At 32.8% G+C, this 60,948-nt stretch overlaps 3 protein-coding genes and 2 pseudogenes across 4 annotated transcripts in view; 3 read left to right on the top strand and 2 right to left on the bottom strand.

The window, feature by feature from the left end:
- The first annotated feature begins 487 nt into the window (after positions 1-487).
- LOC126724883 (uncharacterized) lies at positions 488-18,694 on the top strand (annotated as a pseudogene).
- Positions 18,695-18,760: 66 nt separating this feature from the next.
- LOC126724884 (uncharacterized) lies at positions 18,761-22,612 on the bottom strand (annotated as a pseudogene).
- A 3,671-nt stretch (positions 22,613-26,283) lies between these two features.
- LOC126724882 (transcription initiation factor TFIID subunit 9) lies at positions 26,284-29,502 on the top strand. Its single transcript, XM_050429312.1, has 3 exons — positions 26,284-26,449; positions 27,914-28,189; positions 28,973-29,502. The coding sequence occupies exons 2-3, from the start codon at positions 27,932-27,934 to the stop codon at positions 29,243-29,245; spliced, it is 531 nt and encodes a 176-aa protein (XP_050285269.1). The 5' UTR covers positions 26,284-26,449; positions 27,914-27,931; the 3' UTR covers positions 29,246-29,502.
- Positions 29,503-31,823: 2,321 nt separating this feature from the next.
- LOC126724881 (probable GTP diphosphokinase RSH2, chloroplastic) lies at positions 31,824-37,130 on the bottom strand. Its single transcript, XM_050429311.1, has 6 exons — positions 35,669-37,130; positions 35,390-35,575; positions 33,890-34,350; positions 33,186-33,344; positions 32,763-33,105; positions 31,824-32,322 (listed from the first exon to the last, which is right to left on the bottom strand). The coding sequence occupies exons 1-6, from the start codon at positions 36,338-36,340 to the stop codon at positions 32,014-32,016; spliced, it is 2,130 nt and encodes a 709-aa protein (XP_050285268.1). The 5' UTR covers positions 36,341-37,130; the 3' UTR covers positions 31,824-32,013.
- Positions 37,131-55,225: 18,095 nt separating this feature from the next.
- The window catches only part of LOC126724879 (geranylgeranyl transferase type-2 subunit beta 1-like), a 6,094-nt gene continuing 371 nt past the window's right edge, over positions 55,226-60,948 (top strand). Inside the window, exons 1-10 of one of the 2 annotated variants that reach the window (XM_050429309.1) lie at positions 55,226-55,403; positions 56,378-56,443; positions 57,410-57,463; positions 57,564-57,714; positions 58,198-58,314; positions 58,595-58,661; positions 58,765-58,913; positions 60,139-60,272; positions 60,372-60,470; positions 60,596-60,671. In XM_050429309.1, the coding sequence (XP_050285266.1) occupies positions 57,410-57,463; positions 57,564-57,714; positions 58,198-58,314; positions 58,595-58,661; positions 58,765-58,913; positions 60,139-60,272; positions 60,372-60,470; positions 60,596-60,671 (847 nt within the window). In that variant the 5' untranslated portion in view covers positions 55,226-55,403; positions 56,378-56,443. Of the gene's footprint in view, positions 55,404-56,377; positions 56,486-57,409; positions 57,464-57,563; positions 57,715-58,197; positions 58,315-58,594; positions 58,662-58,764; positions 58,914-60,138; positions 60,273-60,371; positions 60,471-60,595; positions 60,672-60,948 lie in introns of both variants that reach the window. The other variant, XM_050429310.1, reaches the window with a different exon arrangement.

The raw sequence follows: 60,948 nt of genomic DNA, 5'->3' as shown, positions 1-60,948 counted from the left end.
CCTGCCTCCATAACACTTTTGAGTAATGCCACAAACTCAATATGTTTTACAACTTTTTTCACAATTGTCGACATGGTATATTGTGATCTAGGCAACATCATTCAAGATGTGGCTCAAAGCATAATACGATGGTCCAAAGAATGGAACTTTCACAGGACCACCTGTGAAAACCCCAAGTCTGGATTTGTTTGCTCATGACCGTTGTTACTAAAACATTGTGGGCCCCATACAAATAAAGCCAAGACCGATAGTCTGTTGAACTAGGCCCATGTGTGCCACAATATTCAACCTGTTTGATGCATCCAGCAATAGGAGCTGGTCAGCGAGTACATCAAGTTGCACTAAAAGTAAAACTAAAAAGAAATGATATTCAAAATGTATTAAATAACAGTTATGATAGTCAACAAAAGCCTTCGCTGAAAAATTGACGACTAGAGAATTCTCAGTCCATATGCACAATCCTTAGTCAAACCTTTTTTTTTGGGGGGGATCTCAACCACAAAAAATAAAAACAAAAATAAAAAATGTTCCATGTTAAGAAACCATCTGCACAAACAAGGATGTGCTGAAAAAAAATGTTCAAGTCTTTGATTCTAATCACTCTCTTCTTCAAATTTTGCACTTCCCTTGACACCTTAACAACAAACCAATTCATCAAGGATGGCCAATCTTTGATTTCCAAAGACAACAATTTTGCCTTAGGCTTCTTCAGCCCTGGCAACTCTAGCTACAAGTATCTTGGCATTTGGTATGTCAAAGTGACACCACAAACTGTTGTGTGGGTTGCAAATAGGAACGATCCTATTATTGATTCTTCTGGAGTTCTCTCAATCAACCAACATGGAGATCTTGTTCTCCATGACAGTAATAAACGTCTACTTTGGTCTACAAATGTTTCTGTCCAAGACCAAGTGACAACCTCCTCGGTAGCTCAGCTTCATGATTCAGGAAACTTGGTATTAGTCCAGGACAATAACAAAAAGGTGTTGTGGCAAAGCTTTGACCATCCTACAGATACTTGGCTTCCAAACATGAAGCTTGGTTTGTATCTTGAAACTGGGATTCACATGTTCCTAACATCTTGGAAGTCAAAAGATGACCCTGGAACTGGAAGCTATAGCTTTAAGATTAATCCTAATGGCTCTCCACAAGTTTTTTTGTACAACGGTACAATCCCATGTTGGAGAAGTCCTCCTTGGCCATGGAATAATATGACCGCTGCAACAAGCTCATTAGATCATAAGTCCATTTCTGTTAACAACCAAGATGAAATATCTGTGTACTATTTTGATTTTGACCCTTCCATCATGACAAGAGAATTGTTGGACTACACTGGATTGATTCAGAAACTTATGTGGGATGATGGTGTTCATCAGTGGAAGGAACAATGGTCAACACCTAAATACCGGTGTGACAAGTATGGGCAATGTGGTTCGTATAGTAAATGCAATCCTGATAATGTTAATAAGTTTGAGTGCATGTGTCTGCCAGGGTATGAGCCTAAGTCTCCAAGGGATTGGTATCTCAGAGATGGTTCTGAGGGTTGTGTGAGGAAGAACTCGGGGTTGTCTATGTGTAAAAATGGAGAAGGTTTTGTTAAATTGGAGCGTTTGACCATTCCCGATTCATCACTTGATGCAGCTTGGATAGGCATGAGTATGAGTAGCTCAGAGTGTGAGCAGGCATGCTTGACGAATTGTTCTTGCACAGCTTTTACCACCGTGAATATTGATGGGAAGGGAACCGGATGCTTGGCATGGTATGGTGAATTAATGGACATTTTACAGTTGGCAGATGAAGGGTCGGACCTAAATGTTCGTGTGGATGCGACTGAGTTAGGTAGCATTCTTCACTTGCTTGCATTTTCTTAGAAGTTGCATTCTCTCTTTTTCAATTTCTTATCTTTTTTTTTTACTTTTTTTTTTTTTTCCTTCAGCTGAGTTTGTAAGGAAATCCAAAGGTTCACTTAGCAAGAAGAGGAAGCTGGCTATAGCATTAGTGTCCATTGCTGTGCCAATGTTTCTGGTATCCTTACTAGCCTATATTTGGCTAATGAAGAAGAAGAAAACAAAAGGTAAATAAAGTCACTTGTGCATTGTATTGTTCACATATACATGTGCTCGGCTCAGCTATGACAAAATGTCCCATATATCAGGAATCATTTAGATTAGTCCTCCACATGATGTGAGCTATATTATATAGATCCTGAATTACAAAGTTATATTAAGCAATGTCTCTCAAATATGTTTTGGGACAGTGAAGAGAAAAGTACACAAGCAATCATTAAATTTTGCGAGTACCAAAGTTTCTTTCGAGGGGCATGAGCTCGAGGACAGTAGTACGCATCCAGATTTACCGATTTTCGATCTAAGCTGCATAGTTGCTGCCACTGAAAATTTCTCTCCTACCAACAAACTTGGGCAAGGAGGTTTTGGCTCTGTATTTAAGGTACAATTACAATTCATTGACATTGTTACGCATTTTTATCTGTTTTATATTCCATTACTATAACCTACGACCAAAGTTATTGAAGAAACAGATAGAGCTTTGTTGCTTTAAAATAATATTCCTGAGTAAGCTTAAGTTTGGGTCATGATTGCAGGGCCAGTTATCTAATGGACAACATATAGCTGTAAAAAGGCTGTCCAAGAGTTCTGGACAAGGAATAGGAGAATTCAAAAATGAAGTTATGTTGATTGCAAAACTTCAACACAAGAATCTTGTTAAATTGTTTGGCTGTTGCATTCAAGAGGATGAAACGATGCTTATTTATGAATACATGCCCAACAAAAGTTTAGACTCTATTATTTTTGGTATGTCTTCTTGCTAAAAATCTTTGCCTTCATGTTTTATGTCTTTTATTATATATGTGCAAAAAGGAAAAAAAAAATATATATATATATATATATATATATTTGTAGTTCCTAAATCCACATATTTCAACACTATTACATCATATTTGGTACCCACTTGAGCAAAATCTTATTGTAGATCATACAAGAGCATCATTCCTAAATTGGAAGAAACGCTTTGAAATCATCCTTGGGATTGCTCGGGGAATTTTGTACCTTCACCAAGACTCAAGACTAAAAATAATCCATAGGGATCTTAAAGCCAGCAATGTTCTATTAGATGCTGAGATGAATCCTAAGATTTCTGATTTTGGCATGGCTCGTATATTCAAAGAGGACCAAACTCAAGATAAGACAACCAGAGTTGTCGGAACATAGTAAGTCTAGTACACATGCAAGACTACACACACTCAAACTTGCATGCTTGAACACATATATAGTTATAAAGCATTATGCAAACGTTAACATTACCTTTGATACTGTTTATCTGCAGTGGTTACATGTCACCAGAGTATGTAGTATTTGGACAATTTTCAACAAAATCAGATGTCTTTAGTTTTGGTGTCATATTATTGGAGATTGTGAGTGGCAGGAAGAATTGTGATTCTTATCAGAAGCATCCTTCTCAAAATTTGATAGGGCATGTAAGTAACAAAGAGCCACTATCTTTTACCATTTGCATTCATAGTACATCTCTTTATAAATAATGCTACAAACACACAGGTTTGGGAACTATGGAGAGAAGATAGAGCTTTGGATATAGTTGATTCATCGATAAAGGAGTCATATGTTTCTGATGAAGTTTTGAGATGCATTCAAGTTGGTCTATTATGTGTTGAAGAAAAAGTAGTGGATCGGCCAACTATGTTTGCAGTTAATCTTATGCTGAGTAGTGAAACAACTCTTCCTTCTCCTAAAAAACCTGCCTTCATTTTAGGAAGTCCTTCCAAAAAATTGGACTCAGTCATAGGAGGAGCTTCTTGTTCTATAAATGAAGTGACAATAACTAAATTTGAAGCTAGATAAAGGTAAAGGTTCTAGTTTAAACAATGGCACATCCTTAGTCGAGTTTTCTCTCTTTGTTTTCTAACAGCACATCTTTTACCAATTTTATTACACACCTCTAACTTATGCCATTTGCATGCATAGCACTACCATTTCTTATTGAAAAATGTCCCATTTGTGTTTTGATCTTGTAGATTCAAGTAAGTGGTAAGTAAACTCATAGAGTTAAGGAGACATCTAAACTTTTTTTTGAATTACAAAATAATAATAATTTAGACACTGAAGCATCTAAGGTATTGCAACTTATCTATATATATATATATATATATCAAAAAACTGAAGTGTAGCATTTATTGTTGCTTCGCTCCTATTGAGCCACATCAGCAGTCACATCATCAATCCCACTAACTCTTTTTTTTTTCTTTTTTTCTTTTTTTCTTTTCCTTTCCTTTTGCAAATTAACATTTTCCTAATTATTACTCCATCACATCCAAAAAAAAAAAAAAAACTTCATTTCTTAATTAACGTTTCCTAACTTTTCAACTTTCCATTTATTATTCCATCAACCACACACACACACACACACACACACACACACACACACACACACACATATATATATATATATATATATATATCTAAAAGTTAAAGTATAGCATTTATTATTCTTTTTGCCACATCATTGATCCTACTAACTTTCTTTTTTTCTTTTTCTTTTTCTTTTTCTTTTCCTTCCTTTTGCAAATTAACATTTTTCCAATCATCACTCCACCACATAAAAAAAAAAAAAAAAAAATCATTTCTTTTCCATTTATTATTCCATGAAACCCAATTTGATAATAATCAAATTTCCTTCAACTCTATGACTCTCCCTCTCCCCAATCAAGCAGTTATGAAAGGTGTTCAATTGCTACACTATTAGAATTCAACCAAAAAAAAAAAAAAAACACTCTTTCTTTTCTTCTTCTTTTTCTTTTTTTTTTTTTTTTTTGCTATTCTCAACCATATTCTTTAAGTTTTCCAGATTAATTTTGTTAGTGATGTGTCATCGAAGATCTTAGGTCTAACAACATTGGTTCCCATAAACCAACCTAAAAAATCTCTAAGTCATTGTAAAGAATACATTAAAAGAATCACAACAGGGTCTTACTGCTATAGTTTATGTGGTCATTAATCATTGAAGAGTATTTTTTTCGCTGATCAATACCTCTTATGTGTATTGGTGTGATGTATTCACCATTATAGATAAATAATTCTCTTTGTATATGCGTAGCATAGATTAGTTTTGTTGCGTGTACATATTAGTTGTGACATTAATGTAGATGCATAAATTAGTACAAAATATGCTACTTCTATAAATTTGTAAAGTCCCACTAAAGTGAGTTTTTTTTTTTTTTTCCTCCCCCCATATTCTTTAAGTTTTCCAAATTAATTTTGTTGGTGATGTGTCATCAGAGATCTCAAGTGCCAACAACATTGGTTCCCATAAACCAACCAAAGAAATCTCAAAGCCATGGTGAAGAATACGTTAAAAGAATCACAACAGGGTTTTACTACTATAGTTTATGTGGTCGTCAATCACAGATGAGTTTTTTTTTCTACTGATCAATACTTCTTATGTGTATTTGTGTGATGTATTCTCCATTATGGATAAATAATTCTCTTTGTATATGCGTAGCATAATCAGTTTTGTTGTATGTACATATAGTTGTGGCATGAATGTAGATGCATAACTTAGTACAAGATATGTTACTCTTTTTGGTTTTGAATGGTAACAAATTTAGATAATTATTATGGGATGCCTTTGTTGTTTGCCAAAAATGCAGAATTTGATGTCAATGGGAAAAAAAAAATTAAATCAAATGACATGTTTAAAACTATATAAGGTAGCAATAGACAATTGAAAAAAAGAATAGGGTAAAAGATTATCCAAGTTTGGACAAAACCTCAAAATCCATGAAGACCAATTGGAAGTGAGAAATTCCACGAAAATGTATGCTTGGCTATATGAAGAAATTGAATTTGGATATATAAAATATGAAGAAGACCAATTGAATTGAATTGAGTTTCCTATCACAAGTCCTCTCTCTCCTTCTTATTGTTTTGATTTAATTTTTATTTGAGCTAATACTTAGTTATTTTGAAAGTGAGAATTTGAATTTATATCCAAATACAATCTTGGTTATGTATTTTAATGTGCCTATCAGTTATTTGACTAATATCAAAGGTATTTTTGTGATAAGACTAGTTGAAGGCCCGTGCGTTGCACGGTTTTTGTAGAATATATATAACTAGTCGCTAACCCGTGCGATGCACGGGAAAATTATTAGAAAATAATAAAGCATGCATATATTAAAAGACAATTTAAGTTCATATGTGCTTGCAAGGGATACATACCTAAATAGTTCTTGCGGTAGAAATAAAAGCCTTATCTTTGAGATAAAGAACTGATGTAAACAAACTAACCTTACATAAAACAAATTTAAAAAAAAAAAAAAAAAAAAACATAAAACTGATGTCACGGGAAATTCAGCCACATAGTAGTAATATATAAATCTCTTAAAACCTAAAACTAAACCTAAACCTAAATCTAAACGTAAGGACTAAATATATAAACAAACTAACCTTACAAAAGCTGAACTTTATAAGCTAAAATTTATACCGTGAGTTGTAGATCTTGAATGTTATACCGTGCGTTTAGGGCTTCCTATATCTGGAGAGAGAGAGAGTTTGCAGAAACCAAAGAAAATCTCTCTATAGCTTAAGAAACACAATATACTAAAATCAAAGAGATAAAATTTTCAGATGACAAAATATTATAGATAATTTAAAAGAATTTTGGTTGAATTCTTGAACACCGCAACTCCATAAAATTCATACTAATAATAATATTTTATGATAGCGCAGTTAGAATTTTGGTTTAATTCTTGAACACTGAATTGGAAATTGATTATATGAGTATTCAATGGTGAACAAAGTACTATGTATTAATTAATATATAAACAAAACTAACCTTACAAAAGTTGAACTTTATAAGCTAAAATTTATACCGTGGCTTAAATGCATGCTTTAGGGCTTCAACAATTTATAACCCTACATAAATAGCTCCAACAATTTTTCTTGAATGCTTTAGGGCTTCCTACGTCTGGAGAGAGAGAGTTTGCAGAAACCGTGGCTTTATATTTCTTAACTTGAGAGAGGGGTAAGGTTGCTAGGGTTTTGTAGATCTTGAATGCTTTAGGGTTTCCTACGTCTGGAGAAAGAGAGAGTTTGCAGAAACCGTGACTTTATATTTCTTAACTTGAGAGAGGGGTAAGGTTGTTAGGGTTTTGAGGAGTTATAATTTTTATTTATTTTTTATTTTTTAAATATTGTGCTTTTTTAAATATTGTGCTGACGTGGAAAATTGTGGTGCCAGCAAAGGCTTCGGTTTTATATATATATATATAGATTATTATAACCAAATAAATAATTATTATAACGAAATGAATAAATTGCATTAGTATAACAACCATCAAATATAAAATGATATCACCTTAATACAAAATTATCTTCTAACATACCAATTGTGCTATTATAATATCATTTGTAGTTATACGTATCAAACTATTCGCATATGAATATTATATCTAATGAATCTACAATATAAGTGATTTGCAGTATTGTTAACAATAATATTAATGATTAAAATCTTTAGACAAAGTAACATAAAATTGATCACTTTTTATAGATAGAACTATTCAAGGAATAAAACCTTTGTTCTAATTAAAAAAAATTGCAAAGTTCTACATCTAAATTACAAACCTTTCTTAGGATGCTTGAAATCTTTCTTGACAAACCTGAAAAAATAAAATAAAAAATAAAAAATAAACAGATTTTTAAAAAACTAAAGTACCATATAGATTGCAAAATTGTATGTAAATTTAATAGTCTATGATTGGAATTTACTACGACACCTTACATATATATTGGACAACAAAATAATTATATTGGATCAAACCATTAACATATGAATTAGATCAAACATAAAGAAATTACCCCCTCAAAAAAAGAAAAATATAAGGAAATTAGCTTAAACAAAAGGCAACAAATACATAAAACGTATTTAATTGATTATAACAAAAAATTAGAGTAAAAAAATACATACCTACATGATTGTAGGTAGAAAAATGGAAGCCTAAATAAAAAAAATTGTACAATAAATTGGAGAATGAAAAACTACACCAACTGTGTATATATATACATACTCCACCTAGAAAAGGAGTCCAAGTAAAAATCAAATACTCTAAACTCCTTGAAGTTACCTAATCAAGAAGTTTAGGTTAATTACATATTAGTTTTTTTTTTTTTTAAATACTTTATCCCAAAAAAAATAGTTAATGTTATTAGCTATTGTTATTAGATTTTTTTTTTTAATTTTTTGTTTACGTTAAAGTTAATACCCAAAAAAAAAAAAAAAAAAAAAAAAAAAAAAAAAAAAACAACAACAACAACAACATACGGGAAGTAGTATGTTTTTTTTTTTTTTTTTTTTTTTTTTTTTAAATTTTAGAAATACACTTACTTTATGATAACAATGAATTAGAGTCCTTATTTTTTGAATTTGAGATATGAATGAATTAGAGTCCTGATTAATCTAATATTAATCCTCAGTTTTTTTTTTTTTTTTTTCTTTGAGATACACTTACTTTATGATAACAATGAATTAGAGATAAAAATAAATTAGAGTCCTAATTATCTAATATTAATTTACCTACAATCTTACATGAAGTAGTTTTTATTTTACGCTTACTATATAATATTTTTTTTATTAATCTAATATTAATATATACAATATAAAATAAAAAAGTTGTGAGCGATAGCCCCAATTGAAACGTTCAAAAGCATCCAGTGAAATAGATGGTAGGAGTATTTTAAAAAATAAAAAAAATCTAATATGTAATTAACCTGCAAGAACTAATAGTTTTTTTAAAGAAAGTTTTTTAATATCTTTTTTTTCCTTTTACGTTTTTTATAGAAAGTTTTAATAATTACATATTAGTTTTTTTTTTTTTTTCAATTTGATGAAAGAAAAAAAAATTACCTGTAAGATTGTAGGTAGGGTAGAGAGGAGAAATGAAGAATATAGCAAATAATTGTAAAATATGTAGTAGAAATAATGAAACACCAAAAAACTGTGTGTATATATAGTGAGAATTTTAGGTTGTGAAGAAAAAGATATGAACAAAAAGAAGTAGTTTAGGTAAAACTCAAAAAAAAAAAAAAAAATTTACTTAATTGTTAGGAAAAAGATGACATAAGATGCAAATTTATCCACCAAAAAAAAAAAAAAGGAAAAAAAATGCAAGTTCTATCTTTTTTTTTTTTTTTTTTCCTTTTATGTTTTTTAAAGAAACATATGCAAATTTGTATAAATGATTTCAATATACAACGGAAGCTCTTTTTCCAATTGTGGGAGTTTCAATTTCTAAGTGGATGTATTAGACCTCTTTTATGCAAATTTATATATATGATTTCAATATACAACGGAAGCTCTTTTTCCAATTATGGGAGTTTCAATTTCGAAGTGGATGTATTAGACCTCTTTTTTCTTTTTCTTTTTTTTTTCTTTTTTGGTAGTATATGTTGTTGCAATTTAAGATGCATTAGACCTCTTTTTTGTAGTATAAGTTGTTGCAATTTAAGATGCATTAGACTTCTTTTTTTTAGTGTAGTTTTATCTCTCTTTTTTATTTAAATTCTATCCTTAGATAATTCTATTCTATTGATTTTAGGCTTTGTTGATAACATTTTAGATAGACACAACTGTTATAGTTGTAAATTAAATACTACTTTCTTTCATTTCTTGATTTGTCATATTTATCCAAAAAAATATGTATATATCTATTCTTAAAATTTAGAAATTTACTAAAATTTCTGCAATTTGGTGAAGCCACGTGGCGTAACCACGGCGTCTAAGCCCAACTTTTATTAAATTCTATCCTTAGATAATTCTATTCTATTGATTTTAGGCTTTGTTGATAACATTTTAGATAGACACAACTGTTATAGTTGTAAATTAAATACTACTTTCTTTCATTTCTTGATTTGTCATATTTATCCAAAAAAATATGTATATATCTATTCTTAAAATTTAGAAATTTACTAAAATTTCTGCAATTTGGTGAAGCCACGTGGCGTAACCACGGCGTCTAAGCCCAACTTTTATTATATATAATATGATTTGATTATCATGATAATATCTTCTAAGAGAATGGGAATTTTGAATAAAAAATTTGAAACTTAAAAAGTTTAGCTGTAAATAAAAAAAATTAGGAAAACATAATGCACTATAACATAAATTAGAGGAATATGAACTGCCTTAAAATTGATAAATATCAATCAAATACACCCAAAAATAATAGAATGGTATTTTTTTTTTTTTTTTGAGATAGAAAGATGAAAAATAATTTTAGAAATTGTTTAATTTTTTAGAAATGCTATGTCTATAACGTTTTCACAACAAGTTATAATTGATAAGTTGTTATCAATTATAATTTAAATCTATCACTTAAATTACTTTTTTGCCCACCAATAACAACCTGCTACGTATGATTTGTTGTGGAAGAGTTGTAAAATTATTGTTGACATGACATTTCTCTAAATTTTTAGGGAGAGCAAATTATTTTCAACAAATTTAGGAAAACAAATTATACTTATATCAAAATTACAAAGTAATTATCTATTCCCACACTTCGCGTGGGTCTGCGACTAGTTATTTTAATGCTTGACTCAATTAGGTAACACTTATCCACATTGATCGTTTTTATAAATTGGTGTTTCTATGATATCCTGGATTCAAAAACACACACTAAAATGAGGCAAAACTGGACCATTAAGTTGCAAACTAGCTTGGGAAACTATTAGTCATGCCAATTGACTTTAATTAATTCAAAAAAATGCCCCAAGTTCTGAGTACATAAAAACATCCCAATTCTTAGTGTCTTTGCTGCCTAATATCTTCTTCTTTTCTTTTCATTTTTTCTTTTTTTATCCTTTTTTTTTTCCAGGTCTCCTTCAAACCAAGCATAATGTCTTTTCCTGCAACTCAAAAGTTGAAAAAATTAAAATCATATTACCTTCGTGGGGTCATTCAAAGAAAAAAAGTTGGCTCCAAACATGTTTGTAGCTATTTATTTCAACTCATTACATGATGAATTATAAGACTATCAATGTGTATTATTTAAACAAGTCATATAATTCATTAGAAAAGTCATGTAATTAAAACAATATATAAATAGTCTCTTTAATCACTACATTATAGGTTAGACCAAAAGTAATTCTAAACATATTTGAATTTGAAATTTTGAAATCAAACTTTTTCTGTCATTCAAATATATGTTGCAGTACATATATGAATTGGAAGTACATGGAATATAAATCCTAACTTCATGCATTAAACTTACAGCAACCTAAAGCAAATGATTTTATCAATCCATTCACCAATTAGGCCCATCAATGTTATACTACAAGACAACCATTGAACCATTTGGTTCATATGGTACTTATGTAGGGGGCGGAGCTAGAAATTTTCCTTTGTGTGTGTGTGTGTGGGGGGGGGGGGGGGGGGGGGGGGGGAGAGGTGGCCAAGACTAAATGATCATATTGATTCACAAGATATATATATGTGTGTGTGTGTGTGTGTGACCCACTCATTACTAGACAAATTTGTTAGTTTTGGCATGTGTATGAGATTTTTCAAATAAGATTAATGGTGCCCTATATTGGACTATGAAGATTTATGCATCTTATCTAGTATTAGATGTGTTTGTCATACCAAAGCATACTTAAGTATGGTTGTTTTAGTATGTTTTTATGAAATAATAAATATAAATGATGAATTAGATTGTCAATTGGATTAACAAATAAGAGGAAGAAAAAAAAATTATCAACCATAATATAAATAAATAGAAATAGAAATTGAAGTTAGATAAAAATGAATAGAATTTGATGTAAAATAGAAATGAAAAAGGTGAAGAAGAAATGGAGTAGAGAGATTAAGGAACACTTTCACTATGAGTGATGAGGTAGGTGGAAAATACAACTTGAAAAGGTGAAGTAATAACCTTCTATAAAGGAAGCTATAGCCCCATAGTAAAAATTATAAAAGCTGGGCTTGTGGGATGACATGTTGGGGCAGAAGAGATGGAAAAAAACTACCAAAAGGTCAACATAGTTGAATAAATTTTGAATGAAAGAAGGAGACTTGGGGGGCCAATCAGTTTCATTTGAAGGGGCCAAATCTAAAAAAAATTCTTTAGGGCCTTTTTTTTTTTTTTTTTCCAGCTATAAAAAAAAAAAAATATATATATATATATATATATTTATATATATATGCCTCTCCTCAACGAGATGCTATCTCTTGTTAGAGTTGTTACAGATATATCATATATGTGGATTGAGATACAAATATATCATATATAGTGTTCGTTTGGCATAATTAATTTTGCGAACTTATTTTATTATTCAGTTTATTTTTAGTACTATTCATGGGTCCCATTATACTATTTCAGCTAACTTTTACCTTTATTTACAATACTTTCAATAAAAAAATTTTCAGTTTTAACAAAATAAGTGGATCCCAAACAGACTCATAGTAATCTAAGGTATTGCACCTAATCCAATTGCTCTCATTCATCTCACAAAATATTTTTACTTCTTCAGATTTTAACTTTTACTTTTTTATTTCTTCTAACTTTTTTTATTCAATATTGAGATTAAAAGTTGCTTTTTTCAACTCTCAATCTCTATCATTGAGAGCAATTAAACATGGTACTCAATCCCATATATGTAACAGTCATTCACAATAGGAGGCTCCCATGATCTATGGGACCCATTTGTTGGAAGAGAGCTCCTTGTATGTATCTAAAAAGGTAAATCATTATTCATTCTCAATAAGGAGAGTGCATATGCAACATCTTGAGGGCGTGATACCCTAATAGTCCGTTTGGATTGAGGGTGAGGGAGGGGGAGTAGAGTAGATTTAACACAAAATTAACTTCTTTTAGTTAACTCTACTCTACTCCCCTCCACTCCCCCTGTTAGTGTGGCTTGAATTTGCCTCAAGCCCATAAAGCCCAATCCGGCCATAAATTGACCTAATACAAGTTGTATTAGGAATCCCACTCAGCCGACTTTACATAAAGTAATATATATATGTACTTTAATTATATGTGGCTAGAAAGAAGAGAATTGATTTAAGAAAAATTCCAATTAACCTAGTGAGCAAGCCGCATGAGAGAAAATAGAGAAAAGAGAGGCAGCCAGCTTCTATTCTTATTTTTTCTATGAGAGAGTGCTAGGGTGTAATTGGGATTTGGGTTTCTTGAGAGTGTTCCTGTGCACTATTGTATTTTCCCTGATAATAGTGAAATCCCTGCAACTCCGTGGACGTAGGCAAATTGCCGAACCACGTAAATATTGTCTTGTACGTATGATTGTTTTCTTTGGCGTGTGTTTTCTCTATTTGTTTTGTTTCTCACAGGTTAGGAATTTTTGGTTAAATTCCCTACACCCCCTCCTTCTCCCCTCCATCCAAACAGGCCATAAAACCTTAGGCCAAAAAATATAAAAGAAAAAAAGTTTACTAGATGACTAATGTCCCGGTGTATCACCAATAGCTTCTATATCAGTCCTTAGCAAGGCCCGACTGAATTAGCTAAGGCTAGCCCAAGATCAATCATCATTTTAACAATACATTATTAACTCAAGGCAGGATGGGTAGCCCTGCCTCGATAACACTTTGAGTATTGGTACAAACTCAATATGTTTTACAATTTTTTTTTTACATGTTCTATTGTGATATGTGCAACATCATTAAAGATGCGGCTCGAAGCAGAATATGATGGCCAAAGAATGGAATTTTCACAGGACCACCAGTGAAACCCCAAGTCTGGATTTGTTTGCTCATGACCGTTGCTACAAAAACATTGTGGTCAAATAAAGCCAAGACCGATAGTCTGTTGAACTAGGCTCTTGTGTGCCACGATATTCAACCTGTTCGATGCATCCAGCTATAGGAGCTGATCAGCGAGTACATCAAGTTGCACTAAAAGTAAAACTACAAAGAAATGATATTCAAAATGTATTAAATAATAGTTATGATAGTCATCAAAAGCCTTCGCCGAAAAATTGACGACTAGAGAATTCTCAGTCGACACGCATCCTTTGTCAAACCTTTTTTTTTGGGGGGGTCTCAACCACAAAAAAGTAAAATTAAAAAATGTTCCCTTGACACGCACAATCCTTAGTTAAGAAACCATTTGCACAAACAAGGATGTGCTGAAAAAAAAATGTTCAAGTCTTTAATTCTAATCATTCTCTTCTTCAAATTTTGCACTTCCCTTGACACCTTAACAACAAATCAATCCATCAAGGATGGCCAATCTTTGATTTCCAAACACAACAATTTTGCCTTAGGCTTCTTCAGCCCTGGCAACTCTAGCTACAAGTATCTTGGCATTTGGTATGTCAAAGTGACACCACAAACTGTTGTGTGGGTTGCAAATAGGAACGATCCTATTATTAATTCTTCTGGAGTTCTCTCAATCAACCAACAAGGAGATCTTGTCCTCCATGACAAGAATAACCGTCTACTTTGGTCTACAAACGTTTCTGTCCAAGACCAAGTGACAACCTCCTCGGTAGCTCAGCTTCATGATTCAGGAAACTTGGTATTAGTCCAGGACAATAACAAAAAGGTGTGGCAAAGCTTTGATTATCCCACAGATACTCAGCTTCCAAACTTGAAGCTCGGTTTGAATCTGAAAACTGGGATTAACATGTTCCTAACATCTTGGAAGTCAAAAGATGACCCTGGAACCGGAAACTATAGCTATAAGATGAATCCTAATGGCTCTCCACAAGTGTTTTTGTACAATGGTTCAACCCCATATTGGAGAACTCCTCCTTGGCCATGGAATCATGTGTCCAATGCAAGAAGCTCATCAGGTGAAAAGTCATTTTTTGTTAACAACGAAGATGAAATATCTTCCACCTACTTTGATGATGACCCTTCCATCATGACAAGAGTAGTGTTGGACAACACTGGATTGCTTCAGAAACTTATATGGGATGATAGTGCTCATCAGTGGAAGGAACAATGGTCAACACCTAAATACCGGTGTGACAAGTACGGGCAATGTGGTTCGTATAGTAAATGCAATCCTGATAATATTAATATGTTTGAGTGCGTGTGTCTGCCAGGGTATGAGCCTAAGTCTCCAAGGGATTGGTATCTTAGAGATGGTTCTGAGGGTTGTGTAAGGAAGAACTCAGGGTTGTCTATGTGTAAAAATGGAGAAGGGTTTGTTAAATTGGAGCGTTTGAACATTCCTGATTCATCATTTGATGCAGCTTGGATAAGCATGAGTATGAGTAGCTCAGAGTGTGAGCAGGCATGCTTGAAGAATTGTTCTTGCACAGCTTTTACCACCATGAATATTGATGGGAAGGGAACCGGTTGCTTGGCGTGGTATGGTGAATTAATGGACATTTTACAGTTAACTGATGTAGGGTTGGAACTAAATGTTCGTGTGGATGCGACTGAGTTAGGTAGCATTCTTCACTTGCTTGCATTTTCTTAAAAGTTTCATTCTCTCTTTTTCAATTTCTGAATCATGTTTTCTTCATACTTTCTTTCTTTTCTTTTTTTTTTTTACCTTTTTTTTTTTTTTCCTTCAGCTAAGTATATAAGGAAATCCAAAGGTTCTCTTAGCAAGAAGAGGAAGCTGGCTATAGCATTAGTGTCTATTGCTGTGCCGATGTTTCTGGTATCCTCACTAGCCTATATTTGGCTATTGAAAAAGAAAAAAACAAAAGGTAAATAAAATCACTTGTGCATTGAATTGTTCACATATATATGTGTTCGGCTCAGCGATGACAAAATGTCCCATATATCAGGTGTCATTTAGATTAGTCCTCCACCTGATGTGAGCTATATTATATAGATGCTCAATTACAAAGTCGTATTAAGCAATTTCTCTCAATTATGTTTAGGGACAGTGAAGAGAACAGTGCGCAATCAACCATTAAATTTTGCGAGTGCTGAAGGCTTTTTTGAGGGGAATGAGCTCAAGGACAGTGGTACACATCCAGATTTACTGATTTTCGATCTAAGCTGCATAGTTGCTGCCACAGAAAATTTGTCTACTACCAACAAACTTGGGCAAGGTGGTTTTGGCTCTGTATTTAAGGTATAATTACAATTCATAGACATTGTAGATATCTTGCGCATTTTTATCTGTTTTATGTTCCATTACTGTAAAGTAGGACCAAAGTTTTTTTTTTTTTTTTTTTTTATAATCTGCAATGATATTGAAATGCAAGAAACAGAACAAACGGGGTAATCTTTTTAACAAACAGACTCGATGACCTCAGGAAGATTACCATTATTAAAATACAAAAAAGGACTAGGAAGTAAAGCAAACTTGGCAGTAGCATGAGCTACTGCATTACAACTTCTCCTGACCCAAACAAAATTGCAACAAGAAAAGGAACAAGCAAGATTACAGATATCGTTGATGATGGTATTAATAGTCCAGTCAGGGGGAGCTCGGGGGATGATAGAGGGTCAAAACAGGCCCTGGCATCTCCTTCAAAACAGACGAGGTTCCACTGCTCTTTGATTGGAAGCTCCACTGCCCAGAGAATGGTGGAAGCTTCAGCTTGGATAGGCGAACAAACTTTGACATGTTTGGACCAGACTTTAACAACATCACCTCTATGATCTCGAGCTACAGCTGCCAAAGTTGTTGTGGAGGAGTTCAGCTCTGCATCAGAATTAATTTTGATCCAATTCAGGGGGGGAGGGGAGCAGGTTGGGACAGGCAGAGCAGAGTGTGGAGAGGATGTTCTGTAAGGGTGTCTGAAAATCAATCTCTCCTCCATTAAATAGAACATGATTTCTTAACCACCAAATCTCATCTAAAGTGACTGCCATGTTCATAGATACAAACCAGAGCTCATTTGAAGGGCAGGTAGATTTAGGGGGGTCCAAGATAAGCTTGATGATGTCTTTGGGGTCGTTGAGATTGACTTCATCAGCTCTAAAACCCCAGCAAGCAGAGTTTCAAATCGCTCTTGCCACAGGACAGAGGAAAAAGATATGAGCACTCGATTCAATATCATTCTTACAGAGCGCACAGCAGGGATCAATGTTGTCCATTCTCTATTATAGAAGCAGATAGAGTTTTGTTGCTTTAAAATAATAGTCATGAGTAAGCTTAAGTTTGGGTCATGATTTCAGGGCCAATTATCAAATGGACAACAAATAGCTGTAAAAAGGCTTTCCAAGAGTTCTGGACAAGGAATAGAAGAATTCAAAAATGAAGTTATGTTGATTGCGAAACTTCAACACAGGAATCTTGTTAAACTGTTAGGTTGTTGCATTCAGGAGGAAGAAAAGATGCTTATTTATGAATACATGCCCAACAAAAGTTTAGACTCTTTTATTTTTGGTATGTATTCTTTCTAAAAATCTATGGTCTTCATATTTTATGTGCCTTTATTACATATGTGCAAAAAAGAATATGTTTGAAGTACCTAGAACCACATATTTCAACATCACATTTTGAGTATACTTGAGCAAAATTTTATTGCAGATCATACAAGAAGTTCATTCTTAGATTGGAGTAAACGCTTTGAAATCATCATTGGGATTGCTCGGGGGATTTTGTATCTTCATCAAGATTCAAGATTGAAGATTATCCATAGGGATCTTAAAGCCAGCAATGTCCTACTAGATGCTGAGATGAATCCCAAGATTTCAGATTTTGGCATGGCCCGTATATTCAAAGAAGGCCAAACTCAAGACAAGACAACCAGAGTTGTCGGGACATAGTAAGTATAAAACATTCATAAATGTAGACACACACACTAGACTTGCACGCCTGCGCACATACAAAGAAACTAAAGCATTATGAAAACTTTAAGATTACCTTGGATAATGTTTACCTGCAGTGGTTATATGTCACCAGAGTATGCAGTATTTGGAAAGATTTCAATAAAATCAGATGTCTTTAGTTTTGGTGTCATCTTATTGGAGATAGTAAATGGCAAGAAGAATAGTGATTCTTATCAAGAGCATCCTTCCCTAACATTAATAGGGCATGTAAGTAACAGAAAACAACAATCTTTTACCATTTGCATTTACAGTATAGCTTTTTATAGATAATGCGACCAACCACACAGGTCTGGGAACTATGGAGAGAAGATAGAGCTTTGGATGTAGTTGATTCATCAATAAAGGAGTCATGTGTTTCCGATGAAGTTTTGAGATGCATTCAAGTTGGGCTGTTATGTGTACAAGAAGAAGTAGCGGATCGACCAACTATGTTGGCAGTTCATCTCATGCTGAGTAGTGAAAGAGCTCTCCCTTTTCCTAAACAACCTGCTTTCATTTTCAGAAGACCTTCAGAAAAATTGGATTCAGTCACAGGAGGAGCTTCTTGTTCTATAAATGAAGTGACAATAACTATGTTTGAAGCTAGATAAAGGTAATGATTCCAGTTTAAACAATGAGACATCCTTAGTAGATTTTTCTCTATTTTTTTTAACAGCACACTATTGCCTATTACACCCCTCTGAGGTATGCCATTTGCATATATAATATGTTGTACTAGGATTTTGTATTGAAAAAACGAGCCATTTTTGTTTAGATCTCATATGTTCAAGTATGTGGTAAGCAAACTCAGAGAGTTAGGAGCCATTGAAACATAATTAAGTTGAACAAAACTAATCAAAAGGGTTATACTTGGGATCCCTGTGGCTGTGATAATTTACACTAAGTGCTTCCTTGACTCTTCTCTTGTCTTTTATTGTATACTTCAAATTTAAAGTTTAAACTGGTACTTATCACAGCATGTCTAGACTAGCTAAACCAACAAAATTGGCTATAACCGATAAAGATGTCCAAGACTGTTATATCAAGTGTAAATGAAAGTGAGGACTAATTGGACCATTAAGTTGCAAGCTAGGCAAACTATTAGCCATATAATTGATTTTTTCTTGTTCACAAACAGCATAAATTATATATAATATCCCATTTCTTTGTATCTTTGCTTCCTGTGTCTTTTCTTTTATATAGCAAACTTGCACAAGTTAAAATCATGGTAACTCCATGTGGACCATTCAAATTTAAGTTGCAGTACAAACTTGAAGTGGAATTTTCTCACATATAAACTCTAACTCGGCACATCAAACTTAGATCAACCCAAAACAAATGATTTTATCAATTCATTCACCATATTAGGCGAATCAATATTAACCACATGACCACTGTCCTTGAGTATTGCTAGCCTTGACTTTGGTCCCAAGTGCCTGTAAAAGCATAAACCATGTAACTTGAAAATTGGGCTTAAATTCTTAAATTGATAAAAGGGGGAAAAAATATTACCTTTACAATTGATGGGCCAAGAATACTGGGAAGATATTATCCTTCTCACCCCAAATTAGCAGCGTTTTCTTCACCCAAATAACAGCACATTAACATGGAAAACAAAGTTGCAATTCTTCCTTAGCTTCATGGACTCATGCACGTTGTTACATAGAAGCTAGAATTTTATTTCCCTTTTTTTATACTAAGTTACCTACATTTTGTAAGTTTGATATGACTGTATCTATGTGAGGCCTCATAATCAGAGTTTTTTTTTTTTTAGTGCTCGCTAAGAGACTTGAATCCAGGACCTCATGAATCACATGAGGTTTGGAAACCATTAGGCCAATTCATTGGGGTTTAGAAAACAAAGTTAAGCTATGGCAAATATTCAAAGCATATAGAGACAAAGAAAATGCTTCTAGAGCATAAAAGATATGCAAGTAATATGTGTATGACATTAACATTTAAATTTAAGAGGCTATAATAGTGAGTTGATGAGATGCCTTTGCTTAGATACTTTTATGTACATTTGGCCCATAAGATCAACAATGAAATAAACAGAACATATGCAGAATCAGTGGAAGTGATTAAAGCATTAAGTATGACCAAGTAACCAAGGAAAAAAAATGATTATATATGTAAATAAATAAGATTAAAGCCGAGTTTACCTTAGTTAGAATGGGAAGGTTTGGATCTGCCTTTTGAGATAGCATGTGCTCTGCCAGCTCTAATTTCTCCTTCCTATTCTTCTTACATATCGTCTGATAAAACAACACAGAGACCACTATAAAAAATGAGGAATAATTGATACATGTTTGACAACTCAGAATGCATTATATTTATTGATTTTAATTCCCATCCCAAAAAGAAAGAAAAGAACAAAACAGAAACACCAAACATATACATATACCAGTTTTTTTTTAGGATTGTAATAAAAGTTATTCCTACTAATTAAGTCATTAAATTAAAAGTTGCAGAGTAGAAAATCACAGGCTCACTTGAAGAAAGTGTAGGTGTGCATGGATAGATTCACTGGGGTCCATAGATCATGTGGATTTTTCAGTTCAAGAAGCTCCAGTACATTTTTTCCATTTTCTTGTGTTTGGATTAACTTAGTTTGATTATATAATAAGTTGTGCAAAAAAAAAAGGTTGGTTTTTGCTGAATAGTGCAAAAGTGTAATTATGCTTAGAAAAAATGAGACTATAAAACTACAAGAGGGAACCCCTTAAGGCATAAATTTTCAACAATCAATTGTAGTTTTGACTTGATAATAAAGAACAATCATTATGAAACTAATGTTATTGATTGAAATTCGATTGCATCTAAAAATAAATACTACACCTGGCTTATTGAACTACCACATAGCTGGAAGTAGAGTGTTAGGAGTGTATCAGGCTATCAGCAAGTGTGACAAGAATGAAAATTCAAATTGAGGTATTGAAAATTGGCTAGAGTGGTTGGGAGGTTTACAATGACTCAATGAGAGTATAATGTCAAAGAAATAAGAAAAATCACTTTTCATTTAAAAAAAATGCTAAAGATATGTTCACTTCTACTACAAAAATCTTATAAATTAACATAGTAGTGAATCTAATTAGTGCCGGTGTGCTGCATCAAGCACGTAATAAATAATTTCTTAATTAATATTTTGTTTTGTATTTCAAAGTTGACACACGACTTTGTAATGCCTATCTAGTAAATTTATGTTGTAAGAATAGTAGTATCTCTATGTCACTTTTTTCATTAACATCAAGATCCTGCGTGTAATATATATTCCAAGCATGAGAGAATAATGCGTGTAATGTGTTGCCACAAAGCACGAGATTTAGAGTTGGAATATTATAGAATCATTGCTGAAAACAATAATTAACAATACAAAGAAATACAAAAGTGCACATATGCTCACGAGGTGGAAGTGCAATGCATAAAGGAGGTAATAATATATGCATTTTGGTGTGGCTTAACGTACAAAGATCTAGTATCAGATGGGAGAAATCTCAGAGAGAATCCATCTAGAATAAAAATGAGGTGGGAATGATTCAGCATTTCATGGAACTAAATCTTCTTTTTGTTGTTGCAATTGGGATCCTTTTAAATATTTTATATGCTGAAATGATCTCCAATCTAATCAGAAATAACTTATCAAAGAAGAACAATTGGAGAGATTTTTGTTCCTTTAAAAGCCATCACATGTATTGAGCATGTAGTCCCATGCTTTTCAGTCTAAATTGCTTTGGTGATAATATTGGTGCTTAATTTCTAATAAATTATAATCTTATTTAAAATTGGGTTTAGAATAATGATATGTGCTTGAAAAGAAATTAATTAAGGAGAGAAACTCAAACCTCCAATTAATAAATTAGCCCCTAAAGCAATAATTAAAAAACTTACTTGGACAAACCCCATCAGGAAAAAATTTGGTATCAATTTAAATGGACTACTCTTGTATATACACAAGTTCATGAAGAGCCTCATATCTTGTGCTTTCTCTGGCACTATAAGATCAAACACATTCCTTCCTATCTTCTTCAATTGCTCCTCCTTTTGGTCATCAGTGTAACATATACCAGAGCTCATAATCACAACCTTCTCCACCTTATCTTGATAAATTTCAGCCATCCGATATGTCACATACCCTCCATAACTAATGCCTACTACACTAAAATTGTTGACACTCAATCTCTTTAATCCTTCTCTTATGCACCTACCTTGAAACATTTCTGACCCGTCAGTCCAATTTGTATAAGACTTGCCAAAGAATAATAAGTCCGGCACGTACAAATTGAAGCTCCGCGATAGTGGCCAAACCTGGGTGAAAAATTGCCACCTTGAATTGCCACCATAGCCATGGATTAAGACTAAGGTGGGTTTATTAAGCTGCCTACGGTTAGGGGTCCAAAAATGCATGGTGGTTTGATCATCTAGAGAAATGGTACATGGGGACATGCTACATAACCTGAAGTTCAGAGATAGCATTGTATCAAGAAATGAAATAAAAACTCTTACTAGATTTGATAAGACTGAGATCTTGCATTGTAAAATTGATAGTGAGATAGAGAAGTAGGATGAGAAAGCTTGCAACAATTGCACAAAGTCCATACTGTGATTGAAGTGAGACTTTTGTTTTGTCTTCTGTGACCGTGAGACTATAAATAGGGGATAGAGAGAAGTAAATTAAGTTGTACAATTCTTGGATTCACATAAAGCTCATTGCCTAACGGCCTAGCTGATAAGTGTTGGGCATAAATTTCTCAAGTTCAGCCATGTTTTCAATGTTACAAATATGTGAGATTTGCATTGGATGAAATTGACGTGCTTACTTGACCACTAACAACAAACAAAGAACAAAAGTGAAAAGGGTTTGCACATCCTCTACCTTGTTAATCCTATCCAATCCTGTGCCTATTTTTTATAGTCTGACCAATTTGTGGCACATAATAAACCTTCATATTCCGAACCAGATGGGTGGATAGATAGAATTCATTTAAGGTTGTGTCTGTTAGTGCATAAAAGAACCTTTAAGGGGTCCTTAAAGTTGAGCTTTAAGCTTAAAACTGAAATTTTCAACTTTATAAAGCTCTTTAGGGTATTATTCCAGTTTTTAATAAAAACAATTTTTTGATATAATGCCTATACTTATTTTTCAAAATGACACATAATGGTGGAAGAGAGCAATTATGAAAATACAGAACATTTTTATTATGTCATCTTTTATTATTTCTTACATCTATAAACTCTTTAGCAATTGATAACCAAACAATTGTAAAAATTTTTTTTTTTTTTTTTTTGATAAATTTGAAAGTTACAAAGGGTAAGAGGAGATTTAAACCCTAGACATTTTTATTGAAAACTCTATGAGATATCAATTGAGTTACAAGTACCGTAGTTTGTCAAAGACAAACAATCTAAATACTAAAGCTCTTTTCAATTTAAGTTCTTTATTGCAAAAACTCTGCAACTAAAACTCTACGGTTAAAACCATACTTCCTAAAGCAATACCAAACGGACAAATTGTCCACTATATTACAGACTTTTGGTACCCTAAAATTGTGTAACAGCTATTATTCGGAAAAGAACTATAGGAAGGACTTTCCATGTTAACGACAATGAATTGAACTCAAAAGTGTGCAGGACAAGAAATGAGATTTAATTTTTCAAAACCAATGTTGATGTCTCTCTAGTCTACATTGTTTTTCATTAATCCTTTTTGTTTGATTGAAGTGTAGTCAAGCAATAGGCCAATAGCTAGTTCCCCACAAAATTGAGTACAGCTAGAACTTTACTTATGGTGTTGTATGAACACACAAAAAAGATAGAGATATTCCTTACTTCTTAGGCCTTGCAATCTTCTGTCTTTACCTTCTTTTTCATCTTTCCACAAGTTTTGTCCATAGTTTAATTTCTTTACCTTTATCCTTTTTCACTTTTTGGACGGCTTGTCTATCGCTTTTGTCATCCAATTACAAGCTTTCCATCTAGATTCCTCCACTAATTTCATCTTCTTCCCCCTTATATACCCACCAATCCACCTTAAGTTTGCCCATCAAGTTGGTTCTTCTGCAAGAGAAAAACCAACATTGATAACCATTTGAGCCAAACCAATGGCTACCTTTACTTACACAAGCCAATATTCATCTCAAAGATCAGTAGCCATGGTGCTGGCTCTAGTTTCTGCAATTGTTCTATCGCCATTGTACGTGACACGAAAAAATGACACGCGATATTATGAGACAAAATGGAGTTCTGGCTTTGTTCTACCTATGGTTCTAGCAGGACTCATAATTGCCATTAAAACAACCTCATCATGTTCATCCATGTCTGCACAAGGAGGAGGTAGAGCTTCAATAATTCCATCTCCAGACCCTTCATGGGTGCTTAGAATTGGAAGCTCATCTTGGGGGCTTGCTGGTATCTTGGTTATGTTGTTGCTTGTGCTATCATGGCAAGAATCTGTACAAGAGTTTTTCTGGAGATAGAGAGAAGAACTCCACATGTTATCTATGTCTATTGTATTTCATTTTGATTGTATAAGTTTATATATCAAATAATTTGATAGTTCATCTAGTTATAATTAAATCTTTCTTCATCTTTTTTATATAATTTTGAAATAATCACAATGTGAATGGGAATGCTTCGCCAAATCCAGCTATGTTCTATATTCTAGATAATTGCAGAAGGACAAGGTAACCATATGAAAGTGGAGCCTTCACAACTAATGGATTTCAATAAGACCACATACGCCAAAGTTAGCTAGCTTGACTAGATGAATTCTAGATCCATTATTTTCATTACTGACAGAGATAAATAACAGTCTTGGGAATTAAACCCACATAGATGTTGTTGGTGATCTATTTTTTTTAATCCAAATGAGTTGCAAACGGGGCCTGGTCCTAGCCAAGTTTTTTTGGCAACAGTGCAATAGTCCAATGCTTCTTCATATAATGTTACATTGTAAAAGTGGTTGGGATCAGGCTAAACAACTAGAGTTTTATTTTGTATGTTCTTTAGTCTTTATTTATTTTTATTTTTTTACAATCAAAGTTATCTAGAACTCTTCGAGTGTCTGACTATTATTTCGGGTGTATGTAGTCTCCTCATCCCACATACACCAGGTTATTACAAGGAGAAATTTTTTAGGGTGTCCCCAAGATGTTATCAAGAGAATTCAATCCTATGATCTCGTAGATATCATGAGTCCTTAAGCACCACTTAGCCAATGTCTTGAAATTTTTATTTAAATTTTTTTTAGTACCCCGCCAATACAGAATTTTGGGCTATCAATGGTCTCCAAATCCTTGGCTTCCAAATACATTACTTGTCACAGAGTTAAATTGGTTTGTATCCATTTTTTTTTTTTTTTGGTAAACTTGTATCCATTTTTTAGCTCACAAAAGAAAATTAGATTTCTGTTGGCCGAAGAAAATACGTAAATTTGATTTCTTTACCTCTCAACTTTTTTTTTTTTTTAAGGAAAGCTTTACTTCTCAACTAAATAAACAAAACGTTATCAACATTATTTACATGGGTTAGTCTTTTCAAACATGGCCCAAATTCCATTTTATCTCATTTCAAATGTGAGGCCCAAGTTAGGGGAAAATTTAATTAACCCACATTTTTTTCTCTTAATAAATGGGAGTAGGGGATTTGAAAGGGGAAGATCCCCTCCCATATAAATTCTTTAATTTTTTCTAATTTTTAATTTGTGATCCGTAACATTTAGTCATTTACTTGATTTTATGTTGTGTATATGGGTTTTTAAGACTATTTGGATTTGTTAAATGCCACATTTCTCTTACATGGCCAAAAATTATAGGGAATTTAATAACTTAAATAGGATTTTCAATGTCTCGTTAGAAGAAAGTGAAATAGTCTTTGTCAAAGAGCAGAAGACCACTTCCTTTGTGGAATAAATTTTGTTTTTTTTTATTTTTATTTTACAACAGTCACAATATATAACCTCAAATTTATATCATTTTTAATCCAAAAACATTTGCTAGTTGATTCGTTGTTTTTTTTTTTTTTTTTTATCTAAATAGCTCAACTGATCAAGGAAAAAAAATGCTAAAAAAAAAATTTTCAACCCTAAATTTCACCAAATATTTGTTTTTCATCCTTAAACTTTAAAAAGTTTATTTTTCCTCCACAAATTATTTTTAAAAAAAATTACCCTTAAACTAATGAAAATGTTTTACCTTGTATCCTTAAACTTTAAAAAATATCTTTTTTTCATTCTTAAACTACTAAAAAAAATACTTTTTTTCGTTCTTATTTTTAGTCCTAATTCCTAAACTATTGAAAATAATAATAATAAATAAATAACATAAAAAAATGAAAACTTTTTTTAAGTTTACAGACAAGAAAAAAAAAAATCTAAGTTTAAGCAACCAAAATAATATTTTAGACAAAAAAAAAAAATATATATATATATATATATATAAAATAAAACAAACAAACAAAACAAAATGGTAAAAACCAAAAGCTGTTTACTAGGCAAATTTACTGAAATGGCTACAGTACCCACAGACCCCCCCCAGTTACAGTATTGTGAATCCAAAAGTCTCCAACGTCTCTCTCTCTCTCTCTTTCTCTCACGGTAGAGCAAGACAAGGAGCAAACCTCGACGCTGTCTTCCTTGGTCGTCGCTGTCGATTGAAGTGTCCTGCAAAACTAAAAGGTACCATCTTTCTTGTTTTTTTTCCTAAATTGAATTTCTTTCCTGTTGAACCCAAATTTGTTACAACCTATATTTTGATATATCTGATGAATGTTTGTGAAAATTTTTGGATGATTGATGATGGGTTTGTCGTAAATCATGTGGGTTTATCTGATAAATTTGCTGGTTTTCCCTTACTTCGTGGTTTTATCTAATAAATTTTCATGTTAATTTGTGTTTTGGTTAAGAGGGTATATGGTCTCAGAACTTGGGGTTTGTGGGTTTTGTGTATAAGCAGGAACTGGCTTGAATGGGTTTATCTGATATTTATTGAATTTTCACATAGTTTGGTTTTATCTGAAATTTTTTCATGTTAATTGGTGCTTTGGTTTAAGAGGGTATATGGTTTCAGAACTTGGGGTTTTTGGATTTTGAGTATTGGCAGAAACTGGTTTGAATGGGTTTGTCTGGTAAAGTCATTGAATTTGCTCATAGTTTGGTTTTATCTGAAATTTTTTTATGTTAATTGGTGTTTTGGTTAAGACAGTATACGGTTTCAGGACTTGGGGTTTGTAGGTTTTGAGTATTAGCAGAAACTGGTTTGAATGGGTTTGTCTGATAAAATGATTGAATTTGCTCATAGTTTGGTTTTATCTGAAATTTTTTCATGTTAATCGGTGCTTTGGTTTAGAGTGTATATGGTTTCAGAACTTGGGGTTTGTGGGTTTTGAGTATTAGCAGAAACTGGTTTGAATGGGTTTATCTGATAAATTTATTGAATTTGCTCATAGTTTGGTTTTATCTGAAATTTTTAAATGTTAATTGGTGTTTTGGTTTAGAGAGTATATATGGTTTCAGGACTTGGGGTTTCTGGGTTTTGAGTATTAGCAGAAACTGGGTTGAATGGGTTTATCTGATAACTTTATTGAATTTGCCCATAGTTTGGTTTTATCTGAAATTATTTCATGTTAATTGGTGTTTTGGATTAGAGGGTATATGGTTTCAAGATTTGGGGTTTCCAGGTTTTGAGTATAAGCAGCAATTAGTTTGAATGGGTTTTGATTCGTGAACTTTTTTATGAGAATGTGTTTGAATTGATACATTTGGTAAAGGTTCCAATCCTGCCACCCATTTTTGTTAAAATTGCTTGCTTTTATGAGGTTGATTCTTCTATTTCCTTTGAAAATGGCTGTGTTTTGTGTTATGGAAGAAGGTGGGAAAACTGACACAATTGTGAAGCAGGGGAAGAGAATGAAGTAAAATAGAGCAGATTTTTCTTCTTCTACAGTAGTTTTGTTAAGAGAGGACTCAAACCCTTTGTTAAGATGCTGAATTTGAGTTAAAGAGGAAAATTTACTTTCCTTTCTGCCTTTCCTTTTTCTTTGTTATGATCACAATTTGCAATCCTAGCTGACAAAAGTAAACATTTTGTTAGTTTTATATGATTTTCATGGTCCTGATTTCAAAAAAAAATCCCTGATTTAGGTAAAACCAGTAAAGGAAATGGCAGAGGGAGATGAGGACTTGCCAAGAGATGCAAAGATTGTGAAGTCACTGCTGAAATCTATGGGTGTCGAGGACTATGAACCTCGTGTTATACACCAATTTTTAGAACTGTGGTATCGATATGTTGTTGATGTATTGACAGATGCACAGGTCTACTCGGAGCATGCTGGCAAGCCTGCAATAGACTGTGATGATGTCAAGCTTGCAATTCAGTCTAAAGTCAATTCTAGCTTCTCACAACCACCACCACGAGAGGTAACTTTAGCTTACAATCTGGCATATGGTGTGCTAAACCATCCATGTTCTTGGTGTTTAACTAACTTCTGAACTCCAATGGAAGTCCAATTCAGATTGATTTAAGGTATAAGATAATACCCTTAATTGAAGTATTGATTTATCTGATGTGGACAATGGAATTGATCTCTGAGTTGGGTAAGGTTCAAAAGCCAACAATCTCTTCTGAGATTTAAATTGTTAGAACTTTGGCCTTTGAGACAACTGTCATGGATTTTTCTAGTCAATTGACAAATTTGAAAAGAACTTATTTCAAAACATTTTACTAAAGACAAAGTCCTTTACTATATATAGGTCTTAAGCTGTTTTTAGAATCTGTAGTTTTGGCTTTTGAGCCAGAGGCAATGCCTTTTGTTTGCCAAAGCAGTTCGCTAATCATCACATAAAAACTAATAAAGTCACAAATGGTCTGTGACATTTTTTTTCTAAATTTGTTTGTTTGTGTAATTTTATGTTCTTTTTTTCGTTTCTCTCTTTCATAATATTTCTTTGTCAGGTCAATGATTGCTAGTAATGCCACAATTTATGTGGCTAAAAACTGTGGGATTTTACTTGAATATCTTGAGATTTATATGAGCTTTCGATGCATGATTTTCTTACTCAGATTTTTATGCTCACTTGACAAGACTTGGAATTACATGTACAGACACACACACTCTCCCTCTCCCCCCACTCTCCTTCCCTTAATTACGTATGTTTTTTCATGCTTAATATGTGTGAGATATTTAATTTATCATCCATCAGGTCTTACTGGAGCTGGCTCGAAACCGGAACAAGGCACCATTACCAAAGTCTATAGCCGGACCTGGGATTCCTCTCCCACCTGAACAGGACACGCTGATCAAACCAAACTACCAACTTGCAATCCCAAATAAGCAATCTTCCCAAGCAGTTGAAGAAATGGATGAGGATGAAGAAGGTGGTGTTGATCCTAATCCGTCACAAGAACAGAAGACAGATATGCCACCGCATACTCCTCAGAGAGTGGCCTTCTCCCTCGCAAAACGGCCCAAGTGAAAGCTTTATGATTGAAAGAGCAAATGGATCCATAGGTTTTAACAAATAGAAATTGTCAATGGTATATCTACTGTAATGCTGATTTGTTTTGGAATGGTGTAGAATATTCTGTTTGATGCAGATTCTGCATACCTTCACTTAGAATTCCATTATGTTTAAGGTTATATGGTAAATCTATCTAATTGTGTAGTAATTGTCAACCTTGTGTTCAGACACTGCTACCAACTTCAATTCCATTATGGGTGTGTTTGGATATCGTTTATTTGTTGAAAATTAAAAATTTATTGCTAAAAATACTGTAGTAAAATAATTTTTAAATGTGTAAATAGTGCTATGAGATCCAAATTTTATTAGAAATCTATGTTTAAATGGCTTTTGTGGGTATGTAAGCAATACTCATAGGACCCACAGACAAAACACAGAAAGCAGGATTGGGCAAAACGCCCAATCCAAACACACGCCATGTTTAAGATTACACAATGATCCAAATTGCATAGTAATCGACAACTATGTTCAAAGTTCAAAGATTTGCCTTTTTGAGCGTGCGTTTGGATCAGATTTTTGTGGAAAGTTGATAAAAGTAAAATACTACCTAAATAAAAGTATACTTTTAAAAAAATTTAGTACACTTTAGTCATCATGCTTTTCACTGGTGACCGGTAAAGTGAAACATTACAAGAGTGGAGAGATTCAAAATTCACAACTATTTGATAATTGTAGTCAAAGCGATATGAAAAAATTCTCCCTTTATAAAGCACTAGAGACCATGTTTGCTGGTCTCTCGGCAAAATGATTAGTGACCACTGACCAGTGACCACACAGAACAAATGAGTTACAAGCTAGTTATCCACTTGGAAGTTTATGAATTGGAAGTTTCTGAATTAACACAGTAACTAAAGATATCAAAATCGGGATTCACCGTAAAATCATAGGAGGTAGATGAGATCATGGATCGTAACATTTTACATATTTTTAAATTTAAAGCAAAAAACACATTGATAATAACTTTGTTTGTTGAATAATCACATAAATTGTGATTTTATCCATAAAAAAAACAAATATTTGCATTACATGATGCAATTTTCATGTCATACATCACTACGTCTATACTAACAAAATAAATATATTTAAGTTTTGAACTAATATATTTTAAAAATTCAATAAATGTTTAATTAGCAACCAAATACCAAAATATTTATCAACACATATGAAAATATATTTCAAGTTCCGAGTTTAAAATCTAAAATAAGTTATCAAATTGAAACTAGCTAACTAAAATATAAAATTTAAAAGCAAGATGAATATTAAGGTGAAGTAAACATTTAATTATTCTCATTTTAGGTTTCTTATAACCACCGTCCTAACTCCTAATCATCATCATCCAGTTCATCATCTATGTAGACATTGTATGTTTGTATACTAGAGCTACAAAAGATATCAAGATACAATTTTACACTCATCTACACAAGTTATACCACTCAGTAACAATTATAGAGCATGCTCAAAAAAAAATATCAATCAATATACAAATACAAGCATACTAATAAAATTATATATAAGAAAAACATTTGAGTAATATTAGAACATAAATTAGTATATTGATCAAACAAATTTAACAACATTATAGCTTAAAAGGTAGCAAAGTCAATATAAATTCTTCATTTAGAAATGATGAAACATTCCTTCATTTTGATTACAAGTGAATTAGAAACTAGAAAATATTTACTTAGGTCTTTTTGATAAACATATTTACTTAGGTTAACATAATTATATATGTATATATATATATATATATATTTAAAGTCATACCATCACAACATAGAAAAATAAAAACCCTTAAAACTTTATCAAAACCAAATTTTTTATCCCATAAAATAAATAAATAAATAACTGATGTTTTGATAGGATCGGTAGAATCAGATCCTACGATCCTACACATGATCCTACCATTTTTACTATCCTAGTGCGATCCTAAACATTTTGATGATTTAAGATCGTAAAGTTGTGTGATCCTATGATCCAGATTGCGATTTTAATAACCATGACCGTAACGAACACCATATATCAGAGGTTTGTTACAAGCAATTCTAATTGGCAATTCTATTCTCATCATTCTCATGTTTGTTTCCTAAACATAAATGAAGGTGGTTATCTAATTGGCAATGTCACAATCAAGAGTATACATGACATATTACCAAGCAAAAATAACCAAATAACACCTTTTTACAAACTATGTTGCAATCTACCACTATTTTGGAAATATGCAAAAACCTATCACCTTTAGGGTACTCAAGTTTGGCAAAATCGAGTTTTTCATGAAAAAATTTTGATTTTTTTTATAAATTTCAAGTATATTTTTTCAAAGAACTCGAGTTTCATAACAAACTCAAGTTTAAAAAAAGTGACAGCATCTTATATATTTCTATATTTCTAAAACAGTGATAGATTGTGAATATTTTTGCTCAATAGTAGTAGTGCGCCATTTTCACCCAATTTACCAACTACAAACAGTTGTGCTTAAAACATGCATGCAAGCGTACAAGGAAGAATGCCAAACTCAAGTATAGCACAGATGAGATACAGAGAAATCAAAGTGACTTTAGAATATCAATCATTCATCACTTTGTTGAATCCAGTTAGTTGTCATTTCTTCATTACAGAACGATACATATGTTCTGTACAAATATATAATGATTTTATATGTACAAGAATGGTTGATTGTCACTAAAATGTATATATATAACTAAGAAAAGGGACCATCAAACGGGTCAACTTCTCCATCCAACTATACTGCTAGCAGCAGGGCCGCTGCTAGATACAGTCAGCCCGCGATCATACATTCGCTGAATCTCTTCCCTGTACTCTGTCAAAGACTTGTCAGGAATGGCTGGAGTTAACTCCAACACATCCCCCATTTTCAACTTGCACATGGGGTCATTCACTGGCTGATGGTTCAGCCTTGGCCTCAATTCTTCCTTCAGAGGGAAACCATACGGGGTCCATCTTGAGCTTCCTCGTCCAGATCTTTCCAACAAATCCATTATCGTCGAGTTAGCAGGAAACTCCTGTACTGACATCTGCAATATCCCCACAAGAAGCATGTCAAGGTCTCTTCACTGAATAAATTCAAAACCCCATACATGACAAAAGCCATTGCTAAAGGGTAGTCAGAACACAACATAGTTCTATTTATTTCTTCGTTCACTAGATCGACCTTAAACAAGGTAGCACAAATGATGAATAGACATTTTGATGGACCATCAGCTTATTTTGTTTATGGTGTAAAGTACAGTTGTACCTAGAAAAATGTGAAGCTTTAAAAACCTATACTTAAGAGATAAGCTCATCCAAATGAGCAACAAGCTACTAAATTAACCAAATTGGGCCCTTGAATAAGACTTGGAGCAGCACCTAGTCACAAGATTACTATTACATTCATCCTATTTCATACCATCTATAATAGGGAAACGGCAATCAAATAAAGGAACATTGAACTAATACGAATTCAATCACAAACCTTATCATTCTCGATCATGATCACAAACACAGGCCCATCCTGGCCACAGTGTGGCTTATATGAATACGGACAATCCTCAGAATGCGAAGGGAATGTGCAGGGTGGCCTAATCGAATCAGCATAGGCAATGGATGAATTCATTGTCTCACATTGCCAGGTAACAACCCATCGAGCCCACTCGACCATCTGAAGAACAAATGAAGGATGTTTACAATCACCTTCCTTGTATCTCCAATGAGCCGCAAATCCAAACTCCGCCTGCAAATGCATCTCCCTTGTCCGGATTTGAACTTCAAGAGGAACCATTCCTTCATCCATCACTACTGTGTGTAGAGATCGATACCTATAATTATGAAATCTAAGTTAGAAAGGAAAAGATTGAAGTAATCAAGTGCAGAGAACCACTTTTAAGCTACTACAGACCCATTAAACTTGGGATGACTAATGTAGTCCTTGAGCTTTCCAGGTACTTCAGGCCATAGCTGGTGAACAACTCTCAATGCTTTATAGCAATCCTCCTCATTGTCAACAATCAAACGTAACCCATGAATGTCATGAATTTCATCCATAGTTAGCTTCTTTCTGCCAAACAAGAAAACGATATCACATAATTAATGTGATAATCAAATAAAATACGCCATAACTAATTGAATGATACTATAAGAACAATTTTCTCAAATACATTTCACAGCTCAGACTAAGAAGTGATTTTAGAAGCCCTGAGATTCACTTTATTCATAAAAAAATATCTAACAAAATTAAACTATAGTTTCACACACCCGATACCCGATATGGTCACATAAATTATCATTGATTAATGAAGTTTCCAGTTAAAGACTCAAAAACAATAGTTAATTAGGTGACTCGGTTTTTTTTTTTTTTTGGCAAGTAACACAGGCACCTAGTGTATCTTGAACCCACATACCTCACCCTCCACCTAGTACATGCAAGGGGATGACGTGCTAGTTGAGCTAGAGCTCATTCGCCCGAGTCACCTTTTCATTAATTCTAGATGCAAAATTGAAGATTAGTCCTAAAAAACATACATGGAAATCCTTCTCCAGATTCGAAAGTTTAATTAGCAGTGAGCATGGATGTTTTGAGAGAGAGAGAGAGAGAGAGCATACTTCAACATTTTGGAGTATATGCTATACAAGCTCTTATGCCGCCCAGATAAGTCCTGATAAGAAACAGATTTAGCCTTAAGAGCCTGCTTTAATTTTTCTGTGGCAGAAGTGATCATCGCCTCATCAAAAGACTCAACAAGCTTAGAGGACAATTCTTCGTGCTGGTCTGGGTGGAGATGCTTAAAACACAGATTTTCTAGCCGATCCTTCCAGCTAGAGATTCCTAAACGATTAGCCAAGGGTGCAAAAATCTCCAAGGTCTCCTTCGCAAACCTTTGTTGCTTAGCTGGAGGCAATGCATCTAGTGTCATCATATTATGCAATCGATCCGCCAATTTAATGAGGACAGCCCTTGCATCAGCCATCGCAAGGAACATGGTATGCAAGCGATCAGCCTCAACTGTTTTATTAGCTGTATTGTTGTCACGTGCAAGCTTACTCAAGTGACTTAGCTTGGAGACCTAAACAGATGCCATAAAGAAGTAGACGCTCATAAGGTCAAAATGTCAAGATAATGCATCTCAGTAAAGCCAAATGATAAATTCTATAATGCATAAGATTTTACTTTAAAAGGTGAGTGAGTGAGAGAGAGAGAGAGAGAGAGAGAGAGAGGGGGGGGGGGGGTTAATGAGAATCAAAGTTCATACTTCTAATATATCACAATATGCCAGGTACCTTAAATCTGGAATATGTATTCTAAAAAAAGCAATAGGAAATGGAATTACAACCAAAACAAGTGTGAAAAACATAGAATCTTCATAAATAGAAAAGGTGGGGTGGCAACTGAGACAAGGTCATGAAGATACACCATATCCATCTATCATATCTGTAGCTACTCCAAAGAAAATGACATATAATCAACAAGAAAATTGACTACAACATCCATACTTCAAAACCATAGAGATCCACACTTCGCATCATTAAATCCCACGACCTTTTACAAAACAACAAAGTAGTATATTCTCAATCTTAAAAGCTGGGGTTTTACTTACAACTACGAGGCAGAACACCCAATAACATGATGGTCCAGGGAAAAAAAATTCATTCAAAAGCAGCATTTATAAAGATGAACATATTACATATGATAGAAACAACTACACTCCCTTCACATACAACAAACATTGATCACACAGAATTATATGCCCCTGCTGTATCAGAATCTAATCAAGTGTCGCATCAATAATTTCTTCTTTATCTGATTCACAATTAGATCTTCTTTAATTCAATACGTCATCTAGAATTCTGCCAGCTCATGGTCCAACACAGCATTTAAAAAACAATAAGCAATCTACAAAACCATTGCTTGTAGATATTCAATTTAGCCCATTAAAACTTTCTTCTTCTTCAGCTAGATTATTCAAATAGTAAATTATCAACAGTTCATCATACATGTTTTCATGTACAAACAATACAAACAATTTCAAGCATTGAATCAACAGTACTATTTTCTACTTAATAGTATCAAATAAAACATTTAGTTATAAAAATTCAAACTCTCACCCCTTCAACCAAATCAGCAACCCCAGCACCAAAAGTCCCAAAAACATAGTCATAATTCATAAAAGAATCATCCAGAGTGTCATGCAAAAGCCCTGCAGCAACCACAGTCGAATTAGCTCCAATCAAAGCCAGCATCACTGCAGTCTCCACACAATGCTGCAAATAAGGATCTCCACTAGCACGCATCTACAACAGAAAACAGCAAAAAGACTCTCAAAACCCAAATCACAAAAACCCCACACAAACACAATAAAATCAATAAAAAATTCAAATCTTTACCTGCCCTCTATGAGCTTTCTCAGCCTCATAAAAAGCTTTAACCACAAAATCCTCACGGAAGATCTTGTGTCTCAACTGTGCACCCAACAACAACTCCTTCACATAAGGCTCAGCATTCCCTTGCTCCACCTCTATGTTAAAAGTCAGCTCCTCCACATTTAACTCGTCCCCACAAACCTCCAGTCCTGATGTAGAAGAACCATAATCTAAACAAGAACCATAAGCGTTCCTCACAAACCCATTAAACAAACCACTTTGGAAACTCAATGTGGGACTACTAGTATTATTAGTACAAGCACTACTACCCCTAGCTGAACCAACCACCACACTACTACTACCACTACTACAACAAGAAACTGGTCCTTGAAAAACTGAGACAGGGCTCAAATCCTTTTTCAAAAAGGACCCAGAAAACTTGCTTGGAGAAGAATAACCATAAGAGCTACTCAAGCTCAGCTCCTTCAATTCCTCACTCTTCAACTCATCACTACAAAAGCTGGAAGAGGATCTGACTGAAGAGGACGATGAGAAGAGGCAAGAGAGGCCTCCAATCACAGGCTTCTGACACGTGGACGGTGGAGATGAGCCCAGCTCGAAATCGTACGATGAGTGTGGTGTGGAGCACACGCTGCTTGGTGGACTTGCGTATAGAGCAATGGTTGGAACCGCCATGGCCTTTTGTTTTTTGCTTTGGCTTTTTTGCTTTTTTTTTTTTTTTTCCTGTGTTGGGTCTCAGATCACACACACAAAACCTTCAATAAGCTAATCACAACCGAGTTTTGACGAAAACCCAATTGATTTTTGCAATTAAAGACATGAAAAAATCACTGATTTTGAACTTTTTCTTCCACAATAACCCAAATCCAGAGACCCTTTGAATAAAAGTTGAATCTTTTCAATTTTCTCCAGAAACCCAACTGATTTTTGCATTCAAACCCAAATAAATCAGTGACTTTTTACACAAAAACCAAATAAATGTTCCAAAATCAGAGACCCTTATTAAAAAAGTTTGTTCTTTTTTTTTTTTAGATACAGTATTTTTTTTTTTCCCCCAAGAAACCCAGTTGATTTTTTGCATTCAACCAAATAAATCAGTGATTTTTTTTTTTTTTTTACACACAAAAAAAAAAAACCCAATAAATGTCCTAGAATCTGAAACCCAGTAAAGGAAAAACAACAAATTTGGGAGACAGAGACCAGGAAATTGAATCAGTTTGATTTTGTTAGAAGGAGAGAGAAACTGAGCTACAGTATGCACAAATTTATAGAAAAAATTGATCAATTGGGGGGGTTACAAAAGTACAAACAAGACAAAAAAAATTTCTAAAATTGAGAAGGAATTTACAAACCTTAACCCCAAGAATTTTCAAAGGAACAGAGTCAAAAAAAAGGACTTGGGATTGTATTTGTTCTGAGAGAGAGAGAGAGAGAGAGAGATTTTGGTTTTATTACTTTACTATTTTCTGTGTCTATGTTCTTAAAATGGTTATTGCTTAGAGGCCAGGGAAAGGATATGTGAGATTACAATATTGGCCTTGGGAGTTACCTGAAATAACAGAAGGTTGAAGTGCCAAAGGACCCAAGTTGGTGTTTTTGGTTTTTTAAATCATCAACTATGTCTATGAGTATGACAGATTCATAAAAATCTATATTTAGTTTAAGGTTGGTGGTGGCTTTAGCATTTTTTTAACTGTACAGTATAAATGAACCTGGATAGATTTATGGGATTGGTTGAAAAAGGAGAAAAAGAATTAAAACAAAAGAAGAGAATTGAATGAATGTGGATATTGGTTAATGTTAGTAAAAGGAATTATTCCAAATTTTAGATTTGATTTGATTCATTTTGAAAAGAATTGTTGAAGTTATCATCAATTTGGGATTAGTAGAGGAAAGAAAAAATATATATCAAAATGTAAAAAAAAAAAAAAAAAAAAAAAAGAATAGTGAATGATTGTTTGTGGATATTGGTTAGGACATAGGAATCTAGGATCCATGTCAGCCAAAGGAATTATTCCAATTTTACATATGAGAAAAAGCGGAAGTTAATATCAATTTTATTAAAATCAAATTATTATAGATTTAATGATAATGAACGATAAATGTGATTAGCATTAAGTAACATAATTGAACACATCAATTTATATTATTTATATAATAAATTTTTAATAACTATACCATCTTCATCTTTGGTAATCAAATACTAAGCCGTGTCACTTTTTTTTTTAAATAAAAATCTTACTATAGTATAATTTAAGTATATATATATATGTGAAGTTTACTCATAAAAATTTAAATCCTGGTCCATTTCCCTTACCTTACAATAACTTATATTTATAAAGTGACCATCATGCACCCTTACATTTTCTACCCCACAATAACTTGTACTTGTTAAATAACCACCACGCTAAGAATTCACAATGGTTAAGCAATGTCACATTTGATTAGCAACAACATTGTTAATACTCTTCTAACCTGGAAATGTTAAAGACCATTAATAGAATCTCCATGCTTTGTGCCCTCTCTTCCATGTAATGGTCCAGGCTGGAACCGACAGATGTTAGGCCAGCCACTTGCTCACTTGGGCTATTGATAACTGGGACATTTTGATTTTTTTTTTTTTTTTTTTTTTTTTTTTTTGGATTTTACTTCTATTTTGGTTTTGAAAAAGAAAAAAGATTGTTTGCTCAAAAAAAAAAAAAAAAAGATTGTTATTTATTTATATAAAAAAAATTTCTATAACATATATTTATGACACTATCGTACGTTTAGATTGAAATGAAAAATTAAAATTATTTCACTATTTAGTTTATTTTTGTCACTATTTATAGGTCTCACTATACTATTTTAATTAACTTTTACTTTTATTTACAGTACTTTCAACAATAATTTTTCAGTTTCAACAAAATAAGCGGTATCCAAACACACCTTATATTTAGAAATTGGATCAAGCTTATCTCTAAGATTTCTATTAAGGATCAAATTTTTTATATAATTTTTCTAAACAAAGATAAACAAATGCACCAAATTTTGGTAGTGTCAGCAAGTGGAGAAATTATAAGGTCCACATAGAGGACAAGTAATGTGGTCCACCATTCTACTAAAAAACTTTCACTTGTTTAAAATTGTTAGTTAGAAAATTTTTTTTAACAGAAATTAATTACTGACTTAGCAATTTTAAACAAGTAAAAATTTTTTATTAAAATGGTGGATAAATGACATCGTTCACCAAAGAACTCTATAATTTCTCCAGCAAATGCCAGATACGAAGCTTTTGAAGATATCATCATCAACAACAACAACCAAAAAAAAAAAAAAAAAACCAAAGGTTCACCTGAGTCAAGGACTCAAGGAGTGTACTCTTTATTGGATGAATTACTTTATTCTAAGCTATCTCCATAAATCTTTTTTTTCACTATTACAATACTTTATTTAGTACTTATCCTCTTAAAATTTAATATTTTATTCTTTTATATTATTTTTTTCTGATTGCTTTTTTATATTCCTTGATCCATTATTGGAATGATCATAGCATTGAAACTCAAAGCAATAAATAGTATTTATAATATTTTCCAATTGCGTGTCCCAAATGAAGCAGCAAGATAAACCGGGGTCCACCCTTTGATATTTAATTTTTCTGGGTACTATTTATTTGCCTAGATACACAAATCACTGATACAGGATGACAATCTCAAAAAATTATTGATTTTTATATATGTGAAGTTGTTTTTTTTCTTGAGGAATTTTAAATGTGAAGTAGCATTCCCACAATCGCCCATTGTTTCAAAATCAACTCTTTTTTTTCTCTCTCTCTAATAAAGGTTTATGTCTACGTTCATTAAACCCCAATTTTATAATAAACTATGTTCATCCTTGTTGGTAGGATCCTACACATTTGAAATTATGTTCTCTTAGATGATAAGTTATACTATAATGCTAATAACAAATTTAAAAGATTCTTTTATTCTACACTTTATGTTTAGGAGTAAGCTTGGGGATGCAGCCAAAATATTGACATCATCCTATGCAGTATTATTTGATCTATTTATTCTCCAATATCTCTTTGGATTGTTTAATTTTTATTTTTATTTTTATTTTTATTATTTGATCTATTATTGTACCACTTGGACAAAATGTCCAGTGGTCATTGGATTGTTTGATCGAAACTAACCAATAAGAGCTATTTGATTAACTTTTTAATTTGAAGATGTGAAAACTAAAACTACTATTTTTTTTTTTAAGCTTTATAAACTCGATGGATGTGATAAGTATTTTTGTTTTTGTTTTCAAAACAGTATAAAAATAATTTTCAAAAATTTGAACTTGAAACTAGTTTTTAGATAATAATTTTTATATCATATGCGTTTGACTCTCACTTTTAAAAACAATTTTCAAAATACTAAAAAATAACAATTGTTTGGGAGACCATTTCTATTTTTGAGATTTTTTTTTTAAAAACAAATATTTACAAAAAGTAACATATAGAATATGTAGATTACTTCTTTTTTTGTGGATAATGATAAGTGATTAGAGCTCATCATATACTTTTTTTTTTTAATGATAAGTTTCAAATTTGAAGTGTGGAAATTCTTTTTGCGATAAATATAAACACCTTAATTTAAGAGATAAAAGAGTTTAGACAAATATGTGGGGTCTACTATTTTCAATTTATTTACAACTATGTTATTAAAAACATTTTTTGTATCATAAAAACACTCCTTTAGTTGTTTTCAAAATCCTGTTCTAAACCAAGGAAATAGGATATAGTTTTGAAAATTGTATTTAGAAAATATTAGTCAAACAATCAATTCAAGCGTGAGACCTACCATTTTATAGATTGCAAAAAAAAAATTTATATTTAAATACTCTTACCAAACAGGTCCTTAAAAAACTAATAAATAAATGAGTAATACTAAGAATATTACAAATTTTGCTATGTAGGCCTTATAAACTAATGCATCACTAAGAATTTTGTGATTCAATTAATACCCCTTCGTATTTCTAATGGAGACATTTATGGTTTGAACAAGTTAAGTTATATAGTAAATATCAAGAAATGACAAGCAGTTGAGTTACAAAACTCTTGATTGTAGATGCTAATATTATAAATTATGTATATATATTATTACAACATGCTACTAACTTAGAGTTATGTTTGTGCCATAACTTACACATGTGACGAGTTGTGAATGGTAGAAGAGAAATGGTGGATCCATGTGTAGACATTCCTCTACCATTCACAACATGCCACATAGGTAGGTTATAGCACAAATTGTGCCACTTTAAGTGACACTAGCATAGCTCGTTAACCTAACTTAGACCCTTTTTCTGTAAACCCCAATCATTTTGAGCATAAAAATATGCCAATTCTACACAAAGTCCATTAGCCCAACTAGTCTAAGGTGTGCCTAGAAAAGAAAAACAAAGAGAGAAAAAAAACAAATATGGAAATTTCCTACTTTTGAATTTTGGGATAGCGGGGTTTTTAAAAAAAAATATATATATATATATATATTTGTATTTTCTTTTTTGTTGAAAAAGTGGATCCCACACCCATAGTTGTACTAAATTTCAAAATTTTCTATGAAATCAAAGGACATGAATGACAATTTCCCTTTGGAGTGAGAGTGATAAATCTAAATTCCCCACCTTCCTCGAGAAGCTCTAGAACATGGTAGTCCATTTGATAAGGACTACCTTCATTTCTCAAAAAAAAAAAAAAATAATAAAAATAAAGGCAAAGTTGTTTTTATATGTTAGATACTTTGGTTCTGGGTGTCCACGTGGCATGTCACGAGCGGAGACCACCGCCACATGGTCAGAGAAAACTGCTGACACGTGTTTATCTGTGACGGCTATTAGGTGAGCATTCGTCTGGATACGGTCACAGTCAGTCTGTCAGAGGAGTGTCACAGTCTCAGCACGTGCTGTTTTTTCTGTGTCGACTCAGTCTTATTATTAGGCTCAGCCGAGTCAGTCTCCGAAACTTGAGGGTAGTCACTTTGTCTACGAATCAGTCGGCGGGAATGAACTCTCTGACTTTTGTTTTGATTTGTGTGGCATATGATTAATTAGCTGTTCGTATTTGACAATGGCCGACGGAGAGGTCAAAACCCCAAAAGTCATGAATAGTAGCTGTACTCCACATGTAGAAATGGTCAATAGGAGAAAACTACCTCCTTTGGAGTTTAGGATTCTCTGCCCCTTTTTTTTTTTTTTTTTTAATGGAGATTAACGCTTTATAAACTTCTATGATCAATTTTACTAGTTCTTATTTGGATTTATCTCTAATATCATTTTTTTCATTTAAAAAATATTCTAAAATAATTTATAATTCAAGCGTTTTCCTTAAATATTGTCACATCGTCGTAAAAGTTGTTCATTAGATATGCGTGGATATATATATATATATATATAAAAAGTAAAATTTGGCATCAAAATTTGTTGAGTACGGCTAGAAATGTTACAAATTATATAAATGGTTGAATATCAATTTTTAAATAAAAATACAACAAGTAATTGAAAATTTTATTTATTTTTTACTTTTTATGAGTCTTTTATGGTAGAATTGAAAATAACTCTAGCATTTTTCTAAATTTATTATCTAAACATTACATATTAGGTTTTTACAAACTACCACCACTTTAGCATGAAACTCCATTCCTTTTAATTTTTTTTCTTTGTTTAGTGACTAGCATTTATTCATATCGTGTTTATCAAATTAATTTAATCTCCATGCAAGATAAGAATGTGTAATTTGATCTGTAAAATGTTTGCATACTTATATTTCCTATGTAACAGTTGGATTTAGTGGTCCAAAACCCTTTGTAGATGGGTAATTTTAAGGATTATTTTAAAAAAATGGGGGGCATATTTTGGATGATCGAAAGTTTTCCCAAAAAGAAAAGAAGTTATTTAATATGCCTAAACAAAAATTTTCCAACAAAGCAAGATGGAAGCAAAACCCATATATTGATGTGTCCTAATCAAGTCTAGCCAAAAAGAACTTCAATTATTATTTTGATAAATAATTCAAATGAAATAGTAATACCAATAAAAGTCTTTCAACATAATTAATTGTGACGTACCAATATGCTTGAATTACAGGCTGAATGTACCATATATGGGCAGTTTGACATGAACTCTCCACAGTTTTGGAACCTAGTCCACAAGAAATGCATTTCTTGAATTGGTTACCACAATGATTTGAAAAATGGTAGCCATAAACCAAAACATATATGATTCTTTCTCATTTGTCTACTCTTGTGTTCTTGGTTGTAGGTAATTGTTGAACCGACAGTGGAGAAATGTATCTCTCAAAAGGTGTACGTGTCGTAAAGTATATGCCAAATCTTTTGACTAAACAAGTGAAAGATATATACCACCTGAAACTTTACAAGTTTAATTTACTGTGTCCAACTTAATTTTACATGCAAAGGTTTTTTCACTCTTTTTCTTGGAATATGAAGAAGCATGAATTTTAACTTTTTGTCACATCATCTCTCTAGATTTGTTATGATGATAAAACACAATTTTAATAAATGAAATTCCCCTTTATTTGATATTTCTTTTATAAAAAAAAAAAAAAAAGAAAAGAGAAAAGAATATGCATGAGTTATGCATGCGAAGGCTCGCGAAATCCACGAGTGAGCTAATCAGAAAAGCAAGTTCCTTTGCGTATTGGACACTTCCAGAAACGTGAAAGCCAACACTACGCATGTGTTGGAACATGTAGTTGCTTGTCACTTCTTGTTGCATGCACGCTAAAGCTTTACTTATTTGGACAATGACTTTTGGACCCAAAGTACTTTTGGAATTTAAATCTAATACCATATATATAAAAATTTTGTTTGTTTATGTTCAAACTATTTTTGGAGAAAACAATTCTCTTCATATGAAACTTTAGTACTACTTTAAATTGCAATATATTATCGAAAAAAAAAAATACACGAAATTTGGGTTGATGATTTATCTTTCATATATTCAGAAAATTTTCTTTTGTCAATATATATTTTGATGAGCAAGACAACAATAAATAATAATTAAGGTTCACACTCACACAGCAAGGCAACAATTAATACATGTGAAAGGTAAAACCATTTTTTTGAGCTTCATGCAGAATTGTCAGCAAAGGCAAAACAAACGTGGAATTTGGTTTTGCATTGATATGATTTCATTTGTGAATGGTTGGACTCACTTGGATTGGTGATGTTTTGGAATGAATTAGGCCGGGGAACCCGCCGAATTACAGGTCGGTAATACTTAAAGAGCGTAAAATTTGGGTTTAAAAGTTCAAAACGAAGAGTACTGTTTTGGAAGGGTCTCTCTTTTTCCCTCATAGACAGTGCTGATTGCTGACACTTGTTGAGAGGGACTAGCTATTTCTCTTCTCTTTTTTTTTTCTGAGAGGGACTGGCTTCTTGATCAGTTAGGTTTCTTTCGCTTAAACTTAACCAAATAAGCCCAATAGATTTTTGAACAAATTTCACTTTAAAGTTTTTATTCTATAGTTTAGGAGTACATAGTTTAGATTGAAAGAATTTCAAAAATGCCAAATTAATCCTTGACCTTTTGAAATGCAACAAATTAAATCTTGGAATCAAAATTGGTGTAACACCATTAAGTAAACGTTGAGAGAGAGAGAGAGAGAGAGAGAGAAGCCAACACCGTGAAGGAGCCAACGCTGACACTAACATTGCCAACCTCCACAACACTCTTTTGTTTTTTCAACCTAATTCAAACACACTTTTAATACTTTTCTTCTTTCTTTTTAGTGTGCATTTGGGAGCTGATTTGCAGGTCTCTTTTTTACTCTTTTTTTGTCTGCTATTTATGAGTCTCATAATACTGTTTGCAAGTCCCACATTATTATTTACTTTTTTTTTTTTTTTCAACATGTGCCTGTATGGTTTATTTATTTATTTATTATCAATTGTCAAATCTCCTATTTTCAGGTCCTACACATGTTTAGTCAAGCCAATAGTAATATTACTGTTTGTGGGTTTCACATTCAATATATTTTTAATTCTCTTTTATTTTTTTTTGTGTATATAGTATTTTTAGTATAAAAAAATGTTTATTTTATTTAGCTTTTATCTACAACACTTTCAATTTTCAACAAAAAGTTAAATAAATTGTTCCTAAACGAATAATCTCTTCAATCTAAATTGGTTTTGGTGGCCATGGGTTGACCATGTTGCCGTGGGTTGAAGGTGATGGTTTTTAAACTTTAGATTTAAGTTCTCTTAAATCTTGTAAACCTAAAATTCTTGTGCTTTGTTTGCTTGTCAAAGATATGTTATGAAAAGAGGTAGTAATCTCACAATTGCCTATCCAACCTTGGCACAGTTATTGAATTCTTCTATGCTCCCCTTGTTTATACCATAAAAATATTTTCAATACCAAAATATTGTTGTTATAAATTTACTCTATAATTATTTGTTGACATAAAGCCACACTGTTATAAAGAATGACACATGTGATGTAACAATTGGTAGCCATAACATGTGAAAGTTTGGTAACCAAAGCATGCATGTGTGTTTTGGCAAAAATGTCAAGTGGAAGACAATTTTCCGTTAAATGAAAGGATGGGAACACTTGTTATGACAATTTATAGGACCCTTGTGACATTGTATGGAAGATGGAGTAGTTAATTACAAACAAATAACCATCCCCTCCCTTGTTTTGTGGGGTAATTATGGGCTAGGAAAAACTTCTATCCATGCCTACTAAAGGTCTATTTGGATACAACTGAAAACTGAAAACTGAAACTGAAAATTGAAAAACACTGTAACAAAATAATTTTTAAATGTGTGAATAATATCGTGGGACCCATTTTTAATGAAAAAGTTGCTGAAAAGTGAAATTTGTGGATCCATGAACAGTACACGATGTGCTGTGATTGGCTGAAACAAATTGAAAAAGTCAAAATTTACGATTACTGTTCATTAAACAGTACATAAACAGTAACCGCAGCACTTAAAAAGTTCAAAAACGCGTGAAAAAAAAAAAAAAAAAAAAAAGGAAAAACGCAGACGCAAACGCAAACTCCCTATCCAAACGTAGCCTAAAGGAGGCTTTGGCAAGAAGAAGTGGACACAACCAAGCACATCAAAGAGAACAAGAGAACTTCTTTAAGGCAAAATGCCTTCTTAGGGTCCGTTTGGATACAGCTGAAAACTGAAAACTGAAACTGAAAACTGAAAAACACTGTAGCGAAATAATTTTTAAATGTGTGAATAGTATCGTGGGACACATTTTTAATGAAAAAGTTGCTGAAAAGTGAAATTTGTGGGTCCGTGAACAGTACGCGATGTGCTGTGATTGGTCCAAAAAAATTTGAAAAGTCAAAGTTTGTGGCTACTGTTCATTGAACAGTGCATGAATAGTAGCCGCAACACCCAAAACGCTCCAAAACGCGTGAAAAAAAAAAAAAAAACAGACAAAACGCAAACGCAGAATGTTTCAGCCGAATCCAAACGCGCTCTAAGACATATAGATATGGTACATTCTAGTAGGATTAGTTTTTGTAGACAATTTAAGCGATCTTCAAATAATTTCAAGTAAGCTTTCATCAAGTAGTGTTCTTTAATTTAGTTAAAGTAGATTCAATCAACCTCTTAGTTGTTATTCACAAATCCTTAGTCTTCAATCCAATTTACTTTTTGCTTTTCATTTCAATTATGTTTATTGCAATCTCTCTATACTAAAATGTCATCTTAATTGAGGCACTGTATAAACCCACACGTTGCAAGAATAAATTGATCAAATAAGAATTTAATTTTTGTCAAACACACCTTTTGGACTTTCCTTGTGTTTCAGGAAAAAATTGTGGTTGGATTGAGGGTTTCCGTTTTTCACATTGATTTTTTGTTTTGTTTGTTTGTTTGTTTGTTTGTTTTTTGAGATGGCTATTCTGAATTGAATTGGTTCATTTATCTTGTTGGAAAAGATTGAGCTAGCTAGTTGTAGTAAAAAATTAATATAAAATTAGTTATTTGATTATTTTGTATTTCAAAATGTAGGATGGAATTAATATATATGGTGTATTGCCAAATTGTTTGTGTAAAGTAGATAAAATGATTTTTTTTTTTAAATGGTCTTATTTACTAATTTCAAATAATAGTATGTTTTCAATTTGACTTTTGCTCATTTTAATTACTTATATTTTGAGAGAACATGAGATTGGGGGATACGAGTAGGTACTGTCAATTCAACCTACAAAGAACAATCCCGCGGTCCATCTGATGATTTTGTGGTCGGTGTAACATCCGCTCTTGCTTGTTTTCAATGATTTTACATGCAAGACGTGTGGAAAGTGGAAATTAGCAAGCCAACTGAATTATAGCTTGTTTACATCTTTGCACACACGCTAAAAAGAATTTGATAATGACTTTTTGGAACCTAATTAACATTTGGGAATGAAATCTATTGGCACACATTCGCTTTGCAGGAAATGAAATTTCTAAAATTAGCTTGGTAATAAAATCTATTAGTTACAATCTGCAAGACTGCAAGAGATGACCTCCATATTTCTACACTTTAAAATATTAAGTTTTAAATTTTTTTTTTTTTTTTTTTGGTTTTCCTAAGTATAAAATTTGTTTTATCTAATTTATTTTTGAAGTAAAATAAGTTAATGAAAATAAGCTTATCTAATTACGTTTTAAGTGAAGGTCTCTGTTGTACCCGCTCTATGGAATATGCCTCTCACATGCCAATAGATCCTACAGTCGTGGAATCTCAACCTACAAGCTTTTTAGAAGCTTGCTCCATAGAATGGACTTTTGATATATTTACTGCTATAAGTGAGATAGCCTACAAAGTCAAAGCATCATTAATTTATACATAGTGTCTTTTAGTATGCTTTGGACGTGGATTAAAATTATAAATTATTTCATTATTTAGCTTATTTTTGTTACTAGTTATGGGTCTCATTGCACTTTTTAACACTATTTATAGGTCATACTGTATTATTTCAACTAATTTTTACTTTTATCTACAGTACTTTCAACAATAAGTTTTCAGTTTCAACAAAATAAGCGGTATCCAAACAGACTCTTAATGTGACTACAAAGGCTGAGTTTGGAGACAAACACCTACAGGCCTACATACACTACTTAGTTATGATTGATGTGAGTAATCATTGGGAGATAACATCTTAAGAAGACTCTAATTAAGTAATTAATAGTTTAATATAAGGAAATTCTTAACCCAAAAACTTAAGTTTGGCCATGATTTTAATATCACTTGATAGGAAGATAATACATTTGAGATACTCCAATTGAGTGGTTGATATGACATTTTCGGACACCACTTAACCTAAAAGTTAAATCAATGCTTTTGATCTAATTATGTTATATTAATCATTCACATTTGTCATTAGTATCTCATATGGCCCTTCAACATTTTACTTATCGCACCACTCACACATAAATATTTCAACAGATCAAGCTCTTCACATGGTGGCTGGCAGCTATGGCAAAACTGGTAACAACGACGATAAAGTGGAAAAGCGATAGGGACAGATGAAGGTTGGTTATAGATCTCATTAATTCTAATTGAGATCTCATCATATCTGGTCAAGATCTCACCAAATTTAGTTAAGATCTCTATGAGAGAGAGAGGGAGAGAGGTTTGGATGAGTCGAGTTTGTTAGATTTTAAGGGAGTGAACCCACCGCTAGACCCAACAATTTTAGATTTTGGGGGAGAAAACCTACCTTAGTCACCAAATTGGTCCATTTTTAGTTCAAGTCCAATCAAATTTACCCAAAAACTTAAGTGTGGTCATGATTTTAATATCACTTGATAGGAAGATAATACATTCGAGATACTCCAATTAAGTGGTTGTTATGACATTTTTGGACACCACTTAACCTAAAAGTTAAATCAATGCTTTTGATCTAATTATGTTTTTTTTTTTTTTTTTGGTAAACAGTAATACTTATTAGAACACTAATTATGTTATATTAATCATTCACATTTGTCATTAGTACCTCATATGACCCTTCAACATTTTACTTATCGCACCACTCACACATGAATATTTCAACAAATCAAGCTCTTCACATGGTGGCTAGCGGCTATGGCAAAACCGGTAACAATGGCAATAAAGTGGAAAAGCGATAGGGAGAGATGAAGGTTGGTTATAGATCTCATCAATTCTAATTGAGTTCTCATCATATCTAGTCAAGATCTCACCAGATTTAGTTGAGATCTCTATGAGAGAGAGAGGTTTGGATGAGTCGAGTTTGTTAGATTTTAAGGGAGTGAACCCACTGCTTAATCCAACAATTTTAGATTTTGGGGGAGAAAACCTACCTTAGTCACCAAATTGGTCCATTTTTAGTTCAAGTCCAATCAGATTTACCGAGTGGGTTAGGTTGATCGGGTCTATGGACAACCTTAGTGGCAGAATAAAACATTGAATAAAAATGAGTTTGGTATAAGCTCGTCCAGGTTGTATGTATTGGAATATTGTTTGTTACATCAAGAGACAGATGACAATGCATCCAAAAAAATAGAAAAGAAGATAGAGATGGAAATGATTATTATAAAAAAAAAAAAAAGAAAAAAACAGAAGAAGATAAAGATGACATTGTAAATTTTTTGCGCTCTCCATTTTGCTGGGACTTTGCTTTTTGTTAACTATCTTTCGAGAAGCTACTTGGTGTTTTGATGGGCTAGCCAAGTTATGTTGTTTGCAAATTATGGACTTTGTTAATTGTTATATTTGATAACCCACTGCTTGTGGTGGTTAATTTGCTCACTTTTTACAAAGACAAACTGTTTTTGTAACATAATGATTTACTATTAGTTTTTTAAAAATATATTTGCCCTATTACCCCCTCCCCCTCCCAAAAAAAGAAAAAAAAAAAAAAGAAAGAGAGACAAGATTTAGATACTAAGGACTTGTTTGGATTGATGGAGAAATGATGGAAAGTGGAGGGGAGTGGTGTAGAGTTAGCTGAAAATAGGTTAATTTTGAAACAAATCTACTCTACTTTACTCTACTCTACTCTACTCTACTCTAATTTCTCTCATTTTCCCTCAATCCAAACAGACCATAAAATTTTTATATTAAAGTTGCGCACCATGTTGCACTGTGAGATGTTAAATGTTAGACAATTCGAGTGCCTCTGGAGATATTTTCTTGTGAAAATTTGATTAGATTTCTTGTGTTTCTCATAGCATGCCGGTTAAAGACAATCATACGAGGAATGGACCCACTGTAAACACTAATTTGATTTCATTCTTCGTGATATTTTGAAAATCTTCTATAGGATGAGATTGGTACTGTAAAAGAAACATGACTTTTTACCTTCATTTCTTGTCATACGTGTTCTACTGTACAATTTAGTTGAGCATTGCACATATAGTCACTAATTAGATGGAAGAAAAAGTGGATGAAAGATATTATCAGGTACGTGATCATTGCACATTTAACTTTAGATTGTGTGTCAAATTGTATTTTCACATGCTCTGATTTGGTGAATTAATGAACCGATATTGCAAATAATCTTTTTTATAAAATTTTTATAATAAATGGAGGGGTGGATTTTATTTTATTTTTGATATAAAGAAATGGTGTTCTAGTTTTTGACCAAATTATTCTATTAACCGGCCATGAGAAACCTCAAAAATCTCATAAAATAATAGTATGATGGATTAAATTTGGAAGAGAGAAATTTAAACTTAAACTTTTCTTCATGAAAGAATTAAGCAATACCATTAAATTAAAAGACTCTTGAAAATATTATAAATGATATTATCCACCTCGTGAGCCACAAGTTAGATTTGTTTTGCTTGTTGGCAGAGTTTTCCTTATGCAAAATCAATTACCCCCCTTTTTTGGGTTGCGTAAGCTTCATATCTAGAAAGTATTTGCCACTTTGACATATGTCCTTGCCTTATTCATATTGCTTAAAAGAATCAATCTTCAATGGAAAAGCTTGTCCCCTAGCTTGCACTAGATCTTGCTATCTCAAAAGTTAGTTTGTAGTCAAAATAGCAATTAAATTTATAAGCGGAACAAAATCCAAGAAACTCATCCCTTACAAGAAGATAAAAATGGTTTATTATTGCATACTTGAAAAGTGTGCTTCATCCTCTTATATGAGAAATGGGCTCATATGAGTGATCTATCATAGGGCCCACTTCTTTATGAGAAAAAAAAAAAAAAAAATGCTTGGAGAATATACAATAATTTTTAATTAAAGGTGACCTATCAAACTATTTTTTTTTTGAAAAATAATTACAACATGCTACTAACCCCGCAACTCGAATCTTTTTCCTCTTAAACCCCTAAGTACTTCGTGCATGAGAAGGTACCAATTCAGTTATAAGGCCTTTTGCTGATCTATTGAACTATTCATGAATCATAATGTTGATATAAGCAAATATTTTAGGATTTTGAAAATGAATTGTTCGAAAATCTTATTAAGGAAACATGAGAATTTAAAAATTGTACTTTAAAACCGTGCAATTTCAAATCAATGAAATAAACAGGCACATATTCATATCGACATATGTAAACTTTAGTACAAATTAAACCCCATTGCAGGTAATATCCTCCTCCACAAACACATAATTCAGGCAAGAAAGGTACAGAAACACCACCACCTCATCATACAAATACTAGATTTGCAATATGGTTCAAGTGACAAAAAAGGAAAATAAATTGGGTTTGTAGCATTTATTACATCAAGCCCAATAATAAATAGTTGTGGGCTTGGCTAATTTGAGCTACTTCTTGAGTTCTAGGACCATGAGCTGTTAGCCCATCATAAAATCTGTTTCCCAGAATACCCTCCACAAAATTCATGTTCACTCAAGTTGACTAGTCACACATAGGTCAATGGAGGTCTTGCAGTGCAAATCTACTCATATGCTGACATTATTCACACGTTTTCCAGAAAATAGAAAACTTCACACGTGCCTAGAACTTATTGGAATTCCAACTCAGCACCATATAAGATTCACTTATCAAGTGCCTTAAGAATATTAAATGTTAAATTACTACATAATGCACGTCAAAATATTTTTTTGCCTTGACTGCACTTTGCATAAAATCTTAATATTATATAGTTTAACTTTATTTTTAGGAAAATAAAAAATAGATTTATCTTAATTTGTACCTAGCTGTAGGACATCTAAAAAAAAAAAAAATTAAAACCTAGCTGTAAACAATCACTAAGAAAATCTTGTATACATTACAACTAGATTTGATACTTACTTTTGTCTTATCATTAAAGGATCAATTTGATGAGGTTGTTTTGCCGATGGATTTGTGGCTTTTGTTGATGGCAGGAACTGGATATGGCATTGTCCCATCATTCTAAATCTAGGGGCAGAAGAAGAAAAAGGACACTTCTTCGTATGAGAGTTGTACAACTTAGTACTCAAGTTCTAGTGCTGATATTGTAGCTTCCCAATCTAATTGGTCTAAATAAATGTGATGCATGCTTATTAACTTTCTATACTACTTCTTTGCCTCATGTAACTTTATCTTGTAAATGCATGAAAAAATTTCATTTTAAAACTAATTACTTGCAATTACAATTTCCCTTTTGAGTTCCTGTTGATCTTTTCATCGAGCTCCAAATGTTAGAAATTAATTACCTCAAATTTTCTATTTTGACTTTGTTAGGTTTTCTAGTGGGAGAAGAAATGATTTTCTTTGGTGTATAAGGAGGGAGCTTTTCATATTTAATAAGTAATTGAGTATTCATTGTCAATAAAGCATTAGAATTGAAGACTCTTAGATCCAAGGGTCCTCTTACATGGGGAGAGAAAAGACTCGTATAAGAATATTAATTCTTTAGAAAAGTAGTTACAAACTTACAATGTTTGTTTATTGTTTGAGTGTGTTAGGGTCATATTTTTTATGTAATTAGCTAATCATTTGACAAAACTTACTTTATTTGTAATTTAGTAGATCTAAGTTGGGTTTAATATATCAAGAAGTATGTTGTTCTAACATATCAAGTGGTATTATTAAAAACATGGAGTTTGATCCAAAAAACAAGTGAATAAAAACTATTTCATTAAAACTCAACACTAGCTGCTATGAAGAAGCTTGACACAAGCTCGATTTATTAAGAATTATGATTTTAGATTTCTCAGATCAAAATTTTGGCCCATGATGACTTGAATGATTAGGGTTTCTCTCTCTACAACTCTAAATATATATAAAGCTTATTTTAAAAGTCATCAAGTATGGAACAGGGACCTAGAACTCATATACTCTGTGAAGCTACTGCGTTTGTATGCCTTAAAATTTTGTAACTAAGTGCTTCCTGATCTTCATCGTTTATGAAGTGAAGAACTTTGCAACCAACAACAATCAATCAAGTTGATAGAGTTAGTTATGTACTGAGATCCATGCAAAGGAGCAAGTCACAGATTGGAGATTTATGCAAAGTAAAGAGGTTTGTTACAAAATCAAATTCAACTGGGTATTGAAGTAAAGGTTTAACTGTAGGTTAGTATTTTGGGATAGACCATAGTAGTGGTAAGATTTTTTATACTTGTAATCGCTTGATTATTGATTAGTAGATTCTTGAGAATGGTAATTTTAAATTCACCCAGTGGGATTTTTGCCTTACGAGAGGTTTTTCCCATTTATCAATAAATCACCGTGTTAATTTATTTTTCGCTGTATTTAGTTTATTTAGTGATTTGTTAGTGTCTCTACGATTTGCATGTAATTTGATCTAATTAATCAACTTGGGTAATTGCATTGATTAACAAGGGTTAATCTATTTTAACCTAACAGAGTGAGAGCACCATTTGATGTATTCGGGTAGTAAGCATCTCATTTATGAATTTGTTAGTTTGTATTGAGAGTTTATGTTGAATGTAATGGGATTTGAGTTTGTTTTCGTGAGAGTTTTAAGAGTTCTGATTGTGAAAGTTCTTAATTATGATTTATGAGAATTAATCGTGTGGTTATAATCCATATCATTGATAGTAAATTTTGGTTAACGTTATTAGTGGATATAGAGGAATAATCCATATCGTTGATAGTGAATTTTGGTTGACGTAATTGGTGGATGTAGGAATGAAATTAGCCAAATAAAGTTTAATTGGTCTGCATTTATTTTTTCCCTTCTGGATGGAAATGTGCTTCCACTAGTGTCATATTCCAATACCAAATTTCGACAATGTGGAAAGAAAACATTTTAATACAATCTTGAAGAGAAAAATGAACAAAGTCAGCCACATGCTTGTGTATAATCAAATCTCTCATAGCTTCTTGTTTGTTGTAGACTAACAGTACTCCTGATTGCTTTTAATGGGCCCATTATCCTTACACTTTTCTCTTTTTATCCGATTGGCTCCATTTCTGTTAGTGCACAATGGGCTGAAGATTCTCGGTCTTTTAGGTCATGTTACAACACCGAAGGTAAGAAAGTGTCCATGTCGGTAGAAGAAAAAGGAAACTTGGTTGCAGCGTTCATCTAGAATTAATGGTATATGCTGTAATCCTTGAACTTTTCCATATAATGGAATCATCTTCTTGTAAAAACACAAAGAACCAAATGGAGGGTAGAACGTATCAAGAAATTCTAGCTATTTCAAAATTTCAATGTTATTGCTTCAAAAAAAAGAAGGAAGAAAATAATATAGGATAATTATTGGTTATTATCAAATTAATGTAAATCTTACATCGGACACTAAAAGTAACAAACTTGCATATATATTTACAAAAAGTATACAATATGATACATATTTGCAGAAAAGTGTACAAAATTATACACCTTTGATTAGTCTACAACGTAAATTTTATATACACTTGTCTTCCCTAAATGTGTACTTGGATTGCGTAGATTACTAGATTGGGAAGCAATGCTTGTAGTTGTACGAGTATTATATTCAAAAAAAAAAGTTGTACGAGTATTTTAGAATGTTAGAGATGATAAATATATAAAATAAAATAAAAAGGTCATACCCGTTGCTCAAACTTTTTATTCTTCTCAGTTATTGGAGCATTTCATTTCATCAACCTAGCATAAAAAAAGCCGTTGTCAGTATATACTATATATATAGTGATCATCCAGCAGAAGTTCATTCAAGGACATGAGATTGAGATGGAACTTTTCGCAATAAAGGGTTAAAGGGAAGGGTTTCCGTGGCTCTAACTTGGGGCCTTACAGTGTATCCATTTCTGCAACGCCATTTGTGAGGTAAAAAGTGCTTTTTTCGCCACTGCAGAAGCACAGGGAGGGGATAGGATTCTCATTTCTTTGAATGTGAAATTACACCAAGCCAGGTTCAGATATAACCAGAAGAGGAGGACCTGTGGTGGCGTTTATAAACGCCACTATAGGTTTTTTAAAAGAAAATTCAAAATAGGCCGTTAAAGGATTTATAGAAGTGTTTTCGAGTAAGTAGTGACGTTTCAGATAAAAAAAAAAAAAAAAAAAAGCCCAACCCAAAAAAAAAATAAATAAATTGATGACCTATAATGGTGTTACAGGCCTGTAGCGGCGTTTTCCAAACCGCGTCCAGTAAAAAATAAAATAAAACGCTGGGAATCACTCTTTTTTTCTCATTTTCTCTCTCGTCGGAGTCTCTCTTGCTCTCTCATTCTCTATCTTGCTCTCTCACTCTCTCTCTTTCTCTCTCTCTCTCTCTCTCTCTCACAGTGCCGTGGTGCAACGACTCATCGCTTCTGATCCGTGAGCCACCGACCTCCATCTCGTCCTCCACCCACCAACCCGCACCCACAATAGGTAACTCTCTCCCTCTCTCAATATTTTTTTTTTTTAATAATCTATGTTTGGTTGCTAGGAAAACGAAGGAAAATTAGCCCAATTAGAATATCTGTTTCAGTAGCTGATGTTGTTGCTCAAAATCATCATTTTTCTTGACCCAATTTCACATCTGTTTGATTGTCATAACTAGTAGATTTTTTTTTTTTGGTTCAAATTATATTGCATGATGGGTCTGTTCTAGTCAACCAACAATGGTTCTTTTCAACCTATTGACTATTCCTAAGCATGTGGATCTACTACCAGTTATGGAGTATCAAACTGTGAATAAATTTTGCTATTATGTGTACCAGCTCTGAATGTTGCCTACAAGCACTTGGGCCTTGAGGAAGGCATGTTAGTGTGAGTGTAGTCTTGGATCATGGTCTGATCAGGGAAATGTGTTTTTGTTTTAAAAGTAAATATGCTTATGGGTACTTGCTGTTGTTGGTTTGCGGGGTGCAGCACTGCCAAAAATAAGGCCTTGGGTCTCATTTGTTGCAAGTTATGATCCTGGGCATTGGATTTGGTAAGATGTTTTTGTTCCAAAATGTGGATGAGATGTTAAATTTTGCAACTCAATTTAATTTATGTCAGTAGGTGCATGCAAGGCAATGGTGGTTGACTGGTTGAGATAGGTTGATTGTGTGACGTTTTTGGGTTTTTGTGGAAGTGGTTGTTGGGTTTTGTGCAGTGGTGGTGGTGTCGTGCACGCAGTGGTGGCTGGCTGTGGTATGGTGGTGGTTGTATATGCTGAGAGGAGAGAGAAAAAATAAATATTTAAACAAAGTAAGAAATAAAGTATTGAGTCTGATGTGTGTGCATAACAAACATGGATAGCTAAATTAGAAAAAGTAGAGTTTTTTGGGTTAGTTTATCTCTCTCTCTCTCTCTCTCATGTATATGTAAATTCTTCCATTTTGTTGATATTTGGTTTGTGGGTTATTGTTATATAGGTTGTACTGACCACAGAGGGACACTTGAGTATCCAGGAAGAACCGTGACATTGGAGCCTGCTGAAGGTGAAGTTTGTGTTAGTCCACATTTTCAATTATCATTTCCAAGTGGGTCTATTAGTTGAGCAATTTTTGTCATTCTCAATTATGCAGTTTTTATTCAACCTTTTAAAGTGAAAGCTATATATATATATATGGGGTATCCTGCAATTGGATTGTAGAATATGTATGTATGAGTAATGGAAAAAAGAACCCTTTTTATTTATTTATTGTGTTCCATTGATGGATTGTAATTCATATTCCAATGATTTGTTTGGGCAATGCTAACATTTAGTCATACTAAAGAATGATATAAAATGGTGGAAATTAGAGTTGTATCATGGTTAAGTTCTTTGCCCTAAATATCATGAATGACCTTAGAACTTAGAAGTATCATGTAATAGGATTTAGATGCCAGTTGTGTTAAGAAGGGAGGTTGTGTCTCCTGTCCTGGATTGTCTAGGCAAACTGTAGCATGACTGGGGATTTCGGGAACTGCGACATGTACAAAGCAAAACTTGTTAAATTGCTGTGGGTGCTTTGGGTGTTGGCGATGAGAGTTAGTAACATTACATTTGGTTGAGCTCAAGTGGCTCCCCCTCCCCTTGATAGAGCATGGTGGAAGGTGAGGTCGTGGATTCAATACCACCCACTAGGTGTGTGTAACTTTAATATAAAATAAAAAAAATGGTTTTGGTCTTATTTTTTAGTTCCAGTCAGTTGTAAATTTCCTTTCACTTGGTGGGTAGTTAAAATCTGTTATATATATATATATATATATATATAAATATAAAATTTAGAATCTTGTCTGTAACAATGAGATGTGAAATTGAGTTAATTAACCGACTATGAGTGAAGAACTTGATTCAATGATTTTCTTTTAGATCAGATAAAGAAATCAACTGTATATAATTTTTTTTAAATGTTGAGTTTCTATATTTTTAGTGGCTCAAGTTTTAAAATCTTGGAATTGATGATGTGCTTAACTGCCAGATGGGGGGGCTTGCCGCTGAGAAACACATCCAATACATTTTAACAGTTGAAAAGGTGTGTTTCATACATATACTTTTTTATTCTCATGATCTACCTGTATCTTGGGTTGCTGAAATGATTCTTTTATCATTTATGTTTAAATTTAACAACTCAGAGGAAGGATGATTTTATCTCTGTTGTGATGGAACATTTGAGAATGAGTGGGGCATACTGGGGATTGACCACTCTGGATCTTTTGGAAAAGCTCGACACTGTAGATGTGGATGAGGTTGTTTCATGGGTCATGAAGTGCCAGCATGAGTCAGGTTTCTAGAGATTCTTCAGTTTCTTCATTGAATCAACTACGTTGTCTAGTTACATTCTGTTATAATACATCAATGAGTTAGAATTTGTTGTCTGATGGTTCTCCCTAGGATTGTGATTTTTCCTATATATGATTTTTGAGATGTTTGTAACCATTCAATAAGCCCAATAAATTAATGGTTAACAATACTAGCTTTCTAAAGTCAAAGAAAAATAAAATAAAATAAGAGAGAGAGAGAGATAGAGGAGAAAATGAAGATGATTATAGTAATTTGCTTATGATTCTTCCGATATTTGAATTTTTAGATGGTTAGGCTTATAACTATTCAATAAGTCCAATCAATTAATGGTTTAACATTTTAAGCTTTCTAAATTTTGAGAGAGAAAGAGAGGAAAATGTAGACGATTATAGTAATGAACACATGATGATGATTTCTTATCAAAAAAAAAAAAATGAACACATGATGATTTAATTAGTTGTGCAGGGGGGTTTGGTGGTAACATTGGACATGATCCTCACATACTGTATACTCTAAGTGCCGTACAAGTTTTGGCCCTTTTTGATAAGCTAAATGTTCTTGACATTGATAAGGTGACTAATTGTATCCTTTGGCATACTTATTGGTGGTCTTTGAAATTGTATTATATGCTATTCTTTGTTGTTTGAAATACTCCAGTAGATAGTTAACTGGTAGATTCAACTTGCGTATCATATTCATATTACATATTGGGTGGAATCAGTACTTTTAAACTACTCAGTTTGGTACAGAGATGTAGATAGCTCTTTACAGGTGATTTAGGCATCAACAAACTTTAATATTTAAACCAAATATAAAGCAGTGTATATCTAGCAATTCTTGTGGCTCTTAATATTTAAGTCAGATGTTGCTGGGCTGCAAAATGAAGATGGATCCTTTTCAGGAGACATATGGGGTGAAGTTGATACACGGTATTCTTTCCCCTTCTGATTTGTTATTTAACATCTCATGGTTTTGGGAGTTAGCATCTTTGCAACTAGTATATATTTTACCAAACCTATTCTATTTTTATAGGTTCTCTTATATTGCTATATGTTGTCTCTCAATATTACGTCGCTTGAATAAAATCAATGTGGAGAAGGCTGTGAGCTACGTCGTAAGTTGCAAAAATTTGGATGGTGGATTTGGATGCACACCTGGTGGAGAGTCCCATGCAGGGCAAAGTATGTTAATTATTTAACTCAGAATCATTACATGAAGTTTTACTTGCTGATTAGATTTGATAAATCAATTGTGCATTTTACTTCCATCATCCTCTTTGTTTCGTTTTTATCTAGGTGGACAATCCTTTCAAATATTTTATCTTTTTTTTTTTTGGTTATTATTATCAGGGTGAAAAATTTGCTGCATCTATTAAAAACATTTAGGTTTTGCTTAGAAGATTCTTGCTCATTTCTTAGATTCAATTACTGTCAATCAATTGTAAATTTTGCATCTTGGTAACCCAAACCTCCACGTCTAATGGAAAATATTTCCCATTTGTTTGTTCAACAATAATTTAAAATAACTCATGCATTTCTCCTAATATATTTGAAGTGGAGGTTGATAAGGCCGAGATTCTTCCTTATAAATTTATAAGTATTGCAGAATGATCTATTTAATTTCCCTTTACTTATCAAAAAGTATTGCAGAATGGTATATGAAGTGTATTATGTATGTTGGGTTGGCATAATTTACTAAGAAGTCCATTGCTTGCATTTCATTGTAAAACAATTTCTTGTTGTGTTAAGCTGTAAACGTACTGAGTATCACACTGCTTAAGCTCACTCATGGGTATTGGTGAGCAATATCCTTCTTTAGCTGGCCCTATTTGAGCTTGACTAGCTTTCGTTTCTAGCATTTAAGTTAAGGTAGGCTTTTCAAGGTAGAAGTCATTTCATAAGTGATTCAAGTGCTCTATTCCAAGCTGATCTTGTGTGAAGTTTGAGTAGCTTGGTTTGTTTATCAACTTGCATATATACATATCATAATTGAGTAGTCTGTGTTGTAATTAAAAGAAAATTAAAGCTGATTAAAACGCTTATATGTGATTTCTCAACTTTGTCACTGCATTCCCGGATGAATTTCAACTGAGCTTCCGGTATAACTTCAAGCTGCTTAGAGTTAACCTTTAATTTACCAGGTGCCTCACTTTTCATTAGAGTTAGATATTTGTGAGCCACTCAAACTGCTTGAAAGCCATGTCATTTCACCAAACTGAATCAATGTATGTGTAAAAGCTAAACAATTATGCCTTTTTATTTTCTGCATTTTAAACCCAAAAGCTTTATTCACCAAATATCTAATGTCTCTTAAAATCCTTTGAAACAATTATTACTTCGTATTTGCCTGCCTGTGAGATTTAGCTTGAAATCCTGTGAAATTTTTCTGTGTCCATTGTGACTGCAGTTTTCTGTTGTGTGGCTGCACTTTCTCTAACGGGGTCATTGCATCATATTGACAAGGACCTTCTTGGGTGGTGGTTGTGCGAGCGGCAAGTTAAATCTGGAGGTCTTAATGGCCGTCCTGAGAAACTCCCTGATGTGGGTGTATTTTATTCTAAAATAATTTAACTGAAGCTTAGTTTTCCATAAAGAAACATTTTTGTAGTCTTTCTCACTGATTTTGTTGCATCGCTTCAGGTCTGCTACTCTTGGTGGGTTCTTTCTAGCTTGATCATGATAGACAGGGTTCATTGGATAAATAAGGAAAAGCTTGTTAAGTATATCTTAGACTGCCAGGTCTGAATGGGCTACTTTGTACCTGTTGGGATATCAGGGGTGTTGGTCCTTTATTTTATTTCTGCATTGTTAGTTTGAATCATTTTAAATTTCTCTGAGGTGATGTGGTTTGACAAAAATCTTAGGATACGGAAAATGGAGGAATTTCTGATAGACCAGATGATGCTGTGGATGTCTACCATACATACTTCGGCGTAGCTGGTAACTAAATGCAGCATTACTGCTTTCTAATTTGTTCATTTTTCCTTTTTGATATATGCATGTTGCATGTGATAAGTTGTTGTCAATACTCTTGTTGCACTTATGAGTTCAATCACCTTTTCTTGTTCCCTTGCAATATTCTTAGGACGAATAGAACCTGCCTAAAAATGGTTGATCACTAAGGCTAAAAATGATAGGAAATATGATTTTATAGATTTATTTCTAATGGGAGGTTTTGGGTAAGGATTGAGGGGAAGAGACTTCAAAGGAGTTCAAG

Source organism: Quercus robur, chromosome 5 (genome assembly GCF_932294415.1).
Source record: "Quercus robur chromosome 5, dhQueRobu3.1, whole genome shotgun sequence".
Taxonomy (NCBI): domain Eukaryota; kingdom Viridiplantae; phylum Streptophyta; class Magnoliopsida; order Fagales; family Fagaceae; genus Quercus; species Quercus robur.
Note: the sequence above shows the minus strand (reverse complement) of the source record. Positions and strands in the feature narration are given on the sequence as shown.

What these genes read in the sequence shown, in the direction of transcription:
- LOC126724882 (XM_050429312.1), top strand. Translation starts at nt 27,932, where the DNA reads ATGGCAGAGGGAGATGAGGACTTGCCAAGAGATGCAAAGATTGTGAAG. An exon ending in CACAACCACCACCACGAGAG is followed by an intron (nt 28,190 to 28,972) that starts GTAACTTTAGCT and finishes ATCATCCATCAG; the next exon opens with GTCTTACTGGAGCTGGCTCG.
- LOC126724881 (XM_050429311.1), bottom strand. Translation starts at nt 36,340, where the DNA reads ATGGCGGTTCCAACCATTGCTCTATACGCAAGTCCACCAAGCAGCGTG. An exon ending in ATATACTCCAAAATGTTGAA is followed by an intron (nt 33,345 to 33,889) that starts GTATGCTCTCTC and finishes CTTGTTTGGCAG; the next exon opens with AAAGAAGCTAACTATGGATG. An exon ending in AGTCATCCCAAGTTTAATGG is followed by an intron (nt 33,106 to 33,185) that starts GTCTGTAGTAGC and finishes TCATAATTATAG; the next exon opens with GTATCGATCTCTACACACAG.